General features: G+C 43.6%; 1 protein-coding gene across 1 annotated transcript; it reads right to left on the bottom strand.

The window, feature by feature from the left end:
- Window positions 1-33,898: 33,898 nt before the first annotated feature.
- On the bottom strand, window positions 33,899-67,655 carry DTHD1 (death domain containing 1). The gene is made up of 10 exons (XM_087724799.1): window positions 67,357-67,655; window positions 59,823-60,573; window positions 55,516-55,846; window positions 53,482-53,661; window positions 47,958-48,202; window positions 45,747-45,911; window positions 44,426-44,715; window positions 39,116-39,357; window positions 37,410-37,467; window positions 33,899-34,277 (listed from the first exon to the last, which is right to left on the bottom strand). The coding sequence occupies exons 1-10, from the start codon at window positions 67,616-67,618 to the stop codon at window positions 33,973-33,975; spliced, it is 2,829 nt and encodes a 942-aa protein (XP_087580925.1). The 5' UTR covers window positions 67,619-67,655; the 3' UTR covers window positions 33,899-33,972.
- Between the last annotated feature and the right edge of the window lie 4,434 nt (window positions 67,656-72,089).

Genomic DNA, 72,089 nt, shown 5'->3' with positions numbered 1-72,089 from the left:
AGTGGCCTCAACGACTCGCTCAAAGGATGCAAATGACCAGCTGTCTGCAAGGAATACAAATCCTTCCATTCCCCACCATCTTGTCAGAGCTGAAGAAGCTTCTTGGATGAGAAGCGAAATGTCTTCAAAGAAAAAACAAATAAGTCCATTTGCCTCTTAAAAAAGCAGGAGGGACTCCAGTCATGGAGAAACCAGATTTCTAAAGGCGAGGTCTTCCACTGGTTGATTATTTTCACCAGTGGTGGGATTAAAATTTTTTTTACTACCAATTCTGTGGGCATGGCTTGGTGGGCGTGTGTGGGTGAGCATGGCAGGGGAAGGATACTGCAAAATCCTCATTCCCTCCTGATCAGCTGGGACTCAGGAGGCAGAGAATAGATGGGGGCATGGCCAGCCAGAGGTGGTATTTGCTGGTTCTCCGAACTACTCAAAACGACTGCTACTGGTTCTGCAGAACTGGTCAGAACCTGCTGAATCCCACCTCTGGTTTTCACTGTCAGGAAATTCCTCTGTATTTATAGGTTGCTTCTCTCCTTGATGAGTTTCCATCCATTGCTTCTTGTCTTGCTTTCAGATGCTTTGGAGAATAGATTGACCCTCTCTTCTCTGTGGCAGCCCCTTAGGTATTGGAACACTGTGAAGCATCTCATGATCTTCAAAGAATTCAAAGAAGCAGAGAGTGATGGTAACCTTTTTAGATTCATTTCTCATACACGTTTCAACGTGGAACAGACTCTGGTTTCCAAACATAATGAGAAAAGGAAGTTGAAAGGTAAAAATACAATAAAATAAACGCTCTCTTTTTTGTTGTTGTTGAAAGACCTGCTCAGAGAAGATGAACATCAAAATGCCCAAAAGATCACACAAGGAAGGAAATAATATGAGAGCTTCTATATCCCGTTGGTGCATTTTAAACACCGTAAGTTTCTTTCTGATCAGATCACAGAATCTCTTGTAAGCATTATACGAGAAAGCCCAAGACGCCCGTCCTTGCGATGTAAAGTTAGAAACAAATATCATCTATTTGCAGACTCAAACAGAACTCGGGTGACAGAATCGGGAGCGAATAACACTGGAACATGTTAGAATATTTTCCTTGCCAAATTTCCGTTGCTACAGTCGACCAGAACGAACGAGTCTGGATGCCAAGCGGCACTGCAGCTGCACCAAACCGAATGCCAAGATAAGCATTCTATTCCCGCACTATAATGTTTGCCGTATTTGAAGCAACTGGTATCCCTACCTCATTTCCAAAAAGGTTTGAGGCCTTGGGTGCTGGGCAAAGAGGCAGGGGAAGGAGGGAAGTGACCTCACCGACATCGTATGGCGTGGTTCAAATGGCATAAGTGATGGTCATTGAGGTGAACAGGTCAGTTCGTATCATGTGCACCATGATGTCGTCGTCTGTGGGTGATGATATACTAGCTGATGCCAGACACCAATGGTGGGGCAGAGATGGTAAAGAAGAGGGGTCTCCGAGGAAGATTGTAGCTTTAATCTGGCAAGATTCAGTCTATTAGTTGCAAGCAGATAAAGAGCTGGACTCAGTTGGTGTCTTCTCTAAGTTTAGACCTAGGAGGAGGAGGAGGAGGAGGAGGAGGAGGAGGAGGAGGAGGAGGAGGAGGAGGATGATGACGATGACGATGACGACAATAACATCTTTGGGACACAATCCTATTCTAAACCCAATCTTCAAATCAAGGATTGAAATCTTTATCTCTCTCTGGAAAACCATGTTTCCAGATTTGAAAAAGTAAACAAAAATCTAAGAAATCTCCTTGTTCTCCTTTCCCTTTCCCTTCCCCTTTCCCATCCCCTTCCACCACCTCCTTCTATTCCTTCCTTCCTTCTCCACTTTCTATTTCTCCTCCTCCTTCTCCTCCTCCTTCCCCTTTCCTTTCCCCCTCCCCTTTTTATTCCTTCCTTCCTTCTCCTCTTTCTTCTCCTCCTTCCCCTTTCCCATCCCCTTCCCCCTCCTCCTTCTATTCCTTCCTTCCTTCTCCTCTTTCTCCTTCTCCTTCCCCTTTCCCATCCCCTTCCATCACCTCCTTCTATTCCTTCCTTCCTTCTCCTCTTTCTCTTTCTCCTCCTCCTTCTCCTCCTCCTTCCCCTTTCCTTTCCTCCTCCTCCTTTTATTCCTTCCTTCTCCTCTTTCTCTTTCTCCTCCTCCTTCCACTTTCCCATCCCCTGGTTTTTAAAAAACACTGATGTCGATCATTTCTTTTAGTCAGCATCATATTTGAAGAGCGGAAAACCACTAGAGCCAAGAGTGCAAGAACAACTGATTTAAAAAGAAAGAAAGAAAAAAGATTGGAGCTCAACAAATAAGATAATCACGGACAATGTGTGTGTTTTTTTTTTTAAATTTGCATTGACCCAAAATGAATTAGTATCTTGGGGTGGGGAGATGAGCTTTTTAATTAGCTGAGCCATGGGAAGAGGAACCCTGTGGGATTGCTGGAGGTATCAAATATCTCCCAGAAATTGTCTTCATGACTTTGAAAGCAGGAAGTGAGATTTAATCGGACTAATGGATAGACGAAGAAAATGCGTACAGGATTCCACCTGTAAGGCAGCTGCAAAAATAGCTTCTTTTTGGATGAGCAGCAAAACGTCTTCAAAGAAAAAACAAGGAAGTCCAGTTGCCTCTTGAAAAAGCACCGTTGAGACTCATGTTGGGAGGCCAATCATCATCTTTTAACGACTCTGTAATCCCTTGCTGGGTGGAATCTGAGCAACCGAATGGAGCTAGCAGAGTTTTTACTGGCCAGATGCCTTTCCTGTTGCCAGTGCAGAGTTTTGTTCAGCAGATGTATTCTCATAGAAATATCTGCCTCTACCCAGGATCGAACTCCCACAACCTCCTGATTGTGAGGCGGGAGCTCTACCTCCAGGCCACCGCACCACTCCTTGTTGGGAGACTCATGTTGGGAGACCAATAAAGGGCAGAAATAAAGGCTCAAGAAGGAAGAGCTACTCAGCTAGTTCTCGTCATGTTCATTGCCTGGTCATAGTTGGTCACAGTTGAAAGAGAATGGTAGAAGGAGAAAGAATATGGAGTGTTTTGAGCAAATAACGTTGAAAGGGAAGTTATATATAGTATGTTTGAGGGTAGATAAGAAGCTGACACACACACACACACACACACACACACACACACACACACACTGTCTGTAGATAGGCAATGTGTCTGACTTATGTAGCTATCCACAGTGGTATGGGCGCGATTTTGATGTCGCAGTTTTGTTGCCGCGGTTTTGTCGGCGCGCATTTGTCTAGCGCGCATTTATTGGTGAACCCAAAAAACAGGCATGCGGGCAATAGCCAGCTCATCTTCGAATTTCCGGTGCTCCAGCGCATGCACGCAAACGTGTTACGGTTTGGGCACTCAATGCCAAAAAGGTTTGCCATCACTGGTCCAACACAACTGCCCCAAACTCAGCTTGTAAGCTTTTATGGCCAAGGATGGACATCACCCTTGGTCCTCCTCCAGTATCCTACTCACCAAATTCATGGATCCTCTCGTGTTATTTATAGTGATACTTTCTTCATAATTTCCTCTGAAAAGATGGTTTCATTTTTCAGCATGTTGGCAGTTTATTTTTAGTTCGCTCGTGCGTTTTATGCCTGCTGGGCTCAGCTCTCCATCTCTACATTATTCCTCTACGTTTCAACTGTGATTAATGAAAAGTTGAGTTAGGCTGGTTATTCCCCCACCTCCTGGGACACAAGATTTCAAGATTTAATGAATTTGTATGCCGCCCAGTCCCGAAGGACTCCGGGCGGCTTACATGAAAACAATTTAAAAATACTAAAAAAATTTAAAAGACAAAGACAAAGCAAGTTAAAAAGAACACAACATGCACTCAATCTTATTGGGGCTGGAACTCAATCAAGAATCAACAGCCCCAGGCCTGCCGGAATAGCCAGGTCTTAGTAGACTTTCAGAAGGCCAAGAGAGTGGGGAGGGTCCAGATCTCAGGGGGTAGATCGTTCCATAGGGCCGGGGAAGCTACAGAGAAGGCTCTCCCCCGAGGGGCCGCCAGACGACATTGTGTAGTCGACGCCACCCGGAGAAGGCCCATCCTGTGAGATCTTATCGGACGCTGGGAGGTATGTGGCAGGAGGCGGTCACGGAGATATCCAGGTCCTAGGCCATGTAGGGCTTTAAAGGTGATAACCAGCACCTTGAAGCGCGTTCAGAGACCAATAGGGAGCCAGTGCAGCTCGTGGAGGATAGGTGTAACATGGGTATATCTCGGTACACCCAGTATTGCTCGCGTGGCTGCATTCTGGACCAATTGTAGTCTCCGAACACTTTTCAAGGGCAGCCCCATGTAGAGCGTGTTACAGTAGTCGAGTCTTGAGGTGACGAGAGAGTCATTACAAAGTAACAGAGTTGGAAGGGACCTTGTAGGTCCTCTAATCCAACCCCCCCCACCCAAGTGGGAGACCCTATCCCATTTCTGACAGATGGCAGTCCAATCTCTTCTTGAAAGCCTCCAGTGATGAAGCTCCCACAACATTCGAAGGCAACTTCTGTTCCACGGGTTGATTGTTCTCACTGCTGGAAAATTTCTCCTTATTTCCAGGTTGAATCTCTCCTCGATCAGTTTCCATCCATTGTTCCTTCTCTGGCCTTCAGGTGCCTTGGAAAACCCCTTCCTCTCTGTGGCAGCCCCTCAAATATGGGAAGACTGCTATCATGTCTCCCCTGGTCCTTCTCTTCACTAGGCTAGCCACGCCCAATTCCTGCAACCGTTCTTCGTATTAACAAATGGATAGCTAAAAATAAAATAAATCAATAGGTTTTCTGTCCAGGATGTGAGGGGGGTCTGTAGTTTGTATTTATCCCACTTTACAGAGGCAAGGCATGAAGAAAAAACCCAGAAATGAAATGTAGATTAAATGATGATTCAGTAAAAGGGCCACGGAATAGAATATTTGGCATGCCTCTTGCTGCTCTGAACTTTTGACGCCTTCAGTATTCTGTTCCTGAATATTGAATGGCTGAATTGTGTTGGCCTACAAACCACAACGCTACGTAATGAAGATTTTACAAGAAAATGACTAATTGCTGTCACTCGGACTATCGTAATGAGAATCCCCGATAAGATGGCATGTTTTCCTAATTCATCCTATTTCACAGTCCATTGACAATGAGTCAGCGGTAATCATCACAAGGAAGGGGGAACTGGCAAACGATGCCATTCTCCATGCTTTTCTAATTATACCATTTCCCTAAGGCGGACTTGAGGATCTTTGAAAGGATCACACTGTGCGGTGCAAGGAGGAAAAAAAAAATGGAGATTTTTCTTGTGAACCTTCTGCTTTGCATCCCAAAAGTGCCTTTTCCTTTTTTTTACCTCATTAAGTTTGTTTTATTTTGAAGCTGCATGTTTTGAACTTCACACAGATTGCTTCCTCCTTTTAAGGAAGCTGTGATGAGCCGTGGTGGCACAGTGGTTAGAATGCAGTACTGCAATCTACTTCTGCTGACTGCTTGCAGTTCGGCAGTTCGATTCTGACCGACTCAAGGTTGAGTCAACCTTCCATCCTTCCGAGGTCAATAAAACAAGGACTCAGATTGTTGGCGTCAATATGCTGTCTGCGGAAGCGGTATATAAATTTATAAATTTAAGTGCTATTGCTATTGCTACTCAGCCGAGTAGCTAGAGAGCCAAGGTGGCGCAGTGCTTAGGGTGCAGTACTGCAGCCACTTCAGCTGACTGCTAGTTCTGCAGTTCGGCGGTTCAAATCTCACCGGCTCAAGGTTGACTCAGCCTTCCATCCTTCCGAGGTGGGTAAAATGAGGACCCAGATTGTTGGGGCAATATGCCGACTCTGTAAACCGCTTAGAGAGGGCTGAAAGCCCTATGAAGCGGTATATAAGTCTAACTGCTATTGCTATTGCTATTACTCAGAAAGGAGCTAAGGAATCTTTGCAAGTTGCTGCTTCATTTTTGCGTCTTAAAAATTTCCGACTGACCTCTTTGCAAACTCAGAGAAGATTTTGGAGTGTTTTGATCCCACATTTAACCCGAGTTTTTTTTTTTTTTTTTTAATGGAGCTGAACCTTTCAAGCGGGGATTAATTCTGATGTAGAAAGGAAATTGAGACAAATGATATTGTGGTAATATTCTGAATTAATTATGGGAAGATTTAAATCCGGGGGTTGCCATGGAAATCCTTACAAATGCCCAAAGCTTATCTGTTGGCTTTAAACATGTCTTTGGTGAGATTAATCTGGGATGTAGCAGGAAGTAATCTATTTCAGGAAAATAACAACATAACATAATATGGAAACACAATCGACTTTCCTGTAGGATGAAAGCGGATTCGTTTCTTTTTTTTTCCTTTCACCCAAATTGTATCCTTTACAGTTTTCTTACCTGAACAGTGTTCTCCTTTCCAAACCCTTCAATCTCTATTTATTTAAAAGAATGCAGAAATCCATGAACATGTGAACTTACTCTGTTCCTTAGCGAGAATGTAAATGCAGCTGAAGGTTTTGTCAAATGACTCTTTTATTTAAAGAAGAAGAAGAAGGAACAACTATTGTGTCAAAGAAAATAACTAATGTCGTAATATCATAGAGCAAGGTTTCTTTTAGCCACAATGAAGCACACGCGCTTAGAATAGAATAACAGAGCTGGAAGGGACCTCGGAGGTCTCCTAGTCCAACCCCCTGCTCAGGCAGGAAACCCTACACCACTTCAGGCAAATGGCTATCCAACATCTTCTTTAAAATGTCCAGTGTTGGAGCATTCACAACCTCTGGAGGCAAGTTGTTCCACTGATTAATTGTTCTCACTATTAGGAGATTTCTCCTTAGTTCTAAATTGCTTCTCTCCTTGATTAGTTTCCAACCATTGCTTCTTGTCCTGCCTTCAAGTGCTTTGGAAAATAGCTTGACTCCCTCTTCTTTGTGGCAACCCCTGAGATATTGGAAGATGCTATCATGTCTCCCCTGGTCCTTCTTTTCATTAAACTAGACACACACATTTCCTGCAACCGTTCTTCATATGTTTTAGCCTCCAGTCCCCTAATCATCAATGTTGCTCTTCTCTGCACTCTTTCTAGAGTCTCCACATCTTTTTTACATCGTGGTGACCAAAACTGAATGCCGTATTCCAAGTGTGGCCTTACCAAGGCATTATAAAGTGGCATTAACCCTTCATGTGATCTTGATTCTCTCCCTCTGTTCATGCAGCCTAGAACTGTGTTGGCTTTTTTGGCAGCTGCTGCACACGGCTGGCTTCTATTTAAATGGTTGTCCACTAGGACTCCCAAGATCCCTCTCACAGTTACTACTATATAGTTAAAATGTGTGAAAGTGACATGAATAAATTAGAAAAATGATTTCTTTGTGGCTCGTTTGGACATTATGCGCTGATACCGTAATGAGAAATGCCCATTTAGTGATTTTTACTCTCTGTAGTTTTTAAGTTGTCACAGCTAAAATTCCTGGAAGGGCTTGGAAAGCAATCTCACCTAGAGTATAAAAATATGAAATACTTCTATCCTGTTTGGAGCAATATTGCACAGTCCTCGACCTACAACAGTTCATTCAGTGACTGTTCAAAGTTTACAATGGTGTTGTGACTCAGCAGAAGTTTGCTGTGAGTTGAGTCCGGATGGAGGAATAACAATGCAGCTGGGGCTCATTAGTGTGGCCTTCTGGAGATAAAAGGACTGATGGTGCCACGCCCTGGTTGCAGAAGTCAACGTTCATCGTTCGTTTATGGAGAATTCAGTTCCGTTCCTGTTTGAGTTTGTGAGACACTTGGATAAGTGATTTTGCTTCTTTAAAAACTTGGTGCTGTAAGAGTTTTGTTTCTGCATTCTGCTGCATAACCCTTGTTTGAAAGAGACTTTATCTAGGTTTATTTTGGGCTTGCAGCCAGTGTGAGCCAAGACTGATAAAGTTATTTCCTTTTAAGTCTGTCTGCCTGTCGTCTGTTAACGAGCGAAGAAGGGGGGGGTCAGAACACAATGGTACCGAAATGAGGGATTTACAACCTTTTCCCACACTTATGACCATTATCACATTCCTGTCACATTATCGAAATTCATACGCTTGGTCACTGACTCCTATTTATGACACTTGCAACATCCCGGGGTTATGCGATCCCCTTTTATGTCCATGGGGAAGCCAGATTCACTTAACAATGGTCTTACTAACTTCACAACTGCAGTGATTCACTCAGCCACTGGGGCAAGCAAGCAAGGTCACAAAACTCCACTGAACGAATGTCTCGCTTAGCAACAGAAATTTGGGGGTCAACTTTGGTCATAAGTCGAGGACTTCCTGTGCAGCATTTGGGAAAGGCTCTTCATCATCTGGTGAATTTCAGATAAACAGTTGCTTGAAATGGACGAGAAATATTTGAATTTTTTTTTTTTTCGTTTAGCTCAGCTTGATATCACAAAAGGAGCCACATATGGCATCTATTTCTCTCTCTCTCTCTCTCTCTCTCTTTTTTTTCAAATAATGAGATTTGACTGTCTGTTCTTGGAAACAAGTTTGATTTTCAGCGATGCCTAGAAAACTACAGAACTCTGCCCAACTCTTGGAAAGTTTCATGTGCTTCCGGGAATGACTTTCACACTGTGAAGTTTTGAGGCCTCCGTTTTTAATTTACTCCCCTCCGAGATGACTGGCTTTAATTAACAATGAGCTTAATCGTCGTAGCTTCTCACAGACTTGCCTAAGATCAGCCACATTAACACTATGACACAATAGCTGTGATATTGGCTTCCTTCCTGTCCATATCTGTTGGGACCCAGCTCCCCGAACACAACAAACCTTCTGTCGTTAAATCAATGATTTTTTTGTGAGTGTCGGCCAAAAGTTTCTCTCTCAACGCAGGCTGGCAGGGAGATGAATAGTTGTCTGCCACATATATTCATCTCCGCCCCCTGCCTTTTATCCCCAGAGCTAGGGTGGGGCTTTGCTAGCAGTGGTGGCTTTTCCATCCCAAGGACCGGCTCATAGATTTCCACTGCTCTCCTCTCCTCTACCTTCTGCGCAGCCTCGCATCAGGCAGTGGACTCAGCTGTTCCTCCTCTTCCTCATCAGCCACCTCCAGACCTGGGGGCTGTTGACTCTCCATCTGAGGGCTGACAGACAGTTCAGGCTCCACATATCCATCCATCCAGTCAGCCATCCATCCATCCCCCTTCCTCTCTCTCAGCCAGCTCCATCCTCCCTTCCCCCTCAGAGCTCTCAGGTTGCCTTGATGCTGACCCTGACTCCTACACCACCTCCTCCTCTGATTTGGCTGCTGGAGAGGCCTCTCATCAGCTATCCATACATTCCTGGGATTCAAACCTGGGCTACTTGTATATTAAGTAGATGTATTAACCTCTAAGCCACCGGGATCTCCTTGCTTTGTCAGCTATGCCAGGGGAGAGATTAAGTGTTTTATATGGTAAATAGTTTTTCTTGATGCTGACCCTGACTCCCACACTTCCTCCTTCTCCTCCTCCTCCTCGGTTAGTAGTTTTTCAACTGCAGTGATTCACTTAAAAACCGTGGCGAGAAAAGTCATAAAAATGGGGCAGAACTCACATAATAGAGCCGAGGTGGCGCAGTGGTTAAATGCAGCACTGCAGGCTACTTCAGCTGGCTGCAGTTCTACAGTTCAGCTGTTCAAATCTCACCGGCTCAGGGTTGACTCAGCCTTCCATCCTTCCGAGGTGGGTAAAATGAGGACCCGGATTGTTGTTGGGGCAATATGCTGACTCTGTAAACCGCTTAGAGAGGCCTGAAAGGCCTATGAAGCAGTAAATAAGTCTAACTGCTATTGCTATTGCTATAACAAATGTCTCGCTTAGCAACATCAATTTTGGGCTTCATTGTGGTCCTACATTGAGGACTACCTGTAATTCACTTGCTTGTTTTGATGTGCCTATATTTCACATTCGGATTTCCAAAAGAATGAGAAAACCACATCGGAAACCCCATAAATCTTCAGCTAATGACACTATCTAACAATCTTTCCCACATTTGCACCATCTAATATTTTTGTGTCCATCTTTTCCACATTTTAAGAGATGTTCTGGAAAAACAGAAACCAAAACAAAGCATTTGGTGCCAATATTTGTACTCGGGTGCACAATTCTTCTTCACAAACATCCCCCGATTTTTTCTTTTAATTTAGAAGAACATGTGTAGGTTGGCCATTTCCTTCCTTTCTGCATGATTTCCTCACAGCATGCATTTTGATACACCCTTGTCTTTAAGGCAAAAAAAAACAAAAACACCCGGGGTACTGAAATACATCATCAAATTCCAAAATGGGCATATTTTTAATACACAAGGACCTTCCGTTCTGCTTCCAACATTTTGTCTTTGAGACAGGGGTGAAATTCAGCAGGTTTTGACAGGTTCTGAAGAACCGAGAGTGGAAATTTTGAGTAGTTCAGAGAACTGGCAAATAACACCTCTGGCTGACCCCAGAGTGGTGAGGGAATGGATATTTTGCAGTATCCTTCCCCTGGAGTGGAGAGGGAATAGAGATTTCGCAGTATCCTTCCCCTGGAGTGGGAAGGGAATGGGGATTTTGCAGTATCCTTCCCCTGGAGTGGAGGAGGGAATGGAGATTTTGTGGTATCCTTCCCCTGGAGTGGGGAGGGAATGGAGATTTTGCGGTATCCTTCCCCTGGAGTGGGGAGGGAATGGAGATTTTGCAGTATCCTTCCCCTGGAGTGGGGAGGGAATGGAGATTTTGCAGTATCCTTACCCTGGAGTGGGGAGGGAATGGAGATTTTGCAGCATCCTTCCCCTGGAATGGGGAGAGAATGGAGATTTTGCAGTATCTTTCCCCTGAAGTGGGGAGGGAATAGAGATTTTGCAGTATCCTTCCCCTGGAGTGGGGAGGGAATGGAGATTTTGCGGTATCTTTCCCCTGGAGTGGGGAGGGAATGGAGATTTTGCGGTATCTTTCCCCTGGAGTGGGGAGGGAATGGAGATTTTGCAGTATCCTTTCCCTGGAGTGGGGTGGGAATGGAGATTTTGCAATATCCTTCTCCTGCCACGCCCACTATGCCTTGCCCACAGAACCGGTAGTAATAAAAAATTGAATTTCACCACTGATTTGAGATGCTCTCTGTAATAAGTGGCATATGGTATCGACTTGTTGATGGAACTCCACCATGCTATTTTAAGGTGTTTTGATAACAGTTTTATTCCTGTACATTTTATTTAATCGTGAAAAAAAAACCCACAAGAGGAACGCTTGACTGTGGCGCCAGCTAGAAAATACGTCGTCCTCCGAATATTGCAGAATTCTACAATATTGCCATAACTCCAACCAGTAAGGTGTGAGGGCGCTGGGAACATCAGCCAGTCACATTTGGAGGACCATGTGATAACTTTTGAGTTCAACTTGCAATTTGACATGCAAAGCGAAGCTAGGATTCCCTACCCGCTCCATCCTGATGCTATGCAATTTCCAAACGGGGTTAAGAACCAAAGAGTAATGCCATCATTTGTATAAATTCTGTGGCTCTGAATAATGAACAGCAAAGCTCTTACTTATGATAAGTGAGCTCTTAGGGGAAAGACGGGTTATAAATCTCACCAATAAGTAGACCAATAAATCACGAGGACTAAGGAAGAGTAAGCCTCACGTGTTTAAGAAAAAGCAATTCTGTAACTGAGGAACATCAGGCAGAGAGGGAACCAGAGGAGGTGTTCAGCCGGTTCGGTCTGGTTCACCCGAACCGGTTGTGGAAATCGTGGCTGGGGCCACCCACTCACCCACCCTGGCTCTATGAGCTCCCATTTAGGCAGGTTTTCAAGCCAAAGTGCATATGTTAGAAGAGCCGAGGTGGCGCAGTGGTTAGGGTGCAGTACTGCAGGCCACTTCAGCTGACTGCTATCTGCAGTTCGGCGGTTCAAATCTCACCGGCTCAAGGTTGACTCAGCCTTCCATCCTTCCGAGGTGGGTGAAATGAGGACCCAGATTGTTGGGGGCAATATGCTGACTCTGTAAACCGCTTAGAGAGGGCTGAAAGCCCTATGAAGCGGTATATGAGTCTAACTGCTATTGCTATTGCTATGTGTGGAAGGCTGAGTACATGCGCGAACATGGTGTACGCTCACATTTACGAACCGGTAGGAAAGTAAGTGAATACCACCCCTGGAGGGAACAGGTAATAAGAAAGCACTGAAAGACTGTGGCTTAAAATGATGGACTTTCTAAAAAAACATCTCCCCATTAGAGTCGACTTACATCGGTCAAAATGGGGCTTCTGTGTGGTTCCTTGTTTTAATGAATTGATTTCTACATTGCCCATCTCATTTAATTGCGTCTGGGTGGTTTATAACGAAATGTCGTGGCCTGCCATTTGTCAACTCGCAAAGCATCCCTGGCCTGCTCTTGAATTACCATAGGCAAGAGGGTGGGGTGGGGAAACTGAGCAGCATGACAACCAGAAGCACATCCCATGCATACCTTTCTCAAGGCTGTATCCTAGGTTACCTGCAACAGCCGGAGAGGGGTGATCTGTACAGCCTGCAATAGTGCTCCATTGGAGAAGGTGGTTTATGACCCACCCTGTGGGGAGGGAGGGAAACAGGGTCATAATTGGGCCGTAAATTACATGGGGTCAGAGCTGGCTTCACTTGGGTATGTGCCGACATGTTGCTCCTAACAAATAACTGGATTTCTTTTGAAGCTTGGCTCGAGGCTCATGATTTAATTAGGGCATGTGTAGGAACCCTGCCAGCAAGCCAGCTCTGACACCACCATTCAAGGGGATAACACAAAGTTGTGTTATCCAACACAAAGTTGGAATCCCTGGCATTTTCTCATTTTCAATGGGTTTCAGCCCATTGTCCTTTGCAACTTGCATTTTCAAACCTTCCGCATTAAAGCCTCCGGGCAATTATGCAGGAAATCATCTACGAAGTTCATAAACTTAAAACAAATTCTCACTCGGGACTCAATGCACATCAACAAATTCCACTCTATTTTGGGCATATACTTCGTGTTTGAAAAATAAGAATCCTTTAAGCACCCTAATCCATACCAGTCCGTATCTATTCATTTCTAATGTTCAAAGTGGCAGTTTGCTTATAGTGCATCGTGTTGAGCTAAGTCCTCCGATAAGAAGACTGAAATAATGCATATTTAAATAGGCCAGACGTAGAAGAAGAGCAGAGATGGTGATGGGAGCGAATAAGTACCACTGCGTTTTATAGAAAGTCCTTTGAAGATAGCTCAGACAGTGCTGAAGGGCTGAACGGCAAAAGTGATTCTAAGCACTACGCTAAAAATGTTTAGCTAAAGGTGATCCTGCTTAGTTTCTTTATGGAGATGTTTGTTTTCATCGCTTTTTCGCTTACGTTTTGAAAGTTCCGACTAGCTTGCATAAAACATTCAAACCTGTTGGTTTAAGAAAGGGGAAAATTCACAAATCAGTAATAATGGTGTATTTGGAAGGCCTGCTCTGCTCTGCTACTCTACCATGCCTACTCTACTTCTCCACTCCACCCCATCCTATTCTTCATCCCATCCTTCTGTTCTCTCCCTTTCCATTCCATTCCATTGCATTCTATTCCACATTCCATTATTCTATTCTATTCTATTCTATTCTATCCTATTCTATCATATTCTATCCTATTCTATCCTATTCTATCCTATCCTATTCTATTCTACTCTATTCTATTCCATTCCATTCTACTCTATTCCATTCTATTCCATTCTATTCCATTCTATTCCATTCTATTCCATTCCATTCCATTTCATTCTTTCCTGATTCTATTCTATTCTATTCCATTCTATTCCATTCCATTCTTTCCTGATTCTATTCTATTCTATTCCATTCCATTCTCTTCTATTCCATTCTATTCTATTCCATTCTATTCCATTCCATTCCATTCTTTCTTGATTCTATTCTATTCTATTCCATTCTATTCCATTCCATTCCATTCTATTCCATTCTATTCCATTCCATTCCATTCTTTCCTGATTCTATTCTATTCCATTCCATTCCATTCCATTCTTTCCTGATTCTATTCTATTCTTTCCTGATTCTATTCTATTCTATTCCATTCCATTCCATTCGACTCTATTCCATTCCATTCCATTCCATTCCATTCTTTCCTGATTCTATTCTATTCTATTCTATTCTATTCTATTCTATTCTTATAATTGTCAGATTTTCTAAACAGTAAATAACTGGGATTTAGATGATCTCATTTTTAGGAAATTGAAATAAAAACAAGGATTCTTTTGTTCTGTTCTATTCTGCATTCTCTTCTCTTCTCCTCTTCTCTTCTCTTCTCTCCTCTCCTCTCTTCTATTATATTCCATTCCATTCCAATTTTATTTCCCTTTCCATTCCCATTCCATCTGTCTGTATTTTGGGGTATGTGGAATGGTGATGTAAATAAGAGTAATATAGTGACAAAACATACAACAATCAGCCTCAGAAGCAATAACAAAAATATCGGAGGTGTGGGATCAATCACCAAAAGCTCATCGCTTTTTCCCTGGCATATATACTGCTGTAAGCCCACTTTGGCATTCTGAACACGATGCAGCATTTGAGAAAGGGTGATTTGGAATGCACACCTGCAGTTCTCCCCCCCCCCCCCACACCTCTCAAACCTGTTTCATCCGATCTTCTGCACAACACGGTAGCAAGCTAAGAATGCGATGGCTTCTTCCCCTTTTTTTCTCCTTCGAAGGAGGCAATAGAAAAGGTAGGTTGTGCTGGCCTGTTGAGCCTCATCAGGAAGGTAGTGGAACATCAGCATGTCCGCAGTTTTCTATTTTGGGTACCCAGCGGAATGATGACTACATGGATAAAACAAGCAAATTAATTACAGAGAATAAGCATTGTATTTGCCGGAGGGCAGATGTTATTACTATCTGTTCAGAACAAGCAAATTTCTTTTCTCCTCTCATATTCTAACCCGGGGGTGTCAAACTCAATTTCATTTGTGGAATATGTCAGGGTTGTGTTTGGCCTCGGGGGCCAGGGTGGGCGTGGCAAAGGTGGGCGTGGCCAGCTTGATGTCATTCGTGTCGTGTCATTCGTGTCGGGGGCCTGTGGCGGCCTGAACACTCTGCCAGTAGAAATTGTTCCCGAGTTCTGTTTTAGGCTGTGACGGCCTCCTGCAGCCCAGCGTCAGTGAAAATGAAGCTGCATTTTTGTAAGCAGAGACACCACAGGCCCATCCTAAGATCTGGTCCTGCACGATAGAATAGGATAGGATAGGATAGGATAGAATAGAATAGAATAGAATAGAATAGCGAATAGAATAAGAGAAGAGAAGAGAATTCTTTATTGGTCAAGTGTGATTTTACATACAAGGAATTTGTCTTTGGTGCGTCAGCTCTCAATGTACGTAAAAATACATTCATCAAGAATCATAAGGTATTTTTACTAGGTATATGTACTGACGTTACAGTGGTAGAGACTAACTTGATTCTGCACCTAATAACGGCAGCAAGACTGTTGGTGGCGCAATACTGGAAGAAGGAAGACTTGCCTACAATTCAAGAATGGACATTGAAAGTCACAAACTTAGCCAAGATGGCTAAAATATCGGCATATCTTAAAGATCACTTAAATGAGAGATATAAACGAGACTGGCAAAAATGGATTGACTATATACAAAATAAATACGGGACCAAGAAATTCCAGTTAGCCTATGCTTAAGATCAGAAATGATTTAAATTGTTTAAAGTTAGTTCAGCAAGAAGAAGCTAAGGTCAATGTAGAATGTCATTAATTTCTTTATTTCTTTTTTCTCAATAGATTTTAGACTGTGTTTGTTAAAAATCCATACGGTGTACGGGTTCTGGGAAGTCTGGGGGGGGGGAAGGAGGACGGGGGTTGGGGGGTGGAGGGAGGGAGGGGCATACAAAAAAAATTGTACTTCAATGTTTTAATGATTGACGAATGATGAAATATTTGTGTTTTTTTTAAAGAAATAAAAGCTTTGAAACTAAAAAAATAAAATAATTAAAAAAAAGAATCATAAGGTACAACACTTAGCGATAGCCATTGGTTACTAAATAAGCAATCAAACCCATACTAGGAAACTACGGTAAATAAAACAATTTAAATAGTAAAGGCACAAGCAACAAGATTATAGTCATAAGTAAAAGGAAGTGGGTAATTGGAAGGATGAGAAGAATAATAGTAAAGCAGTCTTAGTAAATAACTTGGCAGTGTTGTGCAAATTAGTTGTTTAGCAGAGTGATGGCATGGTGGAAAAAAACTGTCCTTGGGTCTAGTTGTCTTAGTGTGTAGTGCCCTTTAGTGTCATTTTGAGGGTAGGAGTTGAAACAATTTATGCCCAGGATGTGAGGGGTCTGTAGATATTTTCACAGCCCTCTTTTTGACTCGTGCAGTGTGCAGGTTCTCAATGGAAGGCAGGTTGGTAGCCATTGTTTTTTTCCCCTGCAGTTCTTGGATACAAGATGGACTTCATTCTTAGCACCAATGAAAGTATTGGTCCTAACAAGCTTTGGAGTCTTTCTTGCAGAAGACCAAAATGCTAATTATAGCAATAGCAATAGCAGTTAGACTTATATACCACTTCATAGGGCTTTCAGCCCTCTCTAAGCAGCTTACAGAGTCAGCATATTGCCCCCAACAATCCGAGTCCTCATTTTACTCATCTCGGAAGGATGGAAGGCTGAGTCAACCCTGAGCCGGTGAGATTTGAACAGCCGAACTGCCGAACTAGCAGTCAGCTGAAGTAGCCTGCAGTACTGCACTCTAACCACTGCGCCACCTCGGCTCTACAATTATTTTTTTAGTTGAAGGTAAAATTTATTTCAAATGAAACCAAATCTGCTGGCCTGGGAGAATTCTAGCCGTGGCAATCTACACATATCAAACTTTCAGAGGTTGGGAGACACTAGGCAAGATCATTGATATTAACCATCATTAATGACAGCTCAGTGGACTTCTAGTAACATAGAATTGTAGGTAGTGTTCGACTTCATAAACACTACAAAATTTACAACCATTCTGTTACTCTCCAAAGTGAAGATATCGTGTTGTGGCCGCAGATTTGGTCAGTGAGGAGGTTGGGGAGGAAGATGGGCCAGTCCTGGAGTCTGGGGAAGGCTCTGATGAGGGCTCTGCATCAGAGGCAGAGAGGGGGCCAGAGCCCTATGCCAGTTATCAGCTCCCTTCAAAGTCAGACATCAGTGAGGCAGAAGAACAGCTGGAGCCTGTTCCCAGTGTGTGCATGCGCAGAGTTGCCAGGCGAATGGAAGAGCTAAAGAACAGGGGTCGACTTGGGAGTAAGGCCACAGGTGGACGGTGAATGGCCCCTCCCAGAGGAAATAAAAGAGCAGCGAAAGGGGAGGGGAGTTTGCAAGAGACAATTAGTTTGCTTAATTGGTTCATGACTCCCTGAGACTCCTTGCCAAGTTTTGCAGATATCAGCTTGGCACCTCTCCAAGCCTGATAAGGTCTGTGACTGTAAATCCTCCCTCGAAAGACTTGGCTGGATGTGAATGAGCAAAATTCACAGGAAATTAATAAAAGGGTTTTTTGTTGGGACCAGGAGTTTGCTTCGCGCTCTTGGGAAGCCTCGGTCAGAACATATCTTGCTTTATGCCCTTCCATAAACTTCTTAGTCTCAATTGTGGCTGTAAGAGAAGGACTAGCTGTAATAACCTTACAAGCAGATGTGCTCAAACTGTTGGTTCCTTTTTAATGTAAGGACGCTCCTGGAATGGAAAGTGCAAATTAGCTTTTCCTGTTCTCCTGCTGTGCATTTATTTTGTTCCTATCTAACAAAATAAGAGCTGAGAGCTTTACTAACTACGGCATTAGGAAGGTTCGTCTTGCAGACGATTCAGTAATTCCGGGAATGTTGCGGCGACGGAGGACAAACAAGCGTCTGGATTTAAAAAATATATATTTATGGTTTAGGTTTGCCATTTTTTAAAACTGAAAATCCCAATCAAACCCCACTGAAACTATCTACCGTATATACTCGAGTGTAGGCCGACCCAAATATAAGCCGAGGCACCTAATTTTACCACAAAAAACTGGAAAAGTTATTGACTCGAGTATAAGCCTAGGGTGGGAAATGCAGCAGCTACCGGTAATGATGTCCCGTGCAGCCGCGGGAGCGATGTCCCGCCTCCTATGACACACGGCACAGTGATTCCTATCATTGGATCACTGTACCAGAGGAGGTGGGACATCGCTATGTGGCTGCTTGCCATAACAAGGAGGAGGTGGGACATCGTTGCAGAGCGGCAGGAGGGGGAGGAAGGGGAATCGTAAAACAGCCCTGCATTACATTAGAACGTGAGGAGGGGGGATGGTGCGGTGCGCGCTGCGCAGCAAACTGACACAGAGGGAGGGGAAACTCACAGGGGCGCCGGGCCATTCACGAGCGTCACCCAGCGGCATGGCCCCGCCCCTTTTCCTCCTCCATTTCGGGCAAATTTTTCACTGACTCGAGTGTAAGCCGAGGCAACTTTTTTCAGCCCAAAAAGTGGGCTTATACTTGAGTATATACGGTAATTGGATGGGGAGATTCTCAATCATCCAGGTCATGGTTGTCCCAAAAGTGTTTTTTTTTCAGGAGGCAACTGGATTTTCTTGTGTTTTTTTCTTGGAAGACGTTTCGCTTCTCATCCAAGAAGCTTCTTCAGCTCTGACTGGATGGAGGGGAATGGTAGGATTTATATTCCTTGCAGACAGCTGGTCATTTGCATCCTTTGAGAGGGTCGCTGAAGCACTTGGGTGAGAAGCGAAATGTCTTCAAAGGAAAATAAGGAAGTCCAGTTGCCTCCTGAAAAAAGCACCTTTGGGACCACCATGACCTGGATGGCTGAGAATCTCTACAGACTTTTAGACACACAATTTGGAACAGGACAGAACAGAACAAAACAAAACAGAACAGAATAGAATAGAATAGCAGAGTTGGAAGGGACCTTGGAGGTCTTCTAATCCAACCCCCTGTCTAGGCAGGAAACCCTATACTGTTTCAGACAAACGGCTATCCAACATCTTCTTAAAGACTTCCAGTGTTGGGGCATTCACAACTTCTGGAGGCAAGTTGTTCCACTGATTAATTATTCTAACTGTCAGGAAATTTCTCCTCAGTTCTAAGTTGCCTCTCTCCTTGATTAGTTTCCACCAATTGCTTCTTGTCCTGCCTTCAGGTGCTTGAAGAATAGATTGACTCCCTCTTCTTTGGGGCAACCCCTGAGATGTTGGAAGACTGCTATCATGTCACCCCTGGTCCTTCTTTTCATTAAACTAGACATAACCCAATTCCTGCAACCATTCTTCGTATGTTTTAGCCTCCAGTCCCCTAATCCTCTTTGTTGCTCTTCTCTGCACTCTTTCTAGAGTCTCCACATCTGTTTACATCGTGGTGACCAAAACCAGATGCCGCATTCCAAGTGTGGCCTTACCAAGGCATTATAAAGTGGTATTAACCCTTCACGTGATCTTGATTCTATCCCTTTGTTGATGCAGCCTAGAACTGTGTTGGCTTTTTTGGCAGCTGCATCACAGGACTGGCTCCTATTTAAATGGTTGTCCACTAGGACTCCAAGATCCCTCTCACAGTTACTGCTATTGGGCAAGAATGAACACCCTTCAAATGGTGTGGGAGTAGGAATGGATTTCCAGAGGAAAAATTGCAGACTACACGAACCATTAGCACCACTCAGGTGACTCTGGGGAGACAGGCAAACCTCCAGGGGAGCTCTGTGACTCCCTAAAAGGACATAAATAGCCAGGTGTCTGCAAGGAATATAGCAATAGCAATAGCAGTTAGACTTATATACCGCTTCATAGGGCTTTCAGCCCTCTCTAAGCGGTTTACAGAGTCAGCATATCGCCCTCACAGTCCGGGTCCTCATTTCACCCACCTCGGAAGGATGGAAGGCTGAGTCAACCCTGAACCGGTGAGATTTGAACCGCCGAACTGCAGATAACAGTCAGCTGAAGTGGCCTGCAGTACAGCACTCTAACCACTGCGCCACCTTAGCTCAGCTATCAATCCTTCCATTCCTCACCATCCAGTCAGAGCTGAAGACGAGAAGCGAAATGTCTTTAAAGAAAAACAAGAAAGTCCAGTTGTCTCTTTAAAAAAAACAACCAATTTTGGGACAATCTATTTTGATTCAGCCTCTGGAGGTAAACTCCACTGAAGATAATTAGTGTGTGAGTATCTCTTTTTCTGATCCTACATTAAACTTGAAGTACTGTGAATAGATTTTATAGCATTAAGTGGGTACCGGCTTGAACAACTCAAGGAGCAATTTAATTTCTCCTTTTGTTACATATATTTTTAAAAAGCTCAAATAGACATTGGGCAATAAGACAAAAAGAGGTTTAAGAAGAGAAATTCATCTCAGGAACCCAGAAAGCACAAAGTGGACAAGATAAGAGACACCTCTGTTCTTAAATAAAACTTGAGGCAGAAAACAGTTAAAAGATTAAAAGTAATTGGTTATGTTTGCCAGTTATAGCTACAAATTCATTTTTTTCTCTCCATTTCTTTCTCCTTTTCTTCTTTTTTCTTTTTCAATCATCATGGTGAGCACCTGCAACACCTTTTAAAAACCTTTTTGGGTGAAACCTGAAATATCAACTATCCCTCATATGATTTATGAAATAATTGATCTTCTTAGTATTCTCCGGTGATGGTGTATATTGTACACTAAAGAATAGAGTAGAATGGAATGGAATGGAATAGAATAGAATAGAATAGGAATAGGAATAGGAATAGGAATAGGAATAGGAATAGGAATAGGAATAGGAACAGGAACAGGAACAGGAATAGAACAGAAGAGAACAGAATAGGAAATAGAGTAGAGTAGAGTAGAAAAGAAAAGAAAATAGAATAGAAAAGAAAATAGAATAGAAAAGAAAATAGAATAGAAAATAGAATAGAAAATAGAATAGAAAATAGAATAGAAAATAGAATAGAAAAAAGGAAAGGAAAGAAAAGAAAATAGAACAGAATAGAAAACAACAGAATAGGATAGGATAGGATAGGATAGGATAGGATAGGATAGGTTAGGATAGGATAGGATAGGTTAGGATAGGATAGAATAGGATAGGATAGGTTAGGATAGGATAGGATAGGTTAGGATAGGATAGAATAGGATAGAAAATAGAGTAGAGTAGAATAGAAAAGAGAATAGAATAGAAAAGAGAACAGAACAGAATAGAATAGGAATAGAATAGAAAATAGAGTAGAGTAGAGTGGAGTAGAGTGGAGTAGAATAGAATAGAGAATAGAATAGAATAGAATAGAATAGAACAATAGCAATAGCAATAGCAGTTAGACTTATATGCCGCATCATAGGGCTTTCAGCCCTCTCTAAGCGGTTTACAGAGTCAGCATATCGCCCCCACAGTCTGGGTCCTCATTTCACCCACCTCGGAGGGATGGAAGGCTGAGTCAACCTTGAGCCGGTGAGATTTGAACCGCTGAACTGCAGATAACAGTCAGCTGAAGTGGCCTGCAGTACTGCACCCTAACCACTGCGCCACCTCGGCTCTTTTAGAATACAACAGAATACAATAGAACAGAATAGAAAATAGAACAGAATAGAAAACGGAAAAGAACAGAACAGAACAGAATAGAATAGAATTCTTTATTGGCCAAGTGTGAAGAAATATTAATTCTGAGAAAATTGTTTTAGATTAGTTTGATGTCTTAATAAGATCAATATGGCTTACAGTCTACGAAGGACTTTTTTTTTGGGGGGGGGGTCTTCTAGTTCAACTCCCTGGTCAAGCACAAGAAGCTATACCCCTCCAGACAAATACAGGTGTCCAATCTCTTCTGGAAAATCTCCAGTGATGGAGCACCCACAACATCTGGAGAAAAGCCCTTCCACTGGTTAATTGTTCTCACTGTCAGGAAAGAGCCGAGGTGGCGCAGTGGTTAGGGTGCAGTACTGCAGGCCACTTCAGCTGACTGTTATCTGCAGTTCAGCGGTTCTAATCTCACCGGCTCAAAGGTTGACTCAGCCTTCCATCCTTCCGAGGTGGGTGAAATGAGGACCCAGACTGTGGGGGGCGATACGCTGACTCTGTAAACCGCTTAGAGAGGGCTGAAAGCCCTATGAAGCGGTATATAAGTCTGCTATTGCTATTGCTATTGCTAATTCCTCCTTAGTTCTAGGTTGCTCCTCTCCTTCATTAGTTTCCATCCGTTGTTCCTTGTCCTGCATTCTGGTGCTTTGGAGAATAGATTGACCCTCAAAATATTGGAACACTGGCTATCAGGTTGCCCTAATCCTTCTTTTTACTCGATTAGACATGTCCAGTTCCTGCAACCGTTCATATATTTTAGTCTCCAGCCCACTAATCATCTTTGTTGCTAATGGGGCTAATGCTGAAAATCCAAACACAGTGGGGTTTATTTTGAGAACAGGGCACAGATGCAAAATTACGTATGTTCGCAGGTTGACATTCTCTCTCACCGAGTTGCAAAATCACTGCGATGCTATTGTGTAGGCGGCTGACATGGGGACTTAGAGAAACATGTCGAGGTAAGCAGAATGCGGAAGGAGAGCAATGTTGTTATTAATACCATTTCGAATTACCTATTTGTGACCTACTTCTGTTATGAAAGGCTCAACGACGAATTGGGGAGAGGTGGGAAGGTGTGACCTCTGTGTTCAATTTGTGGGGGAATTGCACATCACAACCGGGAGACCAACTCTCATTGATAAACTGCCTTAGGCTGATGGCAATTGCAACTCCGTCACACCTAAAGGACCACAATCTGTTTTCCTTGGGTTAGAGGTGGAGCACAAGGGTTGGATGGAGAAGGCCCCAATTTCTGCCTAAGACTTTTCCAGTTAACAGCATAGGAAGAAGCAGTGCTCAGAAACCCCAGATAGTCCTCAATGTAGAACCACAATTGAAATTGGATAGAGATCCATCATATATAGATATATAGGTGTGTGTGTGTGTGTGTGTATGTGTATGTGTAGAGGTAGAGGTAGGATGTAGATATAGATATAGATATAGATATAGATAGATATAGATATAGATATAGATATAGATATAGATATAGATATAGATATAGATATAGATATAGATATAGATATGGATATGGATATGGATATGGATATGGATATGGATATGGATATGGATATGGATATGGATATGGATATGGATATAGATATAGATACCCAGACAAAGATAGAGATATATAGATTGAGATAGATAATAGATAGATTGATATAGATATACAATGTAGTTTTATATATATTCTTAAGTAATATTGGAATTTTATACAAGCTTTATGAAAATAGAGCCACAAATCCAGCTTAAGCAATTTAATATTCAGGCTACAAGCTAGCTTCTTCCGATTTTAAAGAAAATATGAGCCTAGCTTTTCATTACTATTACCCATCCCGCATTTCTCTTCTGGATGGGTTCTTTTAATTAACTTACCACTTTTGAAAATACATTATTTCGCTGAAGGAAGATAGATAGCTTTCTGGCGTTAATGCCTTTTTTAAAAAAAAGAACTGGCAACAAAGACAATGACTTACAGCCAATTTTTCCTAGTTTTGGAATGGGATGGGGATTTGAGCCTTGGTTCATTCAGACTCAAATCAAAGCGCACTATCTAACACACAGGGAGTCCTAGAGTTGCGACAGTTTGTTTAGTAATCGTTCGAAAAAATGTGACTTACGACTGTTTTTCCCCACTTACAACCATTGTAGCATCCCTCTGGTCATGGGGCCAAAATTCAGACGCTTGGCACCTGGCGTGTATTCATGACTGTTTCAGTGCCCCGAGATCACGCGATTCCGTTTTGCGAACTTCTGACGAGCTTGGGGGCAGGGGGAGAGCCAGATTTGCTGAACAACCGTGTGGCTATCTCGACAACGGCAGTGATTTGGTTAACGGTTGTGTCAAGAAAGGTCGTAAAATGGGTGCAAAGCTCACTGAACAAATGCCTCACTTAGCAGTAGAAATTTGGGGTCCAATTGCGGTCGTAAGATGAGGACTGACTGTGTTCTCACCCAGATCCCCAAACGTGACAAAACTTCTGTAGTTGAAGCAATGATTCCTTTATTAGGAACGCCAGCAGACCCAGCAAAAAGTTTCTCTCTGCTTTGCTAGCAATGGTGGCTTTCCTGTCCCAAGGACCAGCCCATAGATTTCCACTCCTCTCCTCTGCCTTCTGTACATTCGCGCATCAGGCACTGGACCCAGCTGTTCCTCCTCTTCCTCATCAGTCATCTCCAAACCTGGGGGTTGTTGACTCTCCATGTGAGAGCTGACAGACAGCCCAGACTCCTACACCTCCTCCTCCTGTGATTCAGCTGCTGGAGGGGCCTCTCATCAGCTAGCTATACCCTTCTGGGATTCAGACCTGGGCTACTTGCATAGTAGGTAGATTTATTAACCTCTAAGACATTGGGTCTCCTCGCTTTGTCAGCTATACCAAGGGAGAGATTAAGTGTTTTACATGCTAAATAGCTTGATATTGATCTATACTAGTTTCCCTTTATTTCTTTGTTGGTAAACATAAATTCAATAAGTCCTTATCTTCTGTTTAATATTCTTTAAAGTACCTTCAAAGTGCCATCATACCTTTCCCAAAGTCATCTCTTCTTAGGACTAAACTTGAGAAAAATCTCTCTTCATGGAAAATTTAATCTCTTGAGTAAACGCACTCACCGCCTCTGGTTTTTCCAATATTTTTGAACTCCTATTAAAATTATGCTCCAAAGAATTAGACCGATGGTTGAGTAGAGTGGAATTCTGATCTTAATAATTAAATTACATCAAGAGAGATGATAGGGAGGGCTACAATTTGTAGACCCTGACTATTTTGGATCATGCAAAAGGGAAAGTGTCAGTGTATTGACAATTCAAGACTGGAAGAGACATAGCAACTGGGTCAGCCAATGAGGGCTGTTTGGAAACTGAAACAGTATTTGCTGTGTGAGCCACAAGGAGACAGCAAGGAGCCTGGATGTGGCTTAGCTCAACTGCTCTGAGTCTGTGCTGAACTAAAAACTAATCCGCTGCTCTAAACTGAAACTGAAACTTCTCTCCTCTGCCTGTGTTTACTTGTATTTACTACCATGTTGGAAAAAACTGCTTTTGGTATTATATATTTACTTCATGTGTTATATTATATATAAAGAGAATTTAATGAATCCTGCTGAATCAGTTACCCACGTGTGCTTTCTGGATGTGATTGCTGCTGCAAAGTCTGACAGAAAGTAAATCCACCTTCTTTTCATCCGAGTTATGATTATCCCAAGAATGGAGGTTTTTCATTATTTTCAGAGTTTTGGTGAAAGGAGGGGAGGAATTCAAAGTCTGAGATCTCACCTTTTCTTTATGAAAGCAGTCATGAAAATCAGAAGCGAAAAATAACGAAGGGGACATAAATGTTGAAAGGGAAGGGAGGATAGGAGCCAAATTGGATGGCTACTCCTTGTCATTTTTCTACAAAGTCGATGTCTTTCTGTCAAGGCAATAAAACAGATTTCCACAACTCCAGCTGATTTTTGAAAAGAAAGAAGACAATCTCTCCCCATACGCCCCGAGAGAAACATTCAAAAATAACAAAGCTGTTCTATCAAACGGAACCAAAAGAAAAGGAGGACGTTTAGGATAGCTTCCACCCCGTGAAAAATAAACAAACAATTGTGACAACAGATCATCCCAGACAGATGGAAGACTATTAAGGAGAGAGCGAAAGAAATGAAGCATAGGTAAAAAATAGAATTATTCAGTTCTACACTTGAGTTAGCATTCCATTATTCTTTCATATCGATCAAGGCACCATGGTAACAGTACCAAAAGCAATTGACTGAATAGAGAAGGGTTGAAGAATACAGAGAAGATTTGGTCAAGGTTGTATTTATTTATGTAAAACATTTAGACAGACACCCATCTAATATTGAATTCTTGTGTGAGTGTGTGGGGGGTGAGGATGGAGTGGGGGGCTCCCAAACAAATCCAGCCTTCTCAAAATAATAATCCTCCAGATGTGTTGGGACAAATATACTCTCTAAGGAAATGTAAATAAAGGAGATATTAGACAGCGCTGAGATGGATAGGTTAACAATGGAAATCAAAGACAGAGGAGAAACAGAATACCATTTAATTTGGGATGTATGGTATAATTGGCTTGACAGTAGATGCAAAGTTTAGAAAACTAATGATGAAAGACAATTAATGAATTAGAAATTCGAAATAAGTGTAATTATAATATAAGATGAAGGATAGCTATTAGATATAATAGTATATAACGATAGGATGTTACAAAAATGTAAAAGATACATCCGAAATGTTAACTATATAATGTATATATGTTGGGAGTATACTCCTAGTGTTGGGTAGGCAATATAGATTCATATATAATAACAAATGGTCAATGTTGCTTTAACTGGGTGAATGTACTTATCAGCTGTAATTAACTTCACAATCAGCTGTAATTTACTTTGCAATAAAAGGGACTCAGGAAACTCTCTCTCTCTCTCTCTGCTTGTCCTATGCTTCATAACGGTCCCACCACAAAACCGCGCTCGACTAAACCGCGCCTGACTAAACCGCGTCGCTGACGTCATCAACAGGGTGACAACAGCGCAGAGACAGAAGCACGCTGTAAACCCTAAACCTAAAATTAACCCCTAAACCTAAACCTAACCCCCCTAAACCTAAGCCTAAACCTAACCCTTAACCTAACCCTAAACCTAATCCTAACCCTTAACCTAACCCTAACCCTAACCCTAACCCTAACCCTAACCCTAACCCTAACCCTAACCCTAACCCTAACCCTAACCCTAACCCTAACCCTAACCCTAACCCTTAATCTAACCCTTAACCTAATCCTAAACCTAATCCTAACCCTTAACCTAATACTAAACCTAACCCTAACCCTAAACCTAACCCTAAACCTAACCCTTACCTTAAGTTGAATCAGCTTGCTTTCAAAGCGCTATTTAAAGCGCCCTTCTTTCTCCGCGCTGGCTGTTGTCGCCCTGTTGATGACGTCAGCGACGCGGTTTAATCGGGCGTGGTTTAGTCGAGCGCGGTTTTGACGGGTCACACTTCATAACTACTTGCTCGCTTGATGAATGGAATGTGAACTGTGACTGTAAGCAATTGTTTGTTCTTTGAATTGTGTTTGGACACACATCTACTATCACTGCTTGTGAAGCCATTGTTAGTAGTAAAGCTACTTGTTTTTACTAGCAGTGTCTGGGACTCTATTCGTGCGTTTCTTATACTAGCAACGTTCCTTCTCTCTAGCTGTACATTCCTCTGAGCTATTTTCTGTCTCCCAACGGAGATACCCCTAACAGTATATATATAAAACAAAACTGTGGCTATAAACCAGTATAGAGTTGTTGCAAAGACGTAGCAGGAAGAAAACTGCATAATAAAAACATTTGTAAAAAGATATTTCTAAACATTGGCACGCCAACATCTTTAGCCACTCCAAAGCCGTATCAACATTTATCTTCTATAAAACATAGACTTTAATAAATCATAACAGCAACTTGTAGTAAGTGACAGGTCCACAATGCATGCATCATGTTACATCAGGCCTTCCCCTGATGTGAGACAAATGAATACGCTCACAGCATCGCCTTTTTGTCAACTCTGATTTAAAGGAATTAGTCATATTGTAGAGTCAGTTCTTACTAAAACAGAGCTCCGTTTTACCATAACATGTCAATTTCAAATCTTCCTGGGATTAGTCACGGTAAATTAGATTGGCAGCGTCATCTAAGGCAGGGAAAGAGGAAACAGCCCAATTCCTGCTCACAACGCTGCATTTCGCAGCCTCCCGGACTTATCTCTTTGGAAACCATAAATCAAATTAATCAGTGCATTTTTTTTCCCAGGCCCAAATTAACAGCTGCCCTTTCTCAAAGCAATTTAGATCACGGGATCTAACTATTAGCATCATGCCCTTACTGCAGTATTCCTTTGCACTTTTGCATAAGATTTTTCTGGATGGCTGGGAGGGGAAACATGCCAGATAAATCTCCACGGGTGTGAAGGACCACAGAGGTTAACAAGTGACATCGATCTTACCTCTTGTTTTCAGTGAGGGAGAACAACAAGATGGAGGGAAATCCGCTAATGGTGTAAAGGTATTCATTGCAGCCCTGGTCAAAAGGGCCCAGCAGAGATTATATTACGTGTGACTTCTCAGGAAGCAACAACTGAATGGAAAACTGCTGGTTAACCTCTACCGCTGTACCATAGAGAGTATTTTAATTTACTGCCCCTGTGTATGGCTTGCCAATTGCACAGGGGCAGATAGGACATCGCTCCAGAGGCTCAATGTCAGAGGTGGGTTCCTACCAGTTCGCACCTATTCGGTAGAACTGGTTTGTCAAATCTACCGAACCGGTTAGAAGAGGTTCCACCAGTGGACCCGGAAAGCAGGCCACACCTACAGAAGAGGTTCCAAAATTTTTCGAAACCCACCACTGGTCCTTGGATATGATTATTCTACACTATCATGCTCCTATTTATAAAACTCAGTGCCTCTGTTAAAGGTAAGGATGGCTACTGCGTTTGTGGTGCAATCAGAACATTGTGTGTGTTGAAGTTGTTTTAACGCAAACCAAAGATGCCATTTAAAAAACAAGTTTACATCATATTCTTATGCAAGCCAGTGCTGTGTGTGAGGTAATCTAAGGTGGTTCTGACAAGTGTCGTTGGCATCTTCATATCTGGTCACACGGGCAGCAAGCCACTCCCATCCGGTCACATGGGCGGCAAGCCACTCCCACAAAGGAGGCCACACCCACAGAGTAGGTTCGAACAATTTTTGAAACACACCACTGGTCAACGTCATTGCCCAGAGGATCATTGGTTGCCCTCTCCCCTCCATGGAAGAGCTTTATAGCTCCCGCTGCCTTAAGAAAGTTCAAAACATCCTTAAAGATCCTGAGCACCTTTTTTTTTTGAACTATTACCATCTGGCAGCCGGTACAGGACAATAAACAACAAGGACAAATAGACTGAAAAACAGCTTCTATCCCAGGGCAGTAACTACACTGAATTCTACGGTATAGTGCAATGTTAATGCAACATCGGGTTTTCAATTTCAATTGTACGGAATGTGAAGGATGCGTGTTTGTGTTTTTATTTTTATAGTTATAAAGTGCACTGAAGACGGCGTTTAATTTCGTTGTACGATGCGCAATGACAATAAAGTAAACTAAACTAATTCTTCCCTATCAACCAGCACCTGGAGTTTAGAGATGGAACCAGGGCCGGATTTAGATGAAAAGAGGCCCTAGGCTATTCTACTTATGAGGCCCTTTCACCTCCCATTTTTAAGTTTGTAAATTACATGAGAGACAATAAAATACATCATTACTGTGATATATCAATATATATCAATATATATAGCTGGCCTCCCGACGGAAACACTGATTTTCTTTTTGTAGAAACATACACTGAGGCCACCTGGTGGTTTATGGGCATGCTTTAAATTTTAGCCATGTAGTATATTCCCATGACGGGGATAGGTTCAGATTTGTCATTTTTTATAATCAGGGTTTTTCCCCCCAGATAATTGCCTGGACAGAGGCTGGGGGCTTATTTTTAGCACTTTAATTAATTAAGAATAATCCGGGTAGTTTTGACAAATGAATGTTTTTACATTTCAGAAGTTTTTGCTCATTTGGCATCAAAGTCATAATTCAATGCAGTAGATGATGGATTCAAAAGGGCAAACATTGGCTAAAGCAGAAAGATTTGGGTATCCAGGTTTTCCTAAGAAAAAAATATAGGAAAATTCTTCAAGACCATACAGATGCCTCCCAAACCTGGGGACATTTTCCAAATTCTGGAAAACGTATTCTTTAATAAAGTATAGGAAGGATGCAGTGGGTTAGTGGCTGAGACGCTGAACTTGTTGATCAGAAAGGTCAGCAGTTTGGCGGTTTGAATCCCTAGCACCGTGTAATGGAGGCTTCTCAGGAAGCTTCTTGGTTGGAAATGAAATTTCTTCAAAGGAAAAAAAAGAGTCCAATTGCCTCCTGAAAAATCACTTTTGGGACAACCATGACTGAGAATTTCTACAGACTTTTAGCTATACAATTTGGGATGAACCCCCACTTCAAATGGTGTGGGAGTAGCAATGGATTTCCAGAGGGAAAATAATGTAGACTACAGGAACCATTAGCACTATTCAGCAGAGGTGGTACTCAGTAGGTTCTGACCAGTTCTGACTAGCCCCAGCCCCATCTGTTCTCTGCCTCCTGAGTCCCAACTGATTGGGAGGAAATGGGGATTTTGCAATAACCTTCCCCTGCCACGCCCACCAAGCCACGCCCACCAATCCTTGACACACCCACCAAGCCATGCCCACTCAAACCGGTAGGAAAATATTTTGAATCCCACTACTGCTACTCAGGTGACCCTGAGGACTCAGACAAACTTCCAAGTGGTCTCAATGACTCTCTAAAAGGATTCAAATGGCCAGCTGTCTGGGAGGGGTATCAATCCTTCCATTGCCCACCATCCAGTCAGAGCTGAAGAAGCTTCTTGGATGAGAAGCGAAACACCTTCGAAGAAAAAAAAACAAGGAAGTCTAGTTGCCTCCTGAAAAAGTACCTTTGGGGTTGCATTGCAAATAAAACATGGAGTCTATCTGATTGAGTAGTCCTTGTTTCTTTCCATTCAAGAATCTCTTCCCCTATGGATCCCCTTGGAGGTTTTCTAGTCCAACCCCCTGCCTAGGCAGGAAATCCTATACTGTTTCACACAAATGGCTATCCAACATCTTCTTAAAGACTTCCAGTGTTGGGGCATTCACAACTTCTGGAGGCAACTTCTGTTCCACTGATTAATTGTTCTCACTGTCAGAAAATTTCTCCTCAATTCTAAGTTGCTTCTCTCCTTGATTTATTTCCACCCATTGCTTCTTGTTCTACACTCAGGTGTCTTGGAGAATAGTTTGACTCCCTCTTCTTTGTGGCAAACCCTGAGATATTGGAAGATGCTATCATGTCTCCCCTAGTCCTTCTTTCTCTTAAACTAGACATACCCAGTTCCTGTAACCGTTCTTCCTAATCATCTTTGTTGCTCTTCTCTGCACTCTTTCTAGAGTCTCCACATCTTTTCTACATCGTGGCGACCAGAACTGAATGCCGTATTCAAAATGTGGCCTTACCAAGGCCTTATAAAGTGGTATTAACACTTCACGTGATCTTGATTCTATCCTTCTGTTTATGTAGCCTAGAACTGTGTTGGCTTTTTTGGCAGCTGCTGCCCACAGCTGGCTTATATTTAAATGGTTGTCCACTAAGATTCCAAGATCCCTCTCACAGTTACTGCTATTGAGCAAGGTACTTTGAAGTTACTTCAAAGTAACTTACTTCAAGGTAATTTGAAGTTATTGCATTATACAGGAAAGAAGATTATGTTTATAAAAAGAATGCTAAGGCTTCATTGTTCATGGCTCAGAGGAACGTCATTTATCCCCACATGGAAAAAAAAAAGTGATGATCCGTTTTTTCAAGGAATTGGATGCTCCAGAATGTTTTTGTTCATAAGAGAGTTATAACTGACATAATATTTTGGCCTATATAAGTCCTTTGACATGTCTTTATTTAAATACATCTCCCCACCTCTATCTCCAAGGCCTTAGAACAGCTTAAGGAAAAGTGAAGCACATTTTCTAAATCAAGGATGGGGCAATGGACTTAGTAACACGTACTTAACCAAGTCCAGGAAATACGGTCTTCCATATGTCCATGCTAGCTAAATAACTTCCCTAAGAAGACAAGGTTGAAGATTCTCCAGCTTTTGACACATGAAGAGACTGCCTCAGGGAGACATTTAAATGGTATATGGGTGTTCCGCCTTCACTACACCTTAGTCTGTGTGCAACTCGACAAAAACCCACCTATCCTCCAATCAAACAGGCTGTGTGCATAGATCTGGATGCTTTATTGAAAGAACAGGATATGGTGAAACGGGGGAAAATAGGGATACATACAATGAGAACCCAATGCAAGATAAGCAGTGTTGAGTTACGACTGAACATAACATGTCTAGTTTTCCCCCTTTCCCTTGTCTATTGTGAGCCGCCCGGAGTCCTTCGGGAGTGGGCGGCATACAAGACAAATAAAATCAATCAAATCAAAAAATAAACACAAGCAATTTAAATCTCACCAGCGATGCTCCGTGTGTGGGATGTGCCCTTGGAGGACCATGTGGCATAGATTAAGATGGATTCTTCTTTGTGTTCCTGCCTTCTCCCAATGCTTAAGGAAATGGAGTCTGGCTTCCCAGCGTGCACTTGTTTTGAGACTGCGGGCTGATGGGTAATGGGGTGGGGTTAGCTTTAAATAATATGCTTGGTATTTGTCTCTCTGGCCACTAGATGGGGCTAGAGAGCAACAACAGTATATTAAAGATCATCTGTTGGGGCATATTTGTCCCTCCGGCCACTAGATGGGGGTAGAGAGCAACAATAGTATACAACAATGTATGCTGGGGCATAACAATGGGAATGACCTTGGAAGAGATGCTACTTAGGGAAAGATTAGCTATATAATGGTGGGAACAAGAAGGTCAAGAGGGATCATCTCTAAGTTCTTGGGTTATAAAGGCAACAACGGGGGAATTGTACTTTCAGACGAGTGAGATTGATGTCAAGTAGACCAGACAGGATGCTAGGTAGACCAGATAGGAAACAATAACACAAGGTAAAGGTAAAGGCTCCCCTTGCACATAGTACGTGCTAATCGTTCCCGACTCTAGGGGGCGGTGCTCATCTCCGTTTCAAAGCCCAAGAGCCAGCGCTGTCCGAAGACTTCTCCATGGTCATGTGGCCAGCATGATTCAACGCTGAAGGCGCATGGAATGCTGTTCCCTTCCCACCAAAGGTGGTTCCTATTTTTCTACTCGCATTTTCACGTGCGTTCGAACAGCTAGGTTGGCAGAAGCTGGGACAAGTAATGGGAGCTCACTCCATTAGGCGGCACTAGGGATTTGCGCCGCCGAACTGCCAACCTTTCTGATCGACAAGCTCAGCATCTTAGCCACTGAACCCCCAAATCATAAGGTTTATTTATCTTAATTATTCAATGCTCATTATTCAATTACACACATTACTTCACCTTTGTTTACATATATAAATTTCTAACTTCTGCTTCTATTTTCTAACCGATAATTAAATAGTTCCCAAGTTAACAAAGTAATATTTTCCCCATTTCTAGTTTCTATCCTTATACTAATTCTTAATAGAATTGTGTTAAACAGTATTCTGCATTTATTCCTCATCTCTTGCCCGCTTTCGTATCTCAACTCTTATTGATTTCTTGGCACATCTCCCATGCTCTTCTCTTGGGGCCTTGTATCTTGTCTTGTTTGTGTTTGAACTAAGTATTTCTTCTATCTCTGCTGCTTCTTCACTCTTTTGAGCCTTCAATACAGTGGTGGGATTCAAAAAGTTTTACTACTGGTTCTATGGGCGTGGCTTGGTGGGCATGGCTTGACTTGGTGGGTGTGGCTAGGTGGGCATAGCAGGGGAAGGATACTGTAAAATCTCAATTTCTTCCCGATCAGCTGGGACTCGGGAGGCAGAGAATGGATGGGGGCGGGGCCAGCCAGAGGTGGCATTTACCGGTTCTCTGAACTACTCAAAATTTCCACCACCGGTTCTCCAGAACTGGTCAGAACCTGCTGAATACCACCTCTGCTTCAAGACACCTTTCAGGGATCTTTTCCTCACTTCAATGGTGTCTTTCTGTGTATTCCCTTCTATTGTGACTCAGCAGAAGCTTGCTGTGAGTTGCGTTGGGATGCAGGAATAATGAGCAGCTGTTGCTCGTTGAGGTCGACTTCTGCAGATAAAAGACGGATGGTGCCACGCCTTAGTTGCAGAACTCAACCCTAACAAGCAACAGCTGCTCATTATTCCTGCATCCCGACGCAACTCACAGGAAGCTGCTGCTGAGTCACAACACCCTTCTAATTTACCTATGAATTTTCTTCATGACATTTTGGTTGGTCCACTTGAACTGGAGATGTTGAGCCAAATCATTCCGGTTGATTTTGCAGAGGTAGCGACAGAGAAGCTTGAGCTTGTCGGCGGACCTTGGAAGGCTCCGTCTCCAGAAGCACAGAAGCTCGTAGATCTGCTCGGTGAGGTTATCGGGACACTTCAGTCTAATAAACTGAAGAGTGCTTCGGTGGAGAGGTAGGTATTGGGCAAGGAAGTTGGCGTTCTCTTCGGACAGCTCTTCCGACAACCAGTACAGCAAGTCGTCCCACATGACTTCTGCTAGTCAAAATATTTATAAAGAGATGGAATTGAATGCAATTAATCTATATATATAAAAGCGAAATATCACTCACGCATCATCATGAAATCTCCAGAACCGTAAAGCCTACAAACTTGAAATTTGGCATGTATGTTCCTCTTGGCTTCTAGGTGCTCGTTAACAAAGGATTTTTCGAAATGACCATCAGATCATTAGTATTTCTTATATTATTATTAACTCGCTCTGATGCTAAGGAGTTAGATGTTCTACTCCCCCTCCCCACCTGAAAAGAACTCTGCTCCAACTGCCACTTGGGCATGGGCGTGGCCAGCGCATGACTCATCCAGCCTGCAGGCTGGGAGTTTAGACATTCTACTCCCCCTCCCCACATGAAAAATGCTCTGATGCTAAGGAGTTAGACTGAGGGAGAGAAGGGGATAAGATAGGAGAGGCCTCTGTGGAGCAAGACTGAGGGAGAGAAGGGGAGAGGAGAGGCCAATTGTAACTACTCATTGATTTTCAAGCTGTAAGTGTCGATTTATCAAACCCGATCATATGGTTTCGTAGCGGACCACACGGGTATCCAGCTAGTAGTAATAATAAAAAGCACTGAAGACACAGGTGCATGTGACGTTGTAATATTCTTATCTTTGTTAACTAACATAGTTACTTCGCTTTTTATTTGATCTATTTTCTCTCTCTTTTAAAATGGCGATAAGGGCTTATCAAACCTTTGCAGACTGGAACGTGGGAAAGCTTTTTATCTTATTGCTTGGATGGACTGACTGGGTAGCTTCTAACCATTTCTAAACTGTAAAGAGGATTTATAGAGGGGCGCACGTCTGGACGATGTTTCCTGATAAGACAACTGCTTTTTAGCTCTAATTGGCATTTGGTTTGTCTCATGAACTCCAAACAACCTTTTTTTCCCTTCCAAATGAACACCCCAAAATTTACATCCCTTCCGGCTTCACATTTCATTTGAATGAACATGCATGGTATTGCAGGATACAAATATGTAACACTTTTGATTGCATTTCTTTTCCAGTTTTTTTTCCAGTAAGCCCCCCTCCCCACCCATGCTATCATCTGCTAAACAACTAATTCCCACCACACTGACAAGCTATTTACTAAGACTGTATTGCACTTCTTATCCTTCTTATTACCTATCACCTTACTTATGATTATAACTTCACTGTTTGTATCTTTAAGATTCATATTGTTTTATTTAGTTTCCTAGTATGGTTTTGAGTCAGAAGTGGGTTCCTACCGGTTCGGCCCGGTTAGCAATAGCAATAGCAGTTAGACTTATATACCACTTCATAGAGCTTTCAGCCCTCTCTAAGCGGTTTACAGAGTCAGCATATCGCCCCCACAGTCTGGGTCCTCATTTCACCCACCTCGGAAGGATGGAAGGCTGAGTCAACCTTGAGCCGGTGAGATTAGAACTGCTGAACTGCAGATAACAGTCAGCTGAAGTGGCCTGCAGTACTGCACCCTAACCACTGCGCCACCTCGGCTCTAGGTTTTATCGGCGGCGTCATTTTTTTGTTTTGCTTCTAATACCACTCTCTAAAGCCTTAGAAAGACCAATGATGGGTTCCAGCTGGTACACCCCAGTATGGGCATACCGGTGGCAGCTGGGAGCAGTGGGCACCATAGCGGAATGGTGTTTTGGTGGGCCCAGCTGCCCACCCACGTTCCTTATCTGTTTTTAAGCCAACCGGAGCATTGCACATGCGCGACCTCCGCTGAGCAGCTGGAGCATTGCAAGGCGATGGGTGTGCATGCATGTGCAGAGCACATGCCCAAGATGGACACCCGAACCTGTCGCAGCGTACCAGTTGCGACGGGATCCGGAACCAGGGGTGGGTTTCAACCGGTTTGCGGCGGTCCCTGCGAACCGGTTGGTTGGCGAACCCAGAAGTAAGTAACTTCCGGGAACGGCGAAGGGCGCGCCCGCCCGCCCGCGGTCCTTACCCGGTTTTGATGAGTTCTGCGCTTCTACGTATGCGCAGGACGCATACAGCACCTGTGCGATCCTCCAGGAGCAGCTGGAGCGTCGCGCAGACGCTAGTACACATGCGTGCACCGCGCGCGTGCACGAGGACGCCGCCGGCCCCGTTCCAACCGGTTCGGTTGGAACGGGGCGAGAAACCCACCCCTGTCCAGAACCCACCACTGAGTAAGACCACACCTAGAATACTGCATCCAATTTTGGTCACCACACTATAAAAAAGAGGTTGAGACTCTAGAGAGAGTGCAGAGAAGAGCAACCAAGATGATGAGGGGACTGGAGGCTAAAACATACATTGAATGGTTGCAGGAACTGGGCATGGCTAGTCTAGTGAAGAGAAGGACCAGGGGAGACAGGAGAACAGCGTTCCCATGTTTGAGGGGCTGCCACAGAGAGGAGGGGGTCAAGCTAGGAAGGGGTCGAGACAAAGAATAATGGATGGAAATTGATCAACCTAGAAATAAGGTTTCCTCAAAGCAATCAACCCATGGAACAGAAGCTGCCTTCAGAAGTTGTGGGATCTCCATCCCTGGAGGCTTTCAAGAAGAGACTGGACTGCCATTTGTCAGAAATGGTGTAGGGTCTCCTGCTTGGGTGGATGGGGGGTTGGACTAAATGACCTACAAGATCCCTTCCAACTCAATTAATCTGGAAAAAAAAAACCTCATAGCAGAACAGAACAAATTAACAGAGTTGTAGGTCACCTAGTCCCTGGACGGCTTATAATATTAAAAATTCCACCATAGGAACTACAGTAAGTAACACCAGCGGTGCCAGTGGTGGGATTCAGCCAGTTCGCACCAGTTCAGGAGGACCGGTTGGTAACTTTCTGAGCAGTTTGGTGAACTGGTTGTTGGAAGGAATCACTAGGGCAGAGAACCGGTTCTTAAATTATTTGAATCCCACCACTGAGCAGGGCACTAATGATGTCATCCAGTTTGGGTACGGAAACATCTGCAAGAAAACAACCAAGCTCAGAGAGCATTAAAGACCCTTCATTTCAATCCTGAGCTACAAATATTCTCATTTTATTGGAACTCCCAAAACATCCCTAAACCTGCGAGGCTCTTAAATGTATAGAGTTGAGCTCGATGCCATTTGTGGGAGGAGGGGGGGGGGTATCAAACCTTACCTGATGTATCTGTTGAGATTCTCTTTGTGCTTTGCGGGCGGCTGATCAGTTTTTCCTTCTGTTGAGGTGGAAGATAAGAAAAGGAAAATAAATATTATGGGGGGTTTATTAAATGAAACCACAAAGAAGACCCTGCAGAGAGAACGGAACATAAAGTGTATTTCGATGGGGAGATCGGGAGGAAGTAGTAATACAATAGATATCTGTTGTGGCCCAGCAGGAGCCGTTGGAGCTGCCACCAGACTCCGACAGCGAGGGGCCCTATGAGTCAGTTCTGGAGGATGTGGAGGACCCTGGACAGGGTTCCGACTCCGAGCAGGCTGCAGAGAAGCTGGTTGGCCACCAGGAGGCGCCTGAGCCTTGGACCAGTGGGGAGGAGACAAGGGAGTGTGATCCAGACCTCATGCATTGGAGCAGTGGGGAGGAACCAAGGGAATTGTTCCTGGATGCCAGGCACCAAAGAGCCAATAGGCGTAAGGAACAGTTGCGCAGTTACAGGAGATAATTGCACTCAGCTGGTGGTAATTAGGCTCCTCTCAAGACTATAAAAGGAATGATTGTGCGCAGGGCCCTTTTGCAGGAGTCAACTTATTCACTAAAGTTGGAGAACTCTAGTGGCTAGCTTGGCAGGCTGGATTGCTGCCAAGGCCTGGACTGTGCTGGATTGCTGCCAAGGTCCTGCCCATCTGTTAATAAATTCCTTGAAGTATCTTTGTCTCGGCGTGCTTTGGTGTAGGACAAGGGGGGTCAGAACAGATAACATAATGGAACTTCCTTTATGGAGAGCAAAGGAACCTTTTGAGACACTATTAGTGCTGTGATAGTCAACCTTATTGTTGTTGCATGCAAATGTGCGTGACAGCATGCTTGCGTAAGCTCACACCCATAATGCAATGTGCACCCCCTGTGCATGCACATGCAACCTTCCATACTCTCCCTGCCTTCCCATGCACCGCGCCCCCTGTGCATGCACACGCAACCACCCACAGTCCCCTTCCCCCCTGCGTGCACATTCAACCGCCCCCGTGGCCTGTTTGGCCTAGCAGGCCTCCCTGAAACCTCCTGGGACCAAAAATGGGCCACAGGGGGAGCATCACACCCCCGCACTCCCCTCACCCCCACACATGCAGGTGTTCCCCGCTGCCCCACACCCATGTGCACATGTCTATCACATGCGCCTCGCCCTCCTGCCTGTATGACGGACTCAAAATTCAGCCGGTCAGCAGGAGGCATGTGTGGGTGAGCAATGGAGCTGAGCTGGGGTGAAAGCTGGCGTGTCCGCAGGGTGCCTTCCCCATGCCACCTGTGGCAGACATGCCATAGGTTCACCATCCAGGTATTAGAGCATCTTTCTGTCAGATTTCTGAAAGATGCCCTAATTAATTCATGAGCCTCGAGCCAAGTTTCAAAAGAAACCCAATCATTTATTAGGAGCAGCATTTCGGCAATACTGCTTTACAGTCAGATCTAAACTTCGTTTGAATTATGGCTAAACTTTGTCCCATTCCTTCCTTCCCCTCAGTGTGTGTCATAAATAACATTCACCAATGAGGTGCACACATCACAAGCCTGCTGTGGCGATCTGAGAGCCGACTCTAACTAAAGATATGCATGGAATGCGCTCCACTCCCTTTCCTCACCATGGCAACTTTATGAGTTGACAATTGCTAGAGATTATAACATCCCCATGTTAGGAAACAACTCACTTTTGGCAAAGTCAGAGCCAGTTTGCACAGGAAGGAATCTTGTTCATGGTCTTCTAGTGGAAGAGTTTCTACGTTGTTGAGGGCAGCGTCTTTTGTCACTTTGTAAAATAAGGCCGTTCCTTTATAATGGGGCGAACTGTAGTTACCAAATTCATCCACTTCCTTGATCTGAAGAGCAAGCCGTGGTTTTCTTTGAGCGTGAAAAGCGAGCTTGTAATTTTTCCCGTAGGTATTCCCGTCATCTGCACAGGGGCGACATATTAAGTTACCACTCAATTAAAAAAAAACAACCAGAAATATCAAATGCATTAATTGACCCGTTGATTTAATTTGGCACAGAAACCTTCCTTCCTATATGGAATCTCCAAAACAGATGATTGATGTAGTCTGGATTGTGAGATCGAAGCAGTTGCTTCCACCTCAATGTAACAACAATTGTTGTGGTTTTTAAAAAAAAAGAATTCATAGGAAAGGTCTGCTCCCTCATTCCCCCAAATCAAATTGACAATCCAAACAGGATCGACTAAATTCAGACACCTGGAATTAAGGAGAAACTTCCCAACAGTGAGGACAATTAACCAGTGGAACAGCTTGCCTCCAGAAGTTGTGGGTGCTCCATCACTGGACGTTTTTTCAGAAGAGATTGGACAACAGCCACTTATCTGAAATGGTACAGGGTCTTTTGCTTGAATAGAATAGAGCTGGAAGGGACCTTGGAGGTCTTCTACTCCACCCCCCTGCTCAAGCAGGAGAACCTATACCAGGGGCCAGCAATCTGCGGCTCTGGAGCCGCATGTGGCTCTTTCATCCCTCTGCTGTGGCTCCCTGTCGCTGGTCGGCTCTACAATTGATAGGGGCTTTGGTTAGGACAGGTAGAGGAAGAAGGATGCCATGCTAGGAGGAGACTCTATGGTGGGGGAACTGGACTTCCGGTCGGCTCCAGAAATGAATGTGGGGCTTCTGGTTAGGACCTTTGTGGCTCTTTGAGTGTTTAAGGTTGCAGATCCCTGGCCTATACCATCTCAGATAAGAGCTTGAGCAGGGGGCTGGATTAGAAGACCTCCAAGGTCCCTTCCTGCTCTGTTCTGATTGATTTACCTTAATTTGGAAAGATACCATAATTTAAATACATGATTTGAAAGCCAGCTTTGACCTGGATCCTGGATCCACACAGTCTTTGATTCAACGGGAACATCCCTATTATTTACCACTCTTTTCCTAAAACAGGTTTGTTTTCAGTGTAACATCAATGCTCGTTCCTTGAGTAAACAATGAATTATGAGTGATGATACATGAAGCTCCCTGGAGTATGGCTGAATTTCATTACCTCTGTAATTAAAGCACTACACTGCTACAGTTAATTGGGAACAAACTCTTGTTCTAAAGCCCCAAACCACAATTTTCAGCCTGGGCTGTTGGGGAGGGGGGTATCTTATTTTTAGCAGGTAATACAGGAGAGATCCCCAGGGGTGGGCTGCTGGGGGTTCGCAGGGGTTCAAGAGAACCTCTAGCTAAGATTCTGCATAGTTCGGAGAACCCCCAAACCCCACTCCTGGCTGGCCCTGCTCATCCTGCCTCTCCTCTGGATGCTGAATAGCCCCTCCCCAGCTGGGGAATAAATAGAAGGAAAGGGGAGTGGTGATTGTAGGAGAAAACAGTTCAGATTTCTGAAGATTTGGCCTGTTTTGGATGCAGGTAAGAACAAGGTGCACAGGGAAAATCGGGGAGGATGAAAAACAGCCCTACCAGAAGTTCAGGAAGGCTAGAAATGAGCTCATTTCTGGCCCCCAGAGGGCCTTCAGAGCCGGGGGAAGCAATTTTCGCCCTCCCGGAGGCTCGAAGAAAACCTCCGGAGCCTGGGGAGGATAAATGCCATGGTGCAGGAGGCCAACTAGGCCACGCCCACCCAGCAACTAGGCACAGAACCCCTTGCTAACATTTCTGAAGCCCACCCCTGGAGAGATCTAATCTAGAACTAAGGAGAAATTTCCTGGCAGTGAGAACAATGAATCCGTGGAATTGTTTGCCTTCAGAAGTTCTGGGTGCTCCCTCATTGGAGGTGTTTAAGAAGAGTTTAGACAGACATCTGTCTGAAATGATAGCAGTGGTTGGACTAGATGACTTGCAAGGTCTCTTCCTACTCCATAATTCTATTCTCTTCTGTTCTAATTGCTAATTACACAAGGAGCTGCTGACACGGTTCTACAGAGGAATGATTGAGTCCGTCATCTGCACCTCCCTAACTGCCTGGTTTGGCTCTGCAACCAAACAAGACAGACACAGCCTTCAACGGATAATTAGATTTGCAGAAAACACAACCTACTACCAACCCGCCTTCTATCGAGGACCTGTACACTGCATGAGTCAAAAAGAAGGCTGTGAAAATATCTACAGACCCCTCACATCCTGGACATAAATTGTTTCAACTCCTACCCTCAAAATGACACTAAAGTATGGAAGATTGTTTCACTCATTAGCACCTCATTAGGACTGAAAAAAAGCTTCAAATATTTTTTTGCCTCATCCCTGTGATCTTAGTTGCAGTGCGTACACCTGCTATCTAGGTAAAACCTGAAGGTGTAAATGACTCAATGATTTTCAGTGGACAAAGATTTTCAAACTGGCATCAAGGTTACCTCCTTTTTTTTGGAATCCAGCTGTTGGGCTATGTTGTGGCTCACCAGCTGCCAGTGGAACTGACAGCAGACTCGGACAATGAGGAGGTTGGGGAAGAACTTGGGCCAGTTCTGGAGCCTGGGGAAGGCTCTGATGGATGCCCTGTGTCGAACCCAGAGATAGAGCCGGGTCTGTCCAATATTTCCCAGCCACTGGAAGAGGCAGCTACCTTTGGAGGCTGAGATGAGTGAGGAGGAAGAACAGCTGGGGCCTGTTCCAGATGCACGTATGCACAGAGTTGTTAGGAGAGGGGAACAGTGGAGGACAAGGAGTTGACTCGGGAAGCAAAGTACACGTGTCTAGTGAATGGCCCCTTCCTGGCTGGGCAATAAATAGAAGGAAAGATGAGTGGTGGTCGTAGGAGACAACAGTTCGTATTTCTGAAGATTTTCCTCATTGTGTTTCGTGCTTGCCAGAACTTAATTTGCAACCTTTCGGTGGCCTTGCAATTATCGCAAAGAACTTATGAGGTCCGTTACTGCAGTTAACTCTTTGAAGGACTATTGCCTATACTTTTTGGTGGGTGAATGCCATTAATTCACAAGAGGTAAATAAAGAGTGTTTTTTTGTGTGTGTGTGACAAGGAGTCTGTTTCTTGCTTTTTCTAAAGCTGGGTCAGAACAGGTTAAGAACGGTGTCTTGTCAATCCATCGGACACCATCCCCTCTTTAAAAAAAAAATAAAGCAGGAGAAAGAGATTTATTCAAACATCATCTTTAGACATGTGGCGAAAGCAGATAAGCCGAAAATAATGCAGCCAGGCTGTGAGGAAGGGACTGGTTAGGCATCTCTCTCTAAAAAAAGATTTCATTTTCTGATGAATGCGGTTTTATATGGCACTAGCCCCGTTCACCCATCAGATAGATGGGTAGAGCTGGTGTTTTGTTACAAGCTGATTACACATTGTGTTTGCAATGACTGGGCTGTGTTCTCCCTGTGTGTCGATTGTGATGTGCATGGATTCGATTTGCCTTTGTTCTTTCTCATTGTCGCCTGCCTTCTTTGTCTTCTCCCTCCCTTTCAGGTGACCAAAAAAAGAGGGTTATAAATCTAATTAGAAATAATCAAAATATAGAACAAAGATATGGAAGGGGGTAAGGGAGAAGGGGTTCTCTTAATGGCCTCTTATTCAAGATTCTTGGGTTCACTGAAAGTGGACTTTCTCCATTTTTTTCGGAACTGTGGAAATTTTTGGGACTGACCCTAAGAGATTTAAATCACAACCCGCAGAATGTCTTTATGTATGGTTTTTTTGTGTGTGTTTATCATGTTTTGGGCTTGGACAACCCGCAACTACGCTGCCTACAGACTGACCTAAGCGTAGTACACAAAATTATCTGCTACAACATCTTACCTGTCAACGACTTCTTCAGCTTCAACCTCAATAATACATGGGAAAACAATAGATACAAACTCAAGGTCAACCGCTCCAAACTCGATTGCAGGAAATACGACTTCAGCAACGGACTGGTCAACGCCGGGAATGCTCTACCTGACTCCCTTGTTACATCCTCAAAGTCCCATGGCTTCAACCTCAAACTGTCCACCGTGGACCTCACCCCATTTCTAAGAGGTCCATAAAAAGGATGTACATAAGTGCACCAATGTGCCTACCGTCCCTCTCCTACTGTCCCCATTTATCCGTACCCATTTTCTGGGTTCATGTCCATGTTTATACTTATACCTGTTATCTCGTACATTTAGATTTAGATTTAGATTTATTTTATTTGTATGCCGCCCTTCTCCGGGAGGGACTCAGGGTGGCGAACAATTCAAAGGGGAAAGGGAAACATAGAACACAGTACAAGAAGTTAAAATAGCCAAGAATCACATAACCACACAAGTCGAGTGGGGAGGGGAACTCATCAACCCCAGGCCTGCCGGCAAAGCCAGGTTTTAACGGCTTTTCGGAAGGCCTGGAGAGAGGTGAGGGTCCGAATCCCTCCGGGGAGTTCGTTCCAGAGGGCCGGAGCTGCCACAGAGAAGGCCCTCCTCCGGGTAGTAGTCAGGTGGCATTGGCTGGTAGACGGAACCCGGAGGAGGCCGACCCTGTGTGATCTAATGGGTCTTTGGGAGGTAATTGGCAGCAGGCGGTCTCTCAAGTGATTGACTGACTAACTAACTAACTAACTAACTAACTAACTAAATAAATAAATAAATAAATAAATAAATAAATAAATAAATAAATAAATGTTTATTCTGAAGCCTCAGCAGCGAAATGGTAAACAACAAGAAAGTGGAAGGCTAAAGTAAATGCTTTACTCATTTTTCAAATAAACGCCTCATATTTAGGAAGCGCAGAATTATCTAACATTCATATTTTGAGGGGAATCCCGTGGGGATTCGTTCCTGCCAGCAAATTCCATATCTGAACGGGACTTTAGTGCTAGAACTGGTGAAGATCCTATAAGTATCAGGACCCGTCAATCCTAAACTTCGTAAACCTGTTGAATTCGCAAAACAACGGAGTGCTTATTATATAAGAAACAAGCGAAGAAGTTGCTCACACACAAAATACCATTGTTATGAAAGCAAAAGTGGTTTTTTCCCCCCAAAAAATCTCTGAAAGTCCAAGCAATCAACCGCCTGCAACGATATGCGGAATGGAATTGTGGATTATTGAAACTGATTTACCTGAGGCAAAAATGTTTCCGCTGAATTTGAAGTAAACCTGATCGCCTTCTCTCATTTTAAATGGCTTGGAAGGTTCTGGAGGGGCGCAATATCCTTCCTTATGTAGAGATTGCAGCTCCATGCTTAATTCTTTAAACGGAACCAGTAAGACGATGATCTTGTAAGGATCCTCTTTATTCTGATACAGTACCACCTTCACCATGATGTTGTGGATGGCGTGTTCCAGAGTCTGAATAAACTGAACCAGATGTTCATTGTCCATCGCAGAAGATAAGCGAACGACGATAAATCTGTGTAGAGATGAAGACTAGGATGTGACCAAGCAAAGCAAATATGGCAGCAGGATTCACATCTTCATGCAGAAGATTCTCAAAAGTGAATAAAAAGATAAAACCAGAAACTTTTCTTTTGGGTTTAATGAACGAAGACTTGGAAAAAATATTTTGCTATGTTTGGGGCATAAAGTAATCTTGGCGGCAGTAATATCACCGTATTTTTCAGAGTATAAGACGCACCTTTTCCCCTCAAAAAAGGGGCTGAAAATATGGGTGCATCTTATACACTGAATATAGCATTTTTTGCCTCCCGAAACCCCGCCCCCTCACCAAAATGGCTGTGCATAGCTTTTAGGAGGCTTTCAGAGTGCTCCCGGGGGCTAGGAGGGCAGAAATAAGTGAAAAACTGGCAGGTTTTCAACTTTTCAACTTTAATAAAATTTGTATGCCGCCCACTCCCATAGGGACTCTGGGCGGCTCACAGCAAAAAATAAAAGCATTTAAAAGATTAAGAAAAGATACAATATTAAAAACCGATACACCATCCATTCAATTAAGTGGGGCTGGAAATTAATCAACAGCCCCAGGCCTGCCGGAACAGCCAGGTCTTGGCTGCCCAAATATGGGAGGGAGCTTACTGCTTCCATTCTCTGTCCTTCAGCTCGTCACAAGAGACCATCCAGGCAGAAACCCAATATTTTTACTGTTGCCTTTTTGTTATATATATGTGGGTGATGGTGTTAACTTGGTTAGAACTGACTTGGATTTGATTACCTTTGTATCATTGTCATTTAGTGCTGGTTATCACGTAGTTTCTTAGATGAAAGTTTTTCACCAAACAACGTGACGGAAAAGTCAGTTCTCCTCGGGAGTCCATTTTTGCTGGCTGAGTGCTTGGGCCACCACAGGCTCCCTCCTTGACACGAGTGACATCAAGCTGGCCATGCCCACCCCACCCCTCTGTGGTCAAACACAACCCTGATGCGTCCCTCAATGAAATTGAGTTTGACACCCCTGATCTACACATTTGACGAGGTCCATCTCACCTCTCTAAGGGTTCCTCTAAGTCAAATGACACAAGCCCGTTCCTTGCATTTCGCACGGTGACGTCATCCAGCAGGATCCATTCTTCTTCGCTGTTTCTGTAGCCTAGGACCTTCAGTGGTTCCTTCAGGTTGTCCCTGTGTTTTCTTGGGGAGGCACTGAGACCTCTGGAAAAATCACAAAGGTAGGGTAAAGAATATATCTCTGTAGGAAGTTAGCACCCACCCCTCTCCTAGACCAAGGAGATATTTTAGAAAATCTTAAAAGGACAGAATATTTCCCCTAAAAGGGAGACAGAAACTCATTCCCCCCTCACCTTTGTCAACGGGCCCTTAAGGCCTGAGCCAGCCTACTCTACAAAACAAAGCTCTACTTCCTTCAGGAAGAGCCGTAATAGGAATCCCAAAGCCTTTTCATTACATCCTCACCCAGCAAGAGTCAGCCAAGCTTGGGATTCAGGACAGCCTACAGAGTTATCCCTGCACGGCCCCATGGCAGTCTGACAACCAATCAGGATGCAAGCTCAAATTCAAAAGCCCAGAGAGGGCATGAAACCCGGGCACTCTCAGCATCCCTTCCCTTTCCCCCTCAAGACCTCAAATTATGTGATGCCGTCCACCATTAAACCTTCTTTCCAAGCAATTTCCATGATTCCAGTGTCTTTTTCCCCACTTGGAACTGAACCCAGATGGACGTGTCTTCCAACACCTCCATACTTCTCTGTGTTTTCCGCTTTCCTCGTCTTCGTGACTCTCTGGGTTCTGTGATCCCCAACCCACTTTTCTTTCGAAGTCGATCCTCCTAGCCTTACCAATCAATATGTCTTTAACTGCAACAAATGCATATTTCTTCCATGGCCCCAGTTTTCAACATTCAAAATGTCCCAGCCAGAAAGACTAAAGAGGAAAATCAGCTGGGGATTACGGGATGTGAAAGCTGTTTTCGTATATTTTTAATTAAATTTTCATTATAGATAAAGCCAGATTACTTGGGGGGGGGGGGGTCATTTGAAAGGTTTCTACTATTCTTCATTAAAATTATACAAAGGCAACCCTCCATCTCCCTCAGAAGTATTGCTAAGGAGTCCTGATTGAATTTTAATGAACTTAAGTTGCTATTGTTCAAGTTGGCCATGCCTAACAGCTCGTAGGTCAATATATGGATGTTTAAATCAGTTTTCTTCATCTTTTTTTTCTCTCCATATGCAGTGGTGGGATTCAAATAATTTAACAACTGGTTCTCTGCCCTAGTGATTCCTTCCAACAGTCGGTTCACCAAACTGCTTAGAAAGTTAACAACCGGTTCTCCTGAAGTGGTGCGAACTGGCTGAATCCCACCATGATCATTAGCCAGCAAAATTTATGGATCGCAGGAACATTAACCAGCATAACCTACGGTTATCCTCAGTGGTGAAATTCATTTTTTTTTACTACCGGTTCTGTGGGTGTGGCTTGGTAAACTTATGTGAAACTCACCTCTGGTGCTACTACCTACTAAGAGCCAATCCATAAACAACTCATCCATCTCCTTAACTCCCAAGGTGGCGCAGTGGTTAAATGCAGCACTGCAGGCTACTGCTAGATCAGCAGGTCAGCGGTTCAAATCTCACCGGCTCAGGGTTGACTCAGCCTTCCATCCTTCCGAGGTGGGTAAAATGAGGACCCAGATTGTTGGGGGCAATATGCTGACTCTCTGTAAACCGCTTAGAGAGGCCTGAAAGGCCTATGAAGCGGTATATAAGTCTACTGCTATTGCTATTGCTATTGCTATATTCTACAAAGTTTTGTTTCCCTAGTTTAAAACAGAGGTGAGTTGCTACTGGTTCGGAATGGTTCAGCCAAATAGGTAGTAACTCGGCCGGACACCCCCCAAGACCAGTTCTATCGGCGGTGGCATAGGTGCCGCCATCTTGTTTTTTTGCTTCTGCACATGCGAAGAAGCAATTTTTGAACTGCTGCGTGCTCGCGCCCGCAGCGCGCCCCTGAGTGAACCAGCAGTAACACAAGCCGGAACCCACCCCTGGTTTAGAACAATGTTTTCTTAACACTGCTTCAGCGCATGTTCTGTTTTCTCAACATCTTGAGATGTTGGAAAGGTTGCCTTCTCCCAATAATTAAATTTGAAGAGCTGAAGAAGATGACAACGTCAAATCGTTTATGGATTCTGGCTCCACCTGAGACATTTTCAAGAACGAGTTCCTTCTTATTCCTCACCGGAAAGTATGAGTGCTCGCAACTCTGGGGATTGAAGCACTCGTTGCTCTCCCAGCCTCGGTCTCAATGCCCTCTCTTCTTTTGTCTTGATTCGGAGGGCAAGGTAGAACCACAGTGATAGCTCTGTTGAAGGGCAGAGATGAAGAATATTCCAGGTGGACCAGAGAGCTGGTTGACATGACTGAATGATATTCATCACGTTGTGTCTTCAGCATTGAAAGCGTGGATTGATCAATGGGCTGCACCTGCATAGAATTAATATTATTATTGTATTGTATTGTATTGTATTGTATTGTATTGTATTGTATTGTATTGTATTGTATTGTATTGTATTGTATTGTATTGTATTGTATTGTATTCGGTTTATTTGTATGCCACCCTTCTCCAGGAGGGACTCAGGGCGGCGAACAACTCAGAGGGGAAAGGGAACATAAACAACAGTACACATAATTAAAATACACGAAAATCACACAGCCATACCAGTCGAGAGGGGAGGGGAACTCATCAACCCCAGGCCTGCCGGCACAGCCAGGTTTTGACGGCTTTCCGGAAGGCCTGGAAAGAGGTGAGGGTCCGGATCTCCGCAGGGAGTTCATTCCAAAGGGCCGGAGCTGCTACAGAGAAGGCCCTCCCCCGGGTCGTAGCCAGATGGCATTGGCTGGTGGACGGAACCCGGAGGAGGCCGACCCTGTGAGATCTGACGGGTCTTTGGGAGGTAATTGGCAGCAGGCGGTCCCTCAATATTATTATTAATATTATAATTTCGTTGTATTTATGTACAATGACAATAAAGATTATACTTATTATGGGCATGGCTATCGTTATCATCTCTTATTCAAGATATTCTTCTCCTAGAAGAATGAAATATTTTGAGGAATATTACAAAAAGGCAGAATATTATATTTCCCTAGGTGAGAAATGGGGAAACACGGTTTGTTTTAGAGGCAGGAAGCAGCCCCAGTCTCCCGGCTCCCCCAAGCAGAAACCGAGGAGGCACCTTTTGGGAATGCAGATTTGTTAATCCATTCAAGAGAGGATACTTTGAAACTCCCTGCAGCAAAGTCTGAACGAAGGCAGAAGGGTAGGATTAGAAGCAGCCCCTCACCCAAGATCCAACACAGGGCAAAGCCATTAAGCCACAGTAGGAATTGCCCCTTTCAGAACACGATCCCCTTCATTGCATCACCCCAGAGCAGACCAAACTTCAACCAAATTACCTTAGACAAGCAGCTAGGATTTGTATTTCCTTTTTTGCCTATAGAGCCATCTATGACCCCTACATAACCCCTATATGACCCCATAGGATTCTGACAACAGCCTATCTATCTATCTATCTATCTATCTATCTATCTATCTATCTATCTATCTATCTATCTATCTATCTATCATCTATCTATCTATCTATCTATCTATCTATCTATCTATCTATCTCTATCTCTTTATCTCTATCCATCCATCCATCCATCCATCCATCCATCCATCATCCATCATCCATCATCCATCATCCATCATCCATCATCCATCATCCATCATCCATCATCCATCATCCATCTATCTATCTATCTATCTATCTATCTATCTATCTATCTATCTATCTATCCATCCATCCATCCATCCATCCATATCTATATCATCTATCTATCTATCTATCTATCTATCTATCTATCTATCTATCTATCTATCTATCTATCTATCTATCATCTATCTATCTCTATCTCTTTATCTCTCTGTCCATCCATCCATCCATCATCTATCATCCATCATCCATCATCCATCATCCATCATCCATCATCCATCATCCATCATCCATCATCCATCATCCATCATCCATCATCCATCATCCATCCATCCATATCTATCTATCTATCTATCTATCTATCTATCTATCTATCTATCTATCTATCTATCTATCTATCTATCTATCTATCTACACACACATGCATGCATGCATGTGTGTGTTTGTGTGTGTGTGTGTGTTGGTGTGTCTGTTCCAGCATCACTCTAGAACACCTTGAACAATTTCAACCAAACTTGGTACACAGATGACTTACTCTCTGGAAAAAAATACTGTGGAGGTAAGACACCAATACGCCACAGGAGGCTGTGTGTTCTGGTAAGAAACAGCCTGTTGTGCCTTAAAATGGCTTCTACTGTACTGCCGTAAAGTGGAGTTGCCATGGTAATGGCTTTACAGTACTCCACAAGGGGGCTCCCTCTGGTAAGGGGGAAAATCCAACATTAGAAATTACAGACATTTTCCACCTATAAATAAATATCCGGACAACACTGGGTTATTGGCTATTAAAGGACATATTCTTGCACAGGAACAGGACGCTCAAATACAAAGCCCAGAGAAGATATACCCCCCCCCTTCCCACTCTCAACTCCATTTTGAGAGCTGCCCAAATCACGAGTGGTTGGTTCGTTCTGCTTCATCTATAAACCATCTTCCCAATCAGCCTCCATGTTGTTTTCAGCTTCTTTCTCCCAGCTTGGAACTGAACCAGAGGGAAATTTCTTCCAACAGTAGTTTTGAATGTTCGTTCTTATAAGCTCAGGGATCACTGGAATGACGAAGGAGTTTTACAAGAACCAATGGATGGAAACTAATCAAGGAGAGAAGCAACTTAGAACTAAGGAAACATTTCCCTAATGGTGAGAACAATCTGTTCTGACCTAGGCTTCCCAAAATCACGAAGCAGACTCCTTGTCCCGACAAAACCCTTTTTTATATTAAGCTAACGTGAATGCCTCTCTTTCACATCCAGCAAAGTCCCGGCAAATAGTCTTTCAAGGGTGAATTTACAACCACAGACCTTATCAGCCTTGGAGAGCTGCCAGGCTGATATCTTCCAAACACAAACACAGTATACAAGAAAATACTTGGCAAGGAAGTCTCACAGATAAATCTTCACACTAATTAAGCAAACAAATTGTCTCCTGCGAACTCCACTCCCCTTTCACTCCTCTTTATTCCCTATGGGAGGGGCCATTCACTGTTCATCTGTGCCTTTACTCCCGAGTCGGCCGTTGTCCCTTAGCTCTTCCCTTCTCCTGACAGCTCTGCTCATGTGCACACTGGGAACAGGCTCCAGCTGTTCATCTGCCCCACTGATCTCTGACTCCGAAGGCAGCTGATAATTGTCAGATGGCCTTGACCCTCTCTCTGCCTCCGAGGCAGAGCCCTCATCAGAGCCTTCCCCAGACTCCAGGACTGGCCCATGTTCCTCCCCAACCACCTCACTGTCCAGTCTGCCACCGCTGGCAGGTCACAACACAATCCACCCGTGGAATGGCTTGCCTTCAGAAGTTGTGGATGCCCCATCACGGGACTGGATAGCCATTTGTCTGAAATAGTAAAGACTTTTCTGCATGAGCAGGGGGTTGGAATAGATGATCTCCAAGGAGAACTTCCATCTCTGTTATTCTGTGTTTTATGTTCTATCACACGCAGCACATCTCGCACCAATACGCCAAAATAATAAAAGTTAAATCTTCCCACATTTATCTAAAGCAGTGTTTCTCAACCTTGGTGACTTTAAGTCCTATGGACTTCAACTCCCAGAATCCCCCAGCCAGCATAGCTGGCTGGGGGAATTCTGGGAGTTGAAGTCCACAGGACTTAAAGTCGCCAAGGTTGAGAAACACTGATCTAAAGAACAAAGCTAATTGCAATAGGGATGGAGCAGAATTCTGGAACGCTCCTCTGACCCACCACTGACTTATCTCCGAAAGGAAGAGAAAAGGTTTTCTACTTAATTTGCGTGGTAGTTGGTTAACAGAAGCCTAATTCAATCCTTGCACCAAGATGAATGCCAAGGATAATGAAGAAGGGCATGAAACATTGATTCAATTTCCCTCATTAGGTAAGGCAGAGATGTTTCCATAGGGATCTTCATTAAATCTGCCTTCTGCATAAATTTGAAAAAGACCGTTGTACATTGAACAATGTTTCCAGGCAAAATAGAAAAGTTTGAGCAAATGAAGGTAAAACTTAAATCTAGATAGTAGGAAAAAAAGGCTGTCTCAAAACCGATAGAATTATGCATGAAATTATTTTTTAAAAAAAATACTTAACAGTCCAAAAATAATAATCAATACCCCAACATTAAGAAAGCTAAAATCACGGTATCCAGCCCACTCAATTCCTGGTAAATAGATGGGGAAGAAATGGAGGTACTGACAGATTTTATCTTCCTGGGCTCCAAGATCACCGCAGATGGGGGACGGCAGCCAAGAGATTAAAAGACGCTTGCTCCTGGGGAGGAAAGCGATGGCAAATCTAGACAGCAGACTAAAAAGCAGAGACATCCCCTTGCCAACAAAAAGGCGTATAGTCAAGGCTGTGGTTTTCCCAGTTGCAATGGATGGCTGTGAAGGTTGGAACGAAGGAAGGAAAGAAGGAAGGGAGAATGAGATGAAGGGAGGGAGGAAGGAAGGGAGAATGAGATGGAAGGAAAGGAAGGAAAGGGAAAAAAAGAAATAAAGAAGGAAGGAAGGGAGAATGAGATGGAAAGGAAGGAAGGAAAGGAAGGAAGATAGGAGAATTGATTGATTGATTGATTGATTGATTGATTGATTGATTGATTTAATTTGTATGCCGCCCACTCTCAAAGAGACTCAGGGAGGCTTACAATAAAAAAAGGGGGAGGGAGGGACATACAAAAACAAGACAACATTAAAAAAACACAACATTCACAACTGAGGGTGGGGCTGGACGATTCAACAGCCCCAGGCCTGCTGGAACAGCCAGGTCAATGAGAATGAGATTAAGGAAGGAAATAAAGGAAGGGAAGGAAGGGAAAGGAAAAAAGGAAGGAAGGAAAAGAAGGGAGGGACGAAGAGAGAATGAGGTGAAAGAAGGAAAGGGAAATAGGAAGGAAAGAGGGAAAAAGGAAGGGAGAATGAGATGAAGGAAGGAAGGAACAGAAAGGGAAAAAAGGAAGGAAGAGAGGGAGGGAGAATGATATGAAGGAAGGAAAGGAAGAAAGGAAGGTAAGAGCCGAGGTGGCACAGTGGTTAAATGCAGCACTGCAGGCTACTGCTAGATCAGCAGTTCAGCGGTTCAAATCTCACCGGCTCAGGGTTGACTCAGCCTTCCATCCTTCCGAGGTGGGTAAAATGAGGACCCGGATTGTTGGGGGCAATATGCTGACTCTCTGTAAACCGCTTAGAGAGGGCTGAAAGCCCTATGAAGCGGTATATAAGTCTAACTGCTATTGCTATTAATTAAAAAAAAAAGGTAAGGAAGAGAAAGGAAGAAAGGAAAGAAGGAAAGAAGGGAAGATTGCATAGAGATCTGATATTAAAGGACAATATTACTAAAGGCCTTAAAGTAGATCATTCAATTTACAAAAGGCTGGATATTTTTTCCCTTCCGTGAAGAAAGTCATCCTCGGCATAAATCATGAGCTATGAAAAATTTATTCTAGATCTCTTCCCATCCAAATGGGTTTATGTACTTTGGTTGGTGAAAAACTTGCTCATGTCCGAGAAGTCAATCCATGTTATTTCTCAAGCCTACCTTTAAGTCCACTGTGACTCGGGAACTGAACGTCGATGGGGGATAGCAAAACGAAACTCTGGGATCCATGTTAAGCTTCCGCAAAAGTCCTTTTCTTGGAACGGTCCACGTTTCCTTCTTCAAGCATGAAACCACCGAGAAGATACCAAGGTGGCAGGTCCTCACCACGGCGGCTGACCCCTGTGTGAAATCAAAAACCCGTATTTGAGCTTTCTTCTGCCCAACAGTTTAAGCAAGATGTTGCTTTAAGAGCCGAGGTGGCGCAGTGGTTAGGGTGCAGCACTGCAGGCCACTTCAGCTGACTGTTATCTGCAGTTCAGCGGTTCTAATCTCACCGGCTCAAGGTTGACTCAGCCTTCCATCCTTCCGAGGTGGGTGAAATGAGGAGCCAGACTGTGGGGGCGATATGCTGACTCTGTAAACCGCTTAGAGAGGGCTGAAAGCCCTATGAAGCGGTATATAAGTCTAACTGTTATTGCTATTGCTATTAAGAATAGAGTTTAACACTTTATCAATAGAGTCTAATTATTTAAAGTTTTATTAATAGAGCTTAATATTAATATTTAAGAATGACACAGTATCAACAGTGGAGTCCTTCAAGTTTCTAAATTCTATCCTGTCTCAAGACTTAAAATGGACACCTAACATCAAAAATGTCATCAAACACAGTTTAATGTTTTTTATGCGCCAGCTCTAACTGCCCACGGAGCTGCTGATTCTGTTCTGCAGAGGGATGGTTGAGTCTGTCATTTGCACCTCCATAACTGTCTGGTTTGGTTTTGCAACCCAACAAGACAGACAGAGACTTCGGAGGAGAATCAAAACTGCAGGAAAAACAATTGCTACCAACCTGCCTTCCATTGAGGGCCTATATACTGCATGAGTCAAAAAGCGGGCTGTGAAAATATCTACAGACCCCTCATATCCTGGACATAATTTGTTTCAACTCCTACCCTCAAAATGACACTATAAGAGCACTGCACACCAGAACAACTAGACACAAGGACAGTTTTCTCCTGAATGCCATCACTCTGCTTAACAACTAATTCCCACAACACTGTGAAATAATTTACTAAGACTGTATTACTATTATTCTTCTCTTCCTTACTAGTATCTGTCTTCTAACTCATTGCTATAACCATGTTGCTTGTATCTTTCAATTTATATTGTTTTTATTCGTCTCCTAATACATCTTACTGGGAGCTTTGACTATCACTAAATGTTGCACCTTTTTATTCGTGATGAATGTATTTTATTCTCCTTATGTACTGTGAGAGCATCTGCACCAAACACAAATTCCTTGTGTGTCCAATCACACTTGGCCAATAAGGAATTCTATTCTGTTCTGTTCTGTTCTGTTCTATTCTATTCTATTCTATTCTATTCTATTCTACTCTACTCTACTCTACTCTACTCTACTCTACTCTACTCTACTCTACTCTACTCTACTCTACACACTCTACTCTACTCTACTCTACCCTACCCTACCCTACCCTACCCTACCATACCATACCATACTCTACTCCAGTGTTTCTCAACCTTGGCAACTTGAAGATGTCCGGACTTCAACTCCCAGAATCCCCCAGCCAGCGAATGCTGGCTGGGGAATTCTGGGAGTTGAAGTCCGGACATCTTCAAGTTGCCAAGGTTGAGAAACACTGCTCTACTCTACTCTACTCTACTCTACTCTACTCTACTCTACTCTACTCTACTCTACTCTACTCTACTCTACTCTACTCTACTCTACTCTACTCTACTCTGTTTAATTCTATTCTGTTTCAACCTTGGCAACTTGAAGATGTCCGGACTTCAACTCCCAGAATCCCCCAGCCAGCAAATGCTGGCTGGGGAATTCTGGAAGTTGAAGTCCGGACATCTTCAAGTTGCCAAGGTTGAGAAACACTGCTCTGCTCTGCTCTGCTCTGCTCTGCTCTGCTCTGCTCTGCTCTGCTCTACTCTACTCTACTCTACTCTACTCTACTCTACTCTACTCTACTCTGTTTAATTCTATTCTGTTTCAAAGTGTTCACTCACCTTCTGGCTGCCTTGATGTCCTTCCAAAGAGGTGGGAGTTAAGTAAATGGACTGGAAGTTCATGTCACTCACTTTCACCATTACGTCTTTGTACATTCCTCTGTAGCGGGAATTAAACGGCATTGCGATGCTGATGGGAGCAATGTTGAGTTGACCCACCAAGGAACATTCTACAGATATGACGTTGCTGACAAGTTCTTCGGACTCATTCACAACGAAGGGACTTAAATCATTGACGACGGTGACGGTGAGATGTTCCAGAACGCCGCGAGGGGCTATCACGCTACACGATAGTTCAGGTTCCCCCAGTTCATTTGCTTCCATGAAAAATCTATAGCCAAGAAATAGTGTGAAAAAAAATTGATGGAATACAGAATAGCAACTTGGAGGTCCTTTAGTCCATACCTCCCCGCACCCGTTTGAGGTGAAGACTTGACAAATGGCCATCTAATCTCTTCTTGAAAACCGCCAGTGATGGTGCATCCATGGTATCTCACGACAACCTGTTCCATAGTTGAATTGTTCTCACTGTCAGGAAATTTGTTGTGGCCTATCGGCCGCCGGCCCCTACAGCAGGTGAATCAGAGGAGGAGGAGGAGGAGGAGGAGGAGGAGGAGGAGGAGGAGGAGGAGGAGGAGGAGGAGGTGGTGGTGGTGGTGGTGGTGGTGGTCGTGGTGTGGGAGTCAGGGACAGCATCAAGGCAACCTAAGAGCTTCGAGGGGGAAGAGGGAATGGAGCTGGAAGAGAGAGAGAGAGAGAGAGAGAGAGAGAGAGACAGAGGCAGAACCTGCACCATCTCTCAGCCCTCAGATGGAGAGTCAACAGCCCCCAGGTCTGGAGGTGGCTAATGAGGAAGAGGAGGAACAGCTGGGTCCAGTGCCTGATGCACAGAAGGCAGAGGAGAGGAGAGCAGTAGAAACCTATGGGCTGGTCCTTGGGACGGAAGAGCCATGCTGCTAGGGAAGTCCCACCCTAGCTCTGGGGATAAAAGGCAGGGGGCAGAGATGAATAGGTGTGGCAGACAACTATTCATCTCCCTGCTGGATGGACTTGTTAGCCTGCGTTGAGAGAGAAGCTTTTTGCCGGGGGTGCTGGCTTTCTGAATAAAGGAATCATTGATTTAGAATACAGAGGGTTCGTTGTGTTTGGGGAGCTGGGTCAGAACAAAATTTTTCCTTAGTTCTAGTGGGCCCAAAACAGGGCACAGGGAGGGGTGCGGTGCCTCCCCTGCAGCCCTTTTTGGTCACAGTAGGCTGCAGGGAGGCCTACTAGGCATGGGTGGTGGGTGGGGGCTGGAAACTCAGGGGGGAGCATGGGGGTCTCGCACACGGTTAGCCATCACTGCCCTGAAATAATTATTTGTAACTACTTGAGGAAGGGCATTAAATCTTTCCAGCAGTGAGGACCACAGCTTGACCTCAGGAAGAGGTGACTGGTTTTACTTCGATGAGGTCCCTTGTGTGGCCTCGTAGCATCACTTACTTCTGATGGAAGCTCACCAATGAAGACACCCCCCACTTGCCTTGTTTACAGAAGCAAGGAATACCCACGATTGTGCCTCTTATCCTTTTCTTACTCAGCCTTATCTGCAGGACTATAAATACCGGCTACCTGGGAATGCAAGTCCGTTGAAAAACCCTATTAAAATGTTAAGTATCATCTGGATGAAATATAATCCAATTAGCCAGCTTTGTTATAAATTTACAAAATCGTTAAAGGGAAATTGATTTTATTCCAGGTAATGACAAGGGTTGGTTTTTTTTTTATTTTGGTATTTTATGCAACGGTAATAAGATAATGGGCTGCCTTAAATTGCAGTCTAGCTGGGGCTTCTAAATATTATGAGTTCCTTTCCTTAAGAAAATCTTCTAGGGGGGGGGGGGGATGATGCCGTTTTTTTTCTCCCCTCGAGTGATTTGGGCTGAATCCATATTTTAATTTTTCGAATCGATTTCTCTTGATGAGTGGCTTGGAAAGGAAAGCACTACAATAAGTTTCGTCCCTCATGAAACTTATTTCCATGTTGTTTTTCTATGGATTTACAGCCCAAAGCAACAATTTAGATCAGAACTGATTCGGCTGCCCATATTTTGCTTCGTAAACATTTTCCTGCAGAGCTATTTTTTTTCCCCAACACAGAGATTTTTTTTTAGAAGGCCAGATCCTGAAGAGGAAACTCAAGGACTTTGGCCACCTGATGAGAAGGAAGGACTCCCTGGAGAAGAGCCTCATTCTGGGAACGATGGAGGGCAGAAGAAGAAGAAGGGGACGGCAGAGAAGGAGGGGGCTGGATGGAGTCACCAAAGCAGTCGGCGTGAGCCAGAGGTGGGTTCCTACCAGTTCGCACCTATTCAGTAGAACCGGTTCATCAAATCTACCGAACCGGTTAGAAGAGGTTCCACCAGTGGACCTGGAAAGCAGGCCACACCTACAGAAGAGGTTCCAAAAAATTTTGAAACCCACCACTGGAGGAGAGAGATACAGAGAGAGACAGAGACAGACAGATAGACAGACAGACAGACACAGAGAGAGAATCATATAGAGAGAGACACAGAGGGAGGGAGGGAGGGAGGGAGGGAGAGAGAGGCAAAGACACACATACACACACACACACACACACACACACACAGACAGACAGACTCACACACAGAGAGAAAGAGAAAGGGAAATAAAGGAAGAAAGAAAGAAAAAAAGAAAGAATAAGTGAGAGATATGAAAGAAAAAAGAAAAAAGGGACAGAGAGACAAAAGGAAGGAAAGAAAAAAAAAAAAAGAGAGAGAGAGAGAGAGAGAGAGAGAGAGAGAGAGAGAGAGAGAGAGAGAGGGAAAACACATGGCTGGCAAGCCACTCCCACCAGGTCACATGGCCGGCAAGCCACTCCCACAAAGGAGGCCACACCCACAGAGTAGGTTTGAAAATTTTTTGAAACCCACCACTGGCGTGAGCTTAAATGGACCCCAGAGGATGGTAGAGGAGAGGAAGGCCTGGAGGAACGTTGTCCATGGGGTCACGATGGGGCGGACACAACTTTGCAACTAGCAACAAAATGGGTGACCTCCTCTGATAGTTTATGAAATGGTAGCAGGTAGTTGTTCTCAACTTATGACCTCAACTGAATCCAAAATATCCATTGCTAAGCAAGACAGTGGTTCTGTGAGTTTTTCCCACCTTTGTTGCAACATAGCTACTGTTCTGATCTCGGCTTCCCCAAAAAGCTCAAAGCAGATTCATGGTCCCGACAAAACCCCTTTTATTAAAGGAATGTGAATTCCTCTCCTTCACATTTAGCAAAGGCCTGGTAAACAGTCTTTCAAAGGTGAAGTTATGACCACAGACCTTATCTATTTTGGAAAGCTTCCATGTAAATGTTTTCCAAATGAGGTGCTGTGCAAGGAAAGACTGGGCAGAGAGCAGTGGTGGGTTTCAAAAATTTTTCGAACCTAGTCTGTGGGTGTTGCCTCCTTTGTGGGAGTAGCTTGCTGGCCATGTGACCTGGTGGGAGTGGCTTGCTGCCCATGTGTTTTCTCTCCTCTCTCTCTCTCTCTCTCTCTCCCTCCTTCCTTTTGTCTCTCTTTCATCTCTCTCTCAGTTTTTCTTTCTTTCTTTTTTCTTTCTTCCTTTCTTTCTCTTTCTCTTTCTCTGTGTGAGTCTGTGTGTGTGTGTGTGTGTGTGTGTGTGGTGGGTTTCAAAAATTTTTGGAACCTCTTCTGTAGGTGTGGCCTGCTTTCCGGGTCCACTGGTGGAACCTCTTCTAACCGGTTCGGTAGATTTGACGAACCGGTTCTACTGAACTGGTGCGAACTGGTAGGAACCCACCTCTGGCACAGAGTCTCTGAGATTCAGGGACAGATCTTCACACTCCTGAAATGAATCTTAATGACGGAAGGAACGAATTGTTTCCTGCAAAAGCCCACTTCCCTTTCGCTCCTCTTTTATTTACTATGGGAGGGGCCATTCACCATCCACCTGTGGCTTTATTCCCAAGTCGACCCTGATTTCTTAGCTGTTTTTTTCTTCTGGCAGCTCTGCGCATGCGCGCACGCTGGGAACAGGCTCCAGTTGTTCCTCTGCCTCACTGATGTCTGACTCTGAAGGCAGCTGATAACTGGCATAGGGCTCTGGCCCCCTCTCTGCCTCCGACACAGAGCCCTCCTCAGAGCCTTCCCCAGACTCCAGGACTGGCCCATGTTCCTCCCCAACCTCCCCACTGTCCGACTCTGTTGCCAGCTCAGCTGGAGGGCCACAACTACATAAATGTTCCCTGTATCACCCAGGCCCAGAATACAAAGAAGACTTTTTCCTCTTACTCTTTGCTGCATTCATCCTTCTCTTCCTCCATCTTCTCAATCCACATGACAGCAGAGCGGCTTTCCTGCGGATCTTCTGATCTTCCAGAACTTTCTTCCAGGCGTTGGCCAATTCCATCATTCCTCAGCTTTGGATCGAAATCCCCGTTTATAGTCTCCAATTTCTTTAGTAGGTTGCAAGTCTCACGTTTTGTCTCGTCCAAGGTTCCTTTGATCTCTCTCTGTGTTTCTTCAGCAGGCATCATCTGAAGATGTTCTACACCGACCTCTTCTGGATTTGGGGACACCGTAGTTTTCCCGCCGTCTTCCCAAATGAGGTTTTCATGGATTTTCTCAGTGGATGAATCCTCTGAGTACGAATCTTTTTCACTGAGGTTCTTCTGCGCCGGACAGAGTTCTTCTGATTTCTTGGGATTTTCACGGTTTACAAGCACTGGCCCTTCCTCTTCCTTTTCCGATTCTTTTTCCTGGAAGGGAACCAACTTCGCCAACTGCTTTTCCTCCAACCTGCTCCCATTTTCTTCTCCATGTGGAGAGGGAGGCGGAGCAGGGAGCGGACTCGTAGAGCCGTGTAACGGCGTATTTACTTCCTCCTTCCGGCCATCACTCTGAGAATTCATGGACCTGTCTGGGCTGTGTTGCTCATCATGGGGTTTCCCAAGCAGCTCATTTTCAGACTGTCCAAGATCTTCGACCAGATGTAACAGATGCGTGCTTAATCCCTGAAGCCACCTTACCAGGCCTTTCCATTCTGCAAGAGAAAACACAAGGAGCTTTTAGGAGCAATTCCTTTTTCAAAAGCTGTCTGTCTGTCTGTCTGTCTGTCTGTCTATCTAACCCTATCTATCTATCTATCTATCTATCTATCTATCTATCTATCTATCTATCTATCTATCTATCTATCTATCCATCATTTCTCTATCTTTCTAATTATATCTCTCTGTATTTATTTATCATCTTTCTCTCTCTATCATATCTATCTATCTATCTATCTATCTATCTATCTATCTATCTATCTATCTATCTATCTATCATCTATTTATCTCCATGTCTGTCTGTGTCTGTCTGTGTCTGTCTGTCTGTCTATCTATCTATCATTTCTCTATCTTTCTACCTATCATCTCTCTCTCTCCATACATTCATATCTGTCTGTCTGTCTGTCTGTCTGCCTGTCTGCCTGCTTGCCTATCTATCTATCTATCTATCTATCTATCTATCTATCTATCTATCTATCTATCTATCTATCTATCATCTTTTCTCTATCTTTCTATCTATCATCTCTCTCTCTCCATACATTCATATCTGTCTGTCTGTCTGCCTGCCTGCCCGCCCGCCCATCCATCCATCCACCCATCCATCCATCCACCCACCCACCCACCCATTATCTATCTATCTATCTATCTATCTATCTATCTATCTATCTATCTATCTATCTATTTCTCTATCTATCTATCATTTCTCTAGCTTTCTATCATTTCTCTATCTTTCTATCTATCATCTCTCTCTCTCTCCATACATTCATATCTGTCTGTCTATCTGCCTGCCTGCCTGCCTACCTACCTATCATTTCTCTTTCTCCATACATTCATTCATGTCTGTCTGTCTGTCTGTCTGTCTGTCTGTCTGTCTGTCTGTCTGTCTGTCTGTCTGTCTGTCTGTCTGTCTATCTATCTATCTATCTATCTATCTATCTATCTATCTATCTATCTATCTATCTATCTATCTATCTATCTATCTACCTATCTATCTAATTTTGAAATTAGGTCTCCCCCCAAGTCTATTCCAGGTTCATCCTAATTTGAAAGTTCACTCCTGCCTTCCCCCTCCCTGATCCTCAAAGGTTATTTTGAAGGCCCTTCCTCCCCCAATAAGCCTCTTTCAAGCGGGCTCAATAACCAACCTTCCCTTCTCCGAATTTACAACCAAAGGCAGAAACTGCAGTGCCCCGAAACCTTCACTTTGCAATTAAATGGTAAGAAATGTTTTGACAGCCTCTGGAAAGACTCCTATGCTAATCTTTCCTCTGTCTGTGTCTCAGAAAGTTGGGTGTTTGCCAAATTCCTCCTCCTCAGGCAGAGACTAAACAGAGCCATTGATCATGAAGCCTCCAGATATTGAGAGCATTAATAAATGGGTAGGGGGCTTCTTGAGGTAACTTGGTGTTTATGGTACAATATATGCCTTTGGGGGAGGGGTGTCCTGGGAGAGGAGGTGGCAGATATTTTGCCTCATCCGCCTTAAAAAAAAATACAACAATTAATTTTACTGCTAAAAGGAAGGCAACACTTTATTACTTTATTGTCATTGTACTTTTTTTAAAAAAAGATTTTTATTAACAAACATATAAAATACACACACACAAAAATTAGACTTATACCACATTTATACAATACAGTGCGGACAGGAACTTCCTGTTTTTTTATATTAGCAATCATCAATCGATACGGCTCACCTTATATTATTTCCCCTTCTATCGTATTTCATTTAGATTTCACCATTCTTAACCCTCTTATTTTACTCGTAACTATTATTTTTGAGCGTTGTTATATTCTTTCATTGATTTTTGTTTCTTTCCTCCATCCACCTATACCATTTATCCCATATCTGGTAAAGAATTCTGATTCTTCCTTTCCCTGGATTTCTTTCGTTAGTTTATCCATTTCGGCACAGTCCATAACCTTTCTTATTATTTCATCTATACACAGTATACCCATACAACGAAATTCACATGACACCCAGAGAGCAGGCCCAACACACATAACAATCCCCAAACACCCCCCTTCCACCCAGCAAAAATTCCCCACCCCTAAACCACCCGAGCACCCACACAACAGATTAAGTAGTGCTATCCAACAATTCACTTTAGTTCATTGTTGTTTTTTTTAAAAAAAATTATTTCCATTCCATTCTATACAATCACATGTTTACTGTGCATAACCGGGGCATATAACGTTGAATAATAAACACAGCCCTCACTTATATAGAAAATGCCCTCTACAATACAAACCCAATATACCTCCTTGGCCCACCATACACCCTCTTTCAACCCCCTCCAACTTTCATTCTTCCTTCTTACATACCCCTCTACTACCTACTTCCCCCCCTCTATCACTCCCTCTCTTAATCCATTCCCTCCCTCCCTTCTCTTCCTCCTCTCTCTCACCCTCTCCACTCTCCTTCTTCTTTCACTCAACTCCTCCCGTCGGTGTACTTCTATTACCTTCCAATATATTCAGCTTGTTCTATTTTAACACTAACATTAAAAAGCCACAGTATACAAGTGGAATCATGTACTTTAGAATTTAACACATATTGTATTTCCCCCCTTCCCCCCCTCCCCCCAGAATCCCACCTCCCTTCCCTCCCCCCCCCCCGACTTCCCAGAGCCCATACACGGTATAGCATCTAAAATATCTCAACATTGAGCTCAGCTTCTTACTGTTACCCAAATTTTAAACAGTTTAAGTTATTACTAATGTTAAACATAAACTATCTGGAGTTTCTTAGTCCCATAATGAGCAGTTTACATTATTCATACACATTAAACTCAGCTTCTCACCATTACACAAATTTAGTTCATTGTTGAGGGCAGTTATAGCCCTGGGATTAAAAACTATTCAGAAGACGCGTGGTCCGAGTTTTAATGGTTCTGTGTCTTCTGCCAGAAGGCAACAGTCCAAAAAGATTGTAAGTAGTGTGGGAAGTTATCATCCAGCCCTCTCCCAGAAAAATGAAATATCCTAGGGAATATTGAAAAGGCAGAATATTTCTCTGGATGTGAAAAGAAACATGTTTTAAAAGACAGAATAGTTGCCTGTAGCTTTCTGCCCATCCCCAGTTAATGGGCCATTAAGACTAGCCAGGCTAGCCCACTTTACATAATAAAGACTTCACCAGCAGCTACAGAAAGGCATGATAATATACTCAACTGACCACAAGGCATCTGAGAACTCATCACAGCCTAGAGAGTAGCCCCCTGCGTGGCGCCATGGGAGTCTGACAACCAATCAGAATACATTTCTTACACAGGAACGGGAAACAGAGAGGTGGGACTAAACAGGGTATAAAAAGCCTAGCAAGCCCCTTCCTCAGCCCTTCTCTTCTTCTCCACCTACATTGAAGCATGTGGTCACCTTTTCTGCTCAGGGCTCAAGCCATGTGGCCCTGTCCAACAATAAACCATCTTTACAAGCAGCCTCCATGTCGCCAGTGTCTTTTTCCCCACTTGGAGCCGAACCCAGAAGGACATTTCTTTCAACAGCAAGATGGGAAGAGTCCCTGAGAAATGTTGTGCAACTTCCTCAAACAGCGAGATGGGAAGATGTCATCCAGGGCTGGTTGCTGGAGCCCGGTGATATTCTGGGCAGTTTTAAAGATTCTCTGTAGAGCATTTTTGTCTGTGGCAGAGCTGCTCCCATACCACGCAAGGATGCCGTATGTCAGGACACTCTCAATGGTGCTGCGATAGTAGGACAGAAGTAGATGCTGAGATAGATTTATCCTCCTGAGCATTCTCAGGAAGTACAACCTCTTCTGTCCCTTCTTCACAAGCATGTTAGCATTCATTCCTCTGAGATATTATTCCTCTGATATATCTCATTCCTCTGAGATATAAATGCCCAGAAATTTAAAACTACCAGCCTCCTCCACCTCTTTACCATTTATGTACAATGGTAAATGTACATCTCTCTTACTCCTTTTATAAATTCTTAAGTTCTTTTTGGGTGTTAAATGTAAGATTATTTTTAAATACACTGTAAAGGAGTTTTCGGTTGTTTTTTTTAAAGGCCAGTGAGCTGAAAGTTTGAAAATGTGTTAGTTTGATGATCCAGGAGATTTGTGATTGTAATTTTATTTGCTCTAGTAGACATAACTTGAGAGACCGCCTGCTGCCAATTACCTCCAATAGACCGATCAGATCCCACAGATTAGGCCTCCTCCGAATTCCATCCGCCGGCCAATGCCGACTGGCGACTACCCGGAGGAGAGCCTTCTCTGTGGCTGCTCCAACCCTCTGGAACGAGCTCCCCGTGGAGATTCAAACCCACACCACCCTCCAGGCCTTCCGCAAAGCCCTTAAAACCTGGCTGTTCCGACAGGCCTGGGGCTAAAGAGCTTTTGCCCCCCTCCTCGAATGGTATGGTTGTTGTGTGTTTTTAAATTGTGTATTGTTATGTTCATCTTTTTATCCCCTGTCTGTACCCCCTTCCCTGACTTGAATTGTGAGCCGCCCTGAGTCCCCTTCGGGGAAAAGGGCAGCATATAAATGTAATAAATCCAATCAAATCCAATAACTTGGGGAGTCTATCAGTCTCCAACTTAAGTGCTTAGTAGAGGGGGAATGCATAAGTGCACTAACATGCCTATCGTCCCAGACACTGTATTTTTATTCTTTTATCAGGGTTCCTGATAAAAGAAAGACCGAAAAACTTGCCTGGATAGCAGATGCTAAGCTCCAGTAAAATAAGGAGAAAACCAAGTTTGATGTCCTTCAGTGCCATCTGCTGGCTATTGATGCAAATAGACTCCTTGGATGTAGATAGACTTAAGAATAGAATTATAGAGTTGGAAGGGATCTTGGAGGCCTTCTAGAAAAAGTCATGATCTTGTGGTATTTCAGAATTCAGACTGACAGGCACTTGACCTACAGCACACCCGACATAACAATAGTTGAAAAGAAAAAAAGTTTGGTTCGTTGACATTGCAATACCTGGTGATGCGCGGATTGAAGATAAGCATCAAGAAAAAAATCACAAAGTACCAGGACTTGCAAATTGAAGTTGAGTGAATGTGGAAAAAGAAATCGAGTGTTGTCCCGATTGTAATCGGAGCCCTTGGAGCAATACCCAAAGGGCTACCTTGCTATTTGGAAATTCTAAATTTATCGGACTTGAACATTCTGATTCTACAAAAAAGCCACCCTACTTGGAACAGCTTATATCCTCCGACGTTACCTTAACAGTTCCTAGGTCCTTGGTTAGGACTCGAGCTGTTGAGCTACCAACCAGCCCCAAAGGCTGTGAATCTCACCAAAGATTAACCACATCGTCATCATCATCACCACCATCATCATAGTTATCAAAGATCTTTTTTGTAAGTGAGCAATCACAAATTCACTTTGGCATTTGGCTGACTGGGGTCTTTGCTTTCTTAGGAATTCAATGTTTTCCCTAAAATAGGCCATACCTAACATCTCTATGGGTTTTTCTCCTTTAAAAACTACTTGATCTGATAGAAATCAATAGAAACACCTTGGGGGGTTAATTGTGATTGCTCGCTAATATCTGTGGATGGAAATAAAGTTTGGAGAATTGGAGTAGAAACCGATGGCAGAGATAAATATTTTGGACATTCATTTTGAATTTTGAAATGCTATGGAATCGGTTTAGCAAATTGCCTAGCTAACATACTAACTTTATATGTTTTTAATGGTTTCTCCTCTCAACTCTATATACAGGTAGTCCTCGAATTACAATAGTTCTCTTAGTGACCATTCGAACTTACAACGGCACCAAAAAATGAGGCTTATAACCGTTTCTCACACTTATGACCATTACAAGCATCCCCATAGCCACGTGATTTAAATTCGGATGCTTGGCAAGTGGTTCAGATTTATGACGATTGCAGCATCCCGGGGGTTCCTTTTGAGACCTTCTGACGAGCAAAGTCAACGGGAAAAGCCAGATTCACTTAATAACTGGGTTACTCACTCAACAACCACAGTGATCCACTTACCAACGGTGGCAAGAAAGATCGCAATATGGGGTGAAATTCACTTAACATACGTCTCGCTTAGCAACAGAAGTTTGATGCTCAATTCATTTTACAACTGGAGCAATTCACTTCGCAAACGCCACAAGAAAAGTAGTGAGAAAGGGACAAAATTTTCAACATTAATTTTTGGCTTAGTTGTGGAGTGATTCCCTGAACAAATGTGACAAGGAAAGTCCTAAAATATGGGGCAAAACTCACTGAACAAACTTCTCACTTAGCAACATAAACATTTAGCTCAGTCACCTGTATTCCACAAATCATGTAGAAGAAGACCGCCTAGGCTGAAGCCAAGAGAAGGAAAAACGCTATATATTTAACTAAGAACCTGTCAGAGCTTTGATTCATAAAAAGGCAAAGGTTCCCCTCGCACATATGTGTTGGTCGTTCCCAACTCTAGGGGGCGGTGCTCATCTCCGTTTCAAAGCCGAAGAGCCAGCGCTGTCCAAAGACATCTCCGTGGTCATGTGGCCGGCATGACTAAACGCCAAAGGCGCACGGAACGCTGTTACCTTCCCACCAAAGTTGGTTCCAATTTTTCTACTTGCATTTTTACATGCTTTCGAACTGCTAGGTTGGCAGAAGCTGGGACAAGTCACGGGAGCTCACTCCATTATGCGGCACTAGGGATTCAAACTGCTGAGCTGCCGACCTTTCTGACTGACAAGCTTAGCGTCTTAGCCACTGAGCCCTTTGATTCATAGACGTACTCAAAATGCAACATTGAACCATACTCCTGGTTGACAAATCTAGAATTACTTACCTGGACAAGATGCCTCTTTTTGACCTTCATCATAGACTATATTCAACAACTGGTAGGTATTTTGGAGAACTTCAGTCGTGAACTCCAATTGTTGACTAAGAGTTTTGACCAAAACCAGAAGGAGCGGAGTTAATTTTGATGGACCTTCCATAAGCTTCTCGCCGTCCCGATCACTCCCTTTCAGAATATATTTCTTTAACTTCATATTGTAATGCTGGATCTCCTCCAAAATTTGATCTGGGTGGCTGATGATGGTTTCCATAGCTTCCTTGATAAATTCTTAAAAATAATAGCGAATTGCTTTTTCCCCCCTTCCCCTCCTCCTCCTCCTTTTACATTGAGACCAAATTAAAACCTTTCTGTTCTTTCCAACCAGTTCTGGACAGAAGTCCTCTTGGCAAGGAAATATCGAACTGCTGTTGATGGCAAAGAGTTACTAGGTGACAAATGGGTGTGGCTTTGTCAGAATGCAGCTCGGGGTAGTAAGGCTTGGATTTGTTTACAGGTAAGGATGTGCTTCTGGAGGCAACTTCTGTTCCACTGATGAATTGTTCTCCCTGTCAGGAAATGTCTCCTCAGTTCTAAGTTGCTTCTCTCCTTGATGAGTTTCCACCCATTGCTTCTTGTCCTGCCCTCAGGTGCTTTGGAGAATAGCTTGACTCCCTCTTCTTTGGGGCAACCCCTGAGATATTGGGACAGATATTGGAAAGCCAAGGGAAATCATCAAAACCATTAAAAAGCGAAAGTTAGAATATTTTGGGACGTGGGATGCGATACCCAGAAAAATACACCATACTTCATTTAATTATCCAGGGAAAAATTGAAGGCAAATGAGATCCAGGCAGAAGAAGAAGATCATGGCTTCGAAATCTAATGGACTGGTTTGGACAAAACTCAATAGTTTCGAGTTTTCGAGTTTCGAGTTTTATTTCATTTGTATGCCGCCCTTTTCCCTAAGGGGACTCAGGGCGGCTCACAACTTAAAGAAGGGAAAGGGGGATACAGACAGTTAACAACAACACAGAACAGTACATAGTTAAAAAACGCAACAATCATACCATTCGAAAGGGGGCGACGAAGCTTTAGCCCCAGGCCTGTCGGAACAGCCAGGTTTTAAGGGCTATGCGGAAGGCTTGGAGGGTGAGGGTACGAATCTCCACGGGGAGTTCGTTCCAGAGGGTCGGAGCAGCCACAGAGAAGGCTCTCCTCCGGGTAGTCGCCAGTCGACATTGGCCGGCGGATGGAATTCGGAGGAGGCCTAGTCTGTTGGATCTAATTGGTCTAGTGGAGGTGATTGGCAGAACTTTTTTGCACGGCTATTGATAAAAATAGGATTGACAACCTGATTGCCAACATACCAGAAGAAGATCATTATAGCAATAGCAATAGCAGTTAGACTTATATACCGCTTCATAGGGCTTTCAGCCCTCTCTAAGCGGTTTACAGAGTCAGCGTATCGCCCCCACAGTCTGGGTCCTCATTTCACCCGCCTCGGAAGGATGGAAGGCTGAGTCAACCTTGAGCCGGTGAGATTAGAACCGCTGAACTGCAGATAACAGTCAGCTGAAGTGGCCTGCAGTACTGCACCTTAACCACTGCGCCACCTCGGCTCTCTCATTAGGTTGAATAAATGATGTTTCGATGAAGTATAGAATGCCATCACTCTGCTTAACAACTGATTCCCACAACACTGTCAAATAATTTACTAAGACTGTATTACTGTTATTCTTCTCTTCCTTCCTATTATCTATCTCTTCCCCTTTACGACTATAACCATGTTGCTTGTATCTTTTAATTTATATTGTTTTTTTTATTTGTTTCCTGGTACACTTTGATAGCTTGTTAGTAACCTTGACTATCCCTGTGTTGTATCTTTTTATTCTTGCTGCATGTGTTTTATTCTTCTGATGTACGCTGAGAACCATATACACCAAAGGCAAATTCCTTGTGTGTCCAATCACACTTGGCCAATAGCAGTAGACTTATATACCGCTTCATAGGGCTTTCAGCCCTCTCTAAGCGGTTTACAGAGAGTCAGCATATCGCCCCCAACAATCTGGGTCCTCATTTTACCCACCTCGGAAGGATGGAAGGCTGAGTCAACCCTGAGCCGGTGGGATTTGAACCGCTGAACTGCTGATCTAGCAGTAGCCTGCAGTGCTGCATTTAACCACTGCGCCACCTTGGCTCTGAATGAAGAATTCTATCTTTCTATCAAGTAGGATAAAATGTAAGCACATTATAAACCCCTCACCGGTAACTGTTGTTATTTTCAAGACTCTGCAATGAGGATTTAAAAATATATATCTTGTATTTTGTGGATTAAGCTCACATTAGCAGTTACTCCACCAATTTAGCAATAACATACCAGGGGCAAATGAACTCTCCTGTTTTATTTAAAAAGGAAAAAAAAATAATACTTGAATTTGCGTTTGTTTTAAAAGCCTGGTCATTTGTTTTGTTTTGTAGAGATGTACTGTAATCTTAGAATGCTTCTGCTGTTTTTCCCCAACCTTTGATCCTTTTTCCTGTAGCCGAGAGTTTTTTCCCCCAAGGCACTATGATTATAGCCCTTCACAGTTGATAATACTTATCTCAAGGCCTTAAACCTTTTACCTTGAGTCCAACTGGTTCTAAATAATGGAACAGATCACTCAGGATTCTCCTAAGAAGCCCTACACACGTAGCCTTTCAGTACAAAGCATAAATATATTCTTAAAGATTCATGTAATCCTGGGTGCCCCCCCTTTTTTAACTAATCCTGGGGCTAAAGAGCTGTTGCCCCCGTCTCGAATGGTATGACTGTTGTGTGTTTTAAATTATGCATTGTTATGCTTTGTTTTTTAAACTTGTTGTCTGTATCCCCCTTCCCTGGTTTGAGTTGTGAGCCGCCCTGAGTCCCCTTCGGGGGGGGAAAAGGGCGGCATATAAATACAATAAACTGAAACTGAACTGAAACTATTACCATCTGGCAGATGGTACAGGACAATGAAAACAAATAGGCTGAACAACAGCTTCTATCTCAGAACAGTAACTATATTGAATTCTACTGTATAAAGTAAAGGTTCCCCATGCATATATGTGCTAGTTGTTCCCGACTCTAGGGGGCGGTGCTTATCTCCGTTTCAAAGCCAAAGAGCCAGCGCTGTCCGAAGACGTCTCCGCGATCATGATCGCCAGCATGACTAAATGCTGAAAGCTCACGGAACGCTGTGACCTTCCCACCAAAGATGGTTCCTATTTTTCTACTTGCATTTTTTACGTGCTTTTCAACTGCTAGGTTGACAGAAGCTGGGACAAGGAACGGGAGCTCACTCCGTTACGCGGCGCTAGGGATTCGAACCGGCGAACTGCCAGCCTTTCTGATCGACAGCTCAGCATCTTAGCCACTGAGCCATTGGGTCCCAGGCGTACTCAAAATGCAACATTGAACCATATTCCTGGTTGACAAATCTAGTATTACTGTATAGTGCAATATTAATGCAATATCGGGTTTTCAATTCAATTGTATAGAATGAGAAGGATGTTTGTTTGTGTTTTATTTTTATAGTTATAATGTACCCTGAAGATAGTTATAATGTACCCTGAAGCCCTACATGGCCTAGGACCCAGATAACCTAGGACCCAAGAGCCGAGGTGGCGCAGTGGTTAGGGTGCAGCACTGCAGGCCACTTTAGCTGACTGTGATCTGCAGCTCAGCGGTTCAAATCTCACTGGCTCAAGGTCGACTCAGCTTTCCATCCTTCCGAGGTGGGTGAAATGAGGACCCGGACTGTGGGGGCAAGTTGCTGACTCAATTTGCTAAAAATTTGTAAACCGCTTAGAGAGGGCTGAAAGCCCTATGAAGCGGTATATAAGTCTAATAAATAAATAAATAAATAAATAAATAAATATCTACGAGACCGTCTTCTGCCGCATACCTCCCTAAGACCAATAAGTTCGCACAGGATGGGCCTTCTCCAGGTGCCATCAGCTGGACAATGCCGGCTGGCGACGCCTCGGAGTAGGGCCTTCTCTGTTGCCGCTCCGGCCCTATGGAAAGAGCTACCCCGAGATCTGGACCCCAACCCACTCTCATGGCCTTCCGTAAAGCCATCAAAACCTGGCTTTTCCGGCAGGCCAGGGGCTGTTGACCTCTGGATTGAGGTCCAGCCCCGCTTAGACTGGGTGCATGTTGTGTTTCTTTTAATTTGTTGTGTCTTATTTGTTTTAATCCTTTTAATATTCCTTATTTCTGTAAGCCACCCGGAGTCCTCTGGGATTAGGCGGCCTATAAATTCAAAAAAATGGAAATGGAAATGGAAAGATGACATTTCATTTAGTTGTACGAGGTGCAATGACAATAAAGTAAATTGTATAAACTATAGAAACACTGTATATGGCGTGCAAATGCTAATTTGTTTTTTTCTTTCTTTTTGGACAATCTTCTTCCTGTGTACCTTTCTTTAGACATTTCCAATCAATCTTAATTCTTTTTTTAAAATATATTTTCGTTCTTTTTAAACAAAACAGCACATACAAAACAAAGCAGGAAGAAAAAAACAACAACTTTCCTCCGTTTCATCAAGCGTGTCGTTTGGTTACAAGTTTTTGTGCATCAATTCTTAAGATTAAGAATAACATCACGGGTTTTGCATTAAACATAACTGAATATTTCGCTGGCCTTGGCCAATGAAACTTAATTCTTGTTACTGTAATCAAGGAAGGTTCTTTTCATGGCACCCTGGTGGAAT

Source organism: Thamnophis sirtalis, unplaced genomic scaffold (genome assembly GCF_051295495.1).
Source record: "Thamnophis sirtalis isolate CommonGarterSnake01/CBP01778 unplaced genomic scaffold, rThaSir2_p1.2 scaffold_10, whole genome shotgun sequence".
NCBI classification, from domain to species: Eukaryota; Metazoa; Chordata; class Lepidosauria; order Squamata; family Natricidae; genus Thamnophis; species Thamnophis sirtalis.
This window is presented reverse-complemented; position numbering and strand designations above follow the sequence as displayed.

Excerpts from the sequence above, each read along its gene's own strand:
- DTHD1 (XM_087724799.1), bottom strand. The coding sequence starts at position 67,618 with ATGGAAACCATCATCAGCCACCCAGATCAAATTTTGGAGGAGATCCAG. Across the intron at positions 53,662-55,515 it reads GACATCAAGGCAGCCAGAAG|GGGTCAGCCGCCGTGGTGAG; the intron begins GTGAGTGAACAC and ends GATTTCACACAG. Across the intron at positions 37,468-39,115 it reads TGGCTCTGACTTTGCCAAAA|AAGGAAAAACTGATCAGCCG; the intron begins GTGAGTTGTTTC and ends CCACCTCAACAG.